This window comes from Gossypium hirsutum, chromosome D11, assembly GCF_007990345.1.
Source record: "Gossypium hirsutum isolate 1008001.06 chromosome D11, Gossypium_hirsutum_v2.1, whole genome shotgun sequence".
NCBI lineage: Eukaryota > Viridiplantae > Streptophyta > Magnoliopsida > Malvales > Malvaceae > Gossypium > Gossypium hirsutum.
Window position 1 is genome coordinate 12,117,749 of NC_053447.1, and position 72,089 is coordinate 12,189,837.

At 32.9% G+C, this 72,089-nt stretch overlaps 6 protein-coding genes across 9 annotated transcripts in view; 4 read left to right on the forward strand and 2 right to left on the reverse strand.

The window, feature by feature from the left end:
- Positions 1-1,331: 1,331 nt before the first annotated feature.
- LOC107912419 (GTP-binding protein BRASSINAZOLE INSENSITIVE PALE GREEN 2, chloroplastic) lies at positions 1,332-4,100 on the forward strand. The gene is made up of 3 exons (XM_016840598.2): positions 1,332-2,763; positions 3,003-3,170; positions 3,401-4,100. The coding sequence occupies exons 1-3, from the start codon at positions 1,471-1,473 to the stop codon at positions 3,749-3,751; spliced, it is 1,812 nt and encodes a 603-aa protein (XP_016696087.1). The 5' UTR covers positions 1,332-1,470; the 3' UTR covers positions 3,752-4,100.
- Positions 4,101-20,787: 16,687 nt separating this feature from the next.
- On the forward strand, positions 20,788-34,656 carry LOC107912417 (protein HUA2-LIKE 3). Of its 2 annotated transcripts, XM_016840597.2 has the most exons (12): positions 20,788-21,199; positions 22,044-22,120; positions 26,441-28,393; positions 28,746-29,208; positions 29,473-29,581; positions 29,669-29,781; positions 29,859-30,046; positions 30,131-30,611; positions 30,725-31,157; positions 31,262-31,423; positions 31,631-31,683; positions 31,761-34,656. In XM_016840597.2, the coding sequence occupies exons 1-11, from the start codon at positions 21,077-21,079 to the stop codon at positions 31,654-31,656; spliced, it is 4,128 nt and encodes a 1,375-aa protein (XP_016696086.1). In that variant the 5' UTR covers positions 20,788-21,076; the 3' UTR covers positions 31,657-31,683; positions 31,761-34,656. The 2 variants fall into 2 exon arrangements, with proteins under 2 accessions (XP_016696086.1, XP_040962010.1); XM_041106076.1 differs by lacking the exon at positions 31,761-34,656 and having other exon boundaries at positions 31,262-31,517; positions 31,631-31,678.
- Positions 34,657-38,013: 3,357 nt separating this feature from the next.
- Positions 38,014-38,937, forward strand: LOC107911288 (uncharacterized). The gene has a single exon (XM_016839156.2). The coding sequence runs from the start codon at positions 38,391-38,393 to the stop codon at positions 38,844-38,846; it is 456 nt and encodes a 151-aa protein (XP_016694645.1). The 5' UTR covers positions 38,014-38,390; the 3' UTR covers positions 38,847-38,937.
- Positions 38,938-40,503: 1,566 nt separating this feature from the next.
- Positions 40,504-43,091, reverse strand: LOC107912421 (transcription factor SCREAM2). 2 transcript variants are annotated; one of them, XM_016840599.2, is made up of 3 exons: positions 42,757-43,091; positions 41,568-41,738; positions 40,504-40,724 (listed from the first exon to the last, which is right to left on the reverse strand). In XM_016840599.2, the coding sequence occupies exons 1-3, from the start codon at positions 42,886-42,888 to the stop codon at positions 40,641-40,643; spliced, it is 387 nt and encodes a 128-aa protein (XP_016696088.1). In that variant the 5' UTR covers positions 42,889-43,091; the 3' UTR covers positions 40,504-40,640. The 2 variants fall into 2 exon arrangements, with proteins under 2 accessions (XP_016696088.1, XP_016696089.1); XM_016840600.2 differs by having other exon boundaries at positions 40,504-40,716; positions 42,757-43,075.
- Positions 43,092-63,082: 19,991 nt separating this feature from the next.
- On the reverse strand, positions 63,083-64,831 carry LOC107912422 (adenylate isopentenyltransferase 3, chloroplastic). The gene is made up of 2 exons (XM_016840601.2): positions 64,433-64,831; positions 63,083-64,320 (listed from the first exon to the last, which is right to left on the reverse strand). The coding sequence occupies exon 2, from the start codon at positions 64,309-64,311 to the stop codon at positions 63,346-63,348; it is 966 nt and encodes a 321-aa protein (XP_016696090.1). The 5' UTR covers positions 64,312-64,320; positions 64,433-64,831; the 3' UTR covers positions 63,083-63,345.
- A 5,044-nt stretch (positions 64,832-69,875) lies between these two features.
- The window catches only part of LOC107912425 (TVP38/TMEM64 family membrane protein slr0305), a 3,411-nt gene continuing 1,197 nt past the window's right edge, over positions 69,876-72,089 (forward strand). Inside the window, exons 1-6 of one of the 2 annotated variants that reach the window (XM_016840605.2) lie at positions 69,876-70,394; positions 70,569-70,630; positions 70,878-70,932; positions 71,075-71,176; positions 71,364-71,450; positions 72,083-72,089. The exon at positions 72,083-72,089 is cut by the window's right edge and continues 110 nt beyond it. In XM_016840605.2, the coding sequence (XP_016696094.1) occupies positions 70,290-70,394; positions 70,569-70,630; positions 70,878-70,932; positions 71,075-71,176; positions 71,364-71,450; positions 72,083-72,089 (418 nt within the window). In that variant the 5' untranslated portion in view covers positions 69,876-70,289. The remainder of the gene's footprint in view (positions 70,395-70,568; positions 70,631-70,877; positions 70,933-71,074; positions 71,177-71,363; positions 71,451-72,082) is intronic. The other variant, XM_016840606.2, reaches the window with a different exon arrangement.

Genomic DNA, 72,089 nt, shown 5'->3' on the forward strand with positions numbered 1-72,089 from the left:
ATATTTATGTTTCTTTCCGGATTGTACCAAAAAAGAGTATAGGAACTAAAATTCACATTTAAATATAGTGGGATCAAAACCATAATATGATTGGAGCCAATTTATACTAACACAATATACTTAATAAAAGTATAATGACTAAATCTCAAATTTAAGTATAGTAAAGGGATCAAATTCATAATATCATCGAAGATAATGTATACCTAACACAATCACCCCTAATATATATAGTACAATAAAAAATAAATATTTGATACTACTTGATCTATTTTTTTTATTGATTTATATCTCACAAATTTGACTATTATATTTATTTTTCGATATTAATTCATGGTCCATATGAATATGAGTAAAAAAATATTACATAACACGTGTTACCGCCTTTTGCTTTTTTTAAGATTATATGAGAATGTTAAATTTCAGTTTTTTTGTCCCTACCATATTGTGTAAGATTGAGATTTAATATTTATACTTTAATTTTTAACATAATTGAGTATTTAAATTTTATAACGTCATTAATTAATCTAGATATTTTATTTTTATTAAAATATTGATGTGAATTTTAAAAAATTGTTAACATCATTAAAATTTTTTGTGAAATTCAAGTCTATTACAATATTTTTTCTTGTTACATAGGTACTAAGTGAGTTTTTCAGAAACAATTCAAAACATCAGACTCGCTAATTCAATTAAAAAATTGTAGCAATGTTAACAATTAAACTTAAAATTTTAAATCTAAAAAGTAAATAAATTAAATTCCTAAAAAATAAAAATATAAAGTCTAAATTTCAAATATATAAAAAAATATTGAAACTTAAATTAACCTAATACGTAACATGGTGGAAACTCAAAAACCATACCAATTAATATTTTAATATAACTTAGATTTTAATTAAAAAATTTATTGTATACTTGAATGATATTAACTAGAATGGTTTTATCAATGCTTCACGTCTGGTTAATTATTTTTTGAACCAAATTATATAGTAAAAGTTTGTAAGTTAAAATATGTTTTAAGTATTTATATTTTTTAAATGTTTTAATTGATATCGTTAAAATTTTTCTATTAAATATATTAGTGTAACATATTAAAATTTTAGAGAAAAACTCACTTAATAACCATATAGTAAAAAAATAATATTGTAATTGATTTAAATTTAACAAAGAAATTTAAAGGGGTTAATAATTCTTAAAAACTGTATAGGGTTTAGCTAGTACAGGACCAAACTGATAAAAGAAAATACAAGTACCAAAGTGAGAATTTAGCTATAGTATAGGGCCAAAAAAGATATTAAGCCTTTATTAAACCCTAATTTTTTGTTCACTTATTTGAAAGGTCTTTACTCTTTCTTCCATCGTCATTTCCTGCTACCATCATCCATCTCTTCTCTCTCTCGTCTCTGCAAATCAGGTTTTTTTTTTTAATTATCTTTTGCTTCTCTTCTCCCACTGCCGTTGGTTTTTAGAGAAATGATCTTTAGAGCCAGAAATCTTTCTCCGTCGAATTTGATACCCCTTTCTTCTCTTGCCCTTTTCTTTACCAAACCATCTTTTACTTCAACTACATTGATAAGTCCATTATTACCTGCAAATACGCCCCAAATTCCCAACAAGTTTTCACACCTCATCTTCTTCACCAATCATTTCTCCTCTCAATCTACGGCCACAACTTCAGCAACTAAAAAGCTTCAAGAACATCTGCAGAAGCAGGAGCCATCTTCTCCTAAACCTTTGACCCTGAACCGAGATGGAAACTATGATGATGGCACTCCCTACAATGTTGTTTGCCCAGGATGTGGGGTTCACATGCAGGACTCAGACCCTAAGCTTGTCGGGTTCTTCATCAAGCCTCCAACAAAGACCAAGGACCCGACGCTCAAAACAAGTTCCCGCCACTTGGTACCTGTTTCAACAGAACCTGAATTCACAGCGTTTCTCAAGAAAGGTCTGATTTTGGAGGAAAAACGTGAAAGTCCTGACCTTGAAGAAGAAAACCTAGATAAAGAAATGCCTGAAAAGCCTGTGGTTTGTGCTAGATGTCACTCATTGCGCCACTATGGCAAGGTGAAGGATCCAACGATGGAGAACTTATTGCCAGAATTTGATTTTGATCATACAGTCGGGAGGAGATTGGGATCAGTTTCAGGAGGTCGGTCGGTGGTGTTAATGGTGGTTGATGCATCAGATTTTGATGGATCATTTCCAAGAAAAGTGGCAAAACTTGTATCTGATGTAACTGAAGAGAATTACTCAGCTTGGAAACAGGGAAAATCCGGAAATGTGCCTAGGGTTGTGCTTGTAGTTACTAAGATTGATCTTTTACCTAGCTCATTGTCACCTACGCGATTTGAGCATTGGGCAAGGCAGAGAGCGAAGGAAGGTGGAGCTAGCAAGATTGCAAAATTGCATTTTGTGAGTCCTGTGAAGGATTGGGGGGTGAAAAACTTGGTGGATGATGTCGTGGAGATGGCAGGGCCTAGAGGTACTGTGTGGGCAGTGGGTGCCCAAAATGCTGGAAAGAGTACATTGATCAATGCCATTGGCAAGTGTGTTGGTGGGAAGATTGGTTTCTTAACAGAGGCACCGGTGCCTGGGACAACTTTGGGCCTAGTAAGAGTGGAAGGGGTGCTGCCAGGACAGGCAAAGTTATTTGATACTCCAGGGCTTTTACAGCCACATCAGATGACGACTAGGTTGACAAGGGAGGAGCAGAAGCTTGTCTATATTAGTAAGGAGCTGAAACCAAGGACGTATAGAATCAAGGTGAATCTCAAAACAAGTAGCATTAGTCTACTTTCAATATAATGTGCTACCTACCTAAATTTAGCTAGAATTTGCTGTTGCGATGGTCTGTAAATAGATTTTTCTGCCCATTTTTTGGTCAGAATAGATTCTTTATTTTTGCTGGCTGGTGTTTTGTTTCAGATATTCTCTAGATAATTCTGGGTTTCACGTTTTGGTTCCTTTTTGTAGTTTAATGCTAATAGATTCAAATTTGACAGGCTGGTAACACAGTTCATATTGCTGGATTAATGAGGTTGGACATTGACGAGTCATCTGTGGAATCACTATATGTTACGGTTTGGGCATCCCCTTATCTACCATTACACATGGGGAAAACTGAAAATGCACAAAGAATACTAGAGGATCATATTGGTCATCAGTTACAGGTATGGCATCTCAAGGGAGTAATATCTTTCACTTGATACAAGTGATGCAATGCAAAAATGCTTTTTTGCCATTCTGCTCTATTCAGATTTTCACTTTGCAATATGATATTCTTCTTGGAATTGAAACAGCCTTGGGATGTGCTGCAAAGTTTATATAGCTATCCTTTTACAGCATTTTTGCTTGTGTATAATGTTACCCTTGACACTTTCTGTCTGCTGCTTGCTTTTAGCCACCAATTGGAGAGCAACGAGAAGGACAGCTTGGCAGTTGGGTGAGAAAGGAATTCCATATTTCGGGTAATAGCTGGGAATCGAGTTCAGTGGACATTGCTGCTGCTGGTATTGGTTGGTTTGCTATTGGACTTAAAGGAGAGGCAGTTTTAGGGGTTTGGACCTATGAAGGAGTTGGCGTTGTTCTTCGCAATGCTTTGCTTCCTAATAGAGCACAGCTTTTCGAAGAGGCTGGATTCACAGTCTCTAAAATCGTGTCCAAGGCTGACCAAACTTTGAATAAGTCACAGAAGCAAATTGAAAAGAAGAAACGAAGTGGCCAGAAAACAGCCATAGCAGCTGAAGTTTAATTCCAGCACAAGTTATCGCTAAACCTGTCTGGAAAAGATATGTAAACATGGGAAGAAAAATCCCGACATGAACTGTCCGAGGAAAGAAAAAGGTAGCAAACAGTCTCAAGCCACTTTGAAAAATACAGAATACTTATCTGGAGCTTCCTTTCAGGCAATCATCTCTTAAGAATTTTTCGCCAGTTAACATAGACCCACGCATCCTGCTGAAGAGATGAGCTTATAGAATGCATACGCCTGGCACGCTAGTCTGTTTAGTGAGAAACAAAGATGCTTTTGGTATCGCCTTTACAATTTTGAAAATTTGCTGCATCTGTTTTCATGGTACAAAGATATGTTTTTTATGGTACATCTTACAGAGGCAAACCCTTTTGATTTTGGCTTACATATAAAAAGCCATTAGGAAAATGAAAAAAAAAATTGGTTAACTAAAATAATCTCCTCATTGACTATTGTGATTGTTAAAATAAATTGATGTGCTAATTAGATGGTGACATATGGAACATCTGATTTAATTTAATATTTATTTAACAAAAATAAAAAAAATCATGAAATTTATAAAATAATCAAAATAAATAGGAAAAAATATATAATTTATTAAATATTAAAAAAGTTAAAATTATATAAACTTATAAATATTATAAAATATTAAAAATATAAAAAACCTAATAAATTCAAATAAATTATAAAAAAAGTTTATAACATTAATAAAACACATTTAAAATATTGAAAATTTTATATAAACCTATTAAAATTCTATAAAAATCATATAAATTACTTAAAAATATAAAAAGTATTAAAAGTATTAAAATTGATATAAAATTATAAAAAAAATCATAAAAACTTGAAATGCACCAAATTAGTTGGTTGGATCGATTAGACCGAAATCGGCAAGAGTATCAATTCAGAGAAAGCCATTAGATCGGTTGACTTGGAAACTGAACGGTTGAACCGATTCTTTTATTCTTTTATTTTTAATGTTTTGTTTAATTGAACTAGACGGATCAATTGAACTGACAAACTAGTGGCCTGTTCAATTTGACCACTAACCCAGTCCTGAAAACCTTTGTTAGAATATTTTATTTTGACATATGTTAATAGTTGGAAAATAAAATTTTGGTTTAAAGAAAATATTTAAAAAAATAAAAAATCAGTTCAACCGCCCGGTTCCCAAGTTAATCGATCTAGTGGCTTTCCCCATATCGATTCCTTTGTCGATTCATTCAGGTATGATATCTAAAGTATGTATTTGTTGGAATTTCTTCTGAATTAATTTCCGTAAGTGAATAGAATAATACGGGATTAGTGACGATAGAATTAGTCAGAGAAATGATATTTGAATCGTAAAGATGTCTAAGGGAGACAATTGTAATTGAATAGATTATGATGATCTCTCTTAAGTATTTTTATATTCACTTATCCTCAGAGATATATGTGATTGTTCGTTTTCTGATGAAATTATTACCACATGAGAATGTTAGCTGATTATAATGTTAGATGAAAGTACTATTGTTCTGGTTGGTTAATGATTAGCATATCTTATCTCTCTAAGGTTCTATTCTGTTATGTTTGGAATAAAGGTTGATGGTGAAAATTATGTGAGGCTATTCTTCTGTTTCCGCTGGACAATGTTTTTTCTTATGTATATTTGGAAAATATATTATCTCTGTTTCAATTGATACCAAAATGTGTAAGCATTGTTTTCTTCTGGATTCCTCTGAGGAATCATCAAGATCTTTATTATTTTCCTATGAGTTATGCTTTCAGACTTTCAATATGATATCGCATCTTGGATTTCTTTATCTCGGTTTTCTTATCATCCTTATTTCTTAAAGTAACAATCATGACTCATTTTAAAGTGTGTTCTTTGGCTTGTGATAGTTATGTTTATTATGGGTGTAATCCTGGTTCGATCAAAGGAACGTGGTGATTTTAGTATCAGGATTTCTCTAAATTTTGTGAAAAGAATTGACATAAGCAAAGGTATGCATAGTGAAAGCTCAAATTCAAATTCTATAATGGTTTTCTTTTCTCAGGTAAGTCTGATTAAGGTAAATGAGTTCAATCCGGATATTTTGTTTCCTTGACCTATATGTTATGGGAATTATAAAAGATTATATGTTTGAGTTGTTTAACAGTTTGAAGAAAGAGTATTTTGGTATGTATTATTCGATAGTTGAGATCAACTCAGTTGTTTTGTCAGAGCAAGTTGGTCTGTTGAAATGTAATTTGAGTTATATGTGTGTAAAGTATCCTCAGGTATGATAATGAATTTTGGGTATTCACGAGTGTGTAGACGGACAGTTTGAATGAAGAATTGATATTCTTGAAGGCATGATACAGAAACATATCTATCAGATTTGTTCTAATTGAATGATGTTATTATTATGGGTTAAAGTTATTCTGATTGATAAAGTTATCACAATTGTGAAAGTTTGAATGGTCGGTTGCATGTTAGCAAAGTTGAAACTGTTGAAGGTATTATTAACCAAAGCTTTAGTTCTGGGTTCAGTTTGAATTGAGTAAAGAATTCGTGATTTTTTTCAGTAATGCACTAATGAACGGATTAGAATATGTGTAGTTATCAATTTACCTTTAAGGAAGCAGATATAGTTACGGATAATTGAACGGAAAATCCTTGTTTATTTTATAAGTGTTGATTACATGAGTCACCCTATCTGATGTTGGTCTAATTCCAGCTGAATTAAAAAGGCAAAGAGATATTTCCTCTGCGAGTTTGAAAAGCTTATAAATGTGTTAAGGAATGGTAGTCTGAATAAGTTCAGAGTGAATCAACTTCGATTTTGAATTTCAGAAGGAACCCGATATTTCTGATTCTGTGTTTAGATGTTAATTTGTCAACGGGTAAAAGCTGAATATCTAAAGTATTCAGGACTGTTACAGTTAGTGATAGCACTGGAGTGAGAATGAGATAGAGTTACTATAGATTTCATATTTGGATTTCCTTTATCCCCGAAAAGAAAGATGTTGTCTGGAATGTGGTTGATCGTTTGACAAAAATCTGTATAGTCATTTTGGTATGTACAGGTTTCTTATTTGACAGATCAACTAAGTTATATGTTTCTGGGGTTGTTAGCTCTCATAGAGTGCCAGTCCCCATTATTCGGATTGAGATCCAAGGGTTATATCGCAATTATAGAGAAAACTACAGAAAACTTTAAGTGCGTAGTTGCATTTTGACACTGTAAATCATCTTTAGATCGATGGTAAGTCTGAGAGAATACTTCAGATCTTTGACGATACGCTCCGACATTATATTATGAGTTCAAAGATAATTGGAAAAAAAAGATATATGAGGTTTAATTGATTTGTAATTTTGGGGAATAGAGAAAGTGATTCATGAAATTTGAAAGCAACTTCAAACCGGCTTATGTGGTATACAGACTCGAAACTTAAGGGTATTGAATTTCAGATTGGCGACAGAGTGTTTCCGAAAGAATCACCTCGAAGAGGATTCTTCGATGAGTTATAAGAAATTTCGAGTAAACGATATTCAAACCTAAATTCTAGTAAGATTTTTGGGGACGAAAATCCCTAAGGGGGGAGAGTTGTAACAACCCAGTTTTAGTTAAATCGAAATAGTGATTTCAAAACCATAAATCTGAGGTTGAAAAATTATTTTAATATTATTTTTGGTATTTAAAGCATGTGATTATATATGTTTGAAAGTTTCATAAAGAAATTTTACTATTTGAATGCTTAATTCGGTAAAAAGGACTAAATCACATAAAGCGTAAAAGTTGTGTTCTATTAGCTAAAGGTATTAAATAGCTATAGAACTTTAGTGTGGAAGTCCTTATTTGGTAATTAGCTCATTAAAGAGATAGTGAAATATGATGGTTTGGCATTTTGTGTAATGAATAGTGTTTATAAAGGTTAATTATGTAAATTGGTTAAAAATAACAAAACAAATAAAACAAAAAGGCAAAGTTATCATCTTTAACCATTATTCAATTAAAAATTGAAAGAGAAAGAAGCCATGGAAGCTTGAACTTCCGGCCAACCCCATTTTGCTTGCATGTGAGTATCGTTTGTCCCGTTTTTGATAATTTTTACGTTTTTTATATTGTTGCTTTGTGTTCTAGCTAGCCCATGCCCTAATTTTTGAATTGGTGGATGAATTTGTGAGTTGTCATTGATGATAGCTTTATTTTTTTGAATGTTGATGATGAAAAATGAATAATTGTTGATAGATTAATATGTTTTGTAAAGTGATTTTTGAGAAAAATGTCAAATAGGGATTAAATTGTGAAATATGCAAATTGAGTGGTTGAAATGTGAAATAAATGAAATTTTTGGGCTGCTAGGGGCACTATAGTAATTTGGCTAAGCTTGGGTTATATTGAATTTTGTGAATTTTGTGTATTTGTGAAATAGGGACTAAATTGAATAAATGTGAAACTTTAGGGGTTTAATTGAAAAAATGTCCAAATAGGTATTTTTGGATGAAATTGAATGAATAGGTGATTAAATGAGTTAAATTTTAATTTATATAGATCAAGAAAAAAAGAAATCGAATTTAGATCGGGGGAAATCGAAAGTTGACGAGTAGTTGATCTAATCCGTTCGTTTACGTACGAGGTAAGTTCATAAGTAAATAAATGTTTTTGAATTCAAATGTATATGTTTTATATATTGCCAAATTGATTTATATGTAGATATATACATTGCCGAATTGATTTGTATATGTATATATATTACCGAATTGATTTGAGATCCTGTATAAGACTATATCTGGGATATGACATCGGCATCGATTTGAGATCCCGTATAAGACCATATCTGGGATATGGCATCGATATGAGACTTCGTGTAAAACCATAGCTGGGCTATTGGCATCGATATGAGATTTCCATATAAGACCATGTCTGAGACATGACATTTGTACGATGCATTATGTACGAGTTTTCCCGAGTATCCTTAGTATTCCAAGTGGTTCAACGGGTAATCCAAAGATTATGTCAAAGAAAAGACAAGGTATGATCATGTTGAAATGATACAGGTATGTACGAAAATTCATGAGTAATGACCTCGATGTATATTGGAAATTTGGTAAGAATGTAAATGAGTAAGTCATACTGATGAGAATGATCTTGTGCTGACCTTGTGACTATAGGTCTATACTTATGAGGTATAAATATGTGGTAAATTTGACTGATGATTGTGTGAGGCTTTTAGGCCAAATTAAATTGAGACATAATATGTTTAAGTCTTTGTTGTTGATCTATAGGTGAAATTGGCCAATGAATGGCATGTAAATATATTATAATGATTAGCTATTGGAATGGCTAGTTATGAATATGCTTTGGTGTTATATGTGTCTAAATAAATGTTAATACAAAGAAATCATGAAAGAGTAAAATTTGCAATAAAACAGTTTTGGATAGCAGCAGTTGTATAAATTTGAAAAATCACCAAAAATTGTGGGAATCGCATTAGAGGTTGAATAAGACATGAAATTAAAGCTTAGTGAGTCTAGTTTCACATATAATAAACGGTGTAAGCAAAAGAATCTCGTATTATGAGATATTTGAATTTTTGTGAGATAAGGTCAGAATGATTTCAGAATCCCCTGTTCTAACTTTGGAAAATCATTAAAAATTGTATAAAAAGAATTATGGGTTAGAATTTATATTACTAAAATTTTTAATGAGTCTATTTTCAAGATAAATAAACAGGAATATCATCCGAATCTACTGCTAAGAGATAATTAATTTTTAGAGAAGAAGGGTCAAAACTATCAGACAGCAAAATAGGGATAAATTCGGAGAATTAACTGTACTTATTGGCTAAGCCAAAAATTCTAAAAATTTTATGGTAAAAAGATATGTGAGTCTAGTTTTGAGAAAATCAAGTGGATCTTAATTTGGATTTCCGTAGTGTAAGATATAAATAATTTAGTGACTATGACTCTAGTAGACTGCTTGATGTGAACATGAGTAAATAGTGGAACTATGTGCAATTTTGATTGTATTATCTTGAGAACATGTTGTGAGGATTGGTAAAAGCATGTTAACAGATTGCTTATTATTTACATACCAACTTACTAAGCTATATAGCTTACCCCATTTCTTTCTTTTTCCTATAGTGTCACATATACTAGCTCGGGTTGGAGATCGTCGGAGATTCTATCACACTATCAAGCTATTGATCGGTATCAACGTATTCAAGCATTTTAAGTTTATGGCATGTATAGGGATTCATTCATTTTGTGTGTGAGATATTATGTTTTGGTTTGTAGTGGTTAAAGGTTTGATTTATGTGTAGCCATGTAACTTGGCTTATATTGGCTAATTGGTTGTAAGCCTATATATATATTAATTATATGCCAATGTCTTGTGATGTGAGTTGTGTTTGCATGATACATGATGAGTTGTGGGTATGGCCTAAATTCCTAATGGTTGTATGTGCTAGAAGTCTTGATGTCCAATGGCTAAGTTTTGCTCAATGGTATGGTATGTTAATTAGATATAATTATGCTCGTATAAGAGTTGTTGATGATGCATATGTATAAATAGTTTTAAATTTAATGAAAATTTTATGGCCCAATTTTGTATGGTTGCTTGTGTCTAAGACCGGTAATACCTCGAATCCTGTCCCGGCATCAGACACGGGTGAGGGTGTTACAGCCTCGTAGAAATAATGGTGACCTCCGGACAGAATCTCAACATTCTTAGGGTAAGAACAATATTTCTATGAAAGAGCATCTCAGAGCCTTCAGAGACGAATTGATGCAAAAAGTAAAAAAGGTAAAAATAGACGAATCTGTTTGGAATTACTCCAACGAATCATTAGCTCCAAAGATCCTCGACAACCATATTTCAACATCCTTCAAGTTCTTAAACTTAGTGTATAATGAATTAAGAGACTCGAAAGATCATCTAGCTAGGTACAACAAACGCATGAACATATTGAGGGCATCCAATGAAGTAAAATGCAGAGCCTTCTCTATGATCCTGTCTCAAACAACTCAACAATGATATCTGTCATTACCTAAGGGACTCGTCCATTCCTTTGGATAATTGGTTGAACAATTTATGAGTCACTTTCTAGCCAACAAAAGGTTACAACAGTCCCCTTCTTATTTTATGACCATCCGCCATGGAGCAAATGAATCCCTCCATGATTATGTCAAAAGATTCAATGTAGCTAACATGTCACGAAGGGAGTTATTGATGAATGGATAATTCAAGCCTTTATTGTTGGAACCTCGCATCAGCACTTAAGGTACATCATCATTAGAACCACCCCGAGCAAACTTTTTAACCTTTATAAGATGATACACAAATTCTCGAAAGGGGATGAGGTAGAAAAAGTTTGAGCCGACTCTTCCGCATAGCATCCCATTAAAATAAGCCTTCGCGAATATCACCTCTCATGAGATTTCAAGGCTATCAACAACCAATGACCAGTTCGAAGGTAGACAGGCGTGGGTATGGATATTGCAACCAACCTAGCCAGAGAAATAATCAGCGGGTGAACAATGTCCATACCATGGATCACTAAAGACCCATCCGCAATCATAGGGGAGGCCAAGATCATCAACCTCAAGCTCCATACAATAAGTTCAGAACTTATCATAAGCTTAATTGCTCCCCGACCCAGATTTTTTAATAAGTGCAATATTGAAAACTTCTAGAGACAACTCCATACCTCCCACCCAATCAACATCGTAGCAACTCCAACCATTATTCTCGAAAGGGGATAAGGTAGAAAAAGTTCGAGCCGACTCTTCCGCACAGCATCCCATCAAAATAACCCTTCGCGAGTATCACCTCTCATGAGATTTCAAGGCTATCAACAACCAATGACCAGTTCGAAGGTAGACAGGCGTGGGTATGGATATTGCAACCAACCTAGCCAAAGAAATAATCAGCGGGTGAACAATGTCCATACCATGGATCACTAAAGACCCATCCGCAATCATAGGGGAGGCCAAGATCATCAACCTCAAGCTCCATACAATAAGTTCAGAACTTATCATAAGCTTAATTGCTCCCCGACCCAGATTTTTTAATAAGTGCAATATTGAAAACTTCTAGAGACAACTCCATACCTCCCACCCAATCAACATCGTAGCAACACCAACCATTATTGTAGATACCACAACGCTCGAAAGCACCAGATTGAATAGTGTGTACATTTAAAGAATGCCATTAAAATGCAATCCGAAAGGGGCATCTCAAGGAATTTCTAGCTCAAGAACCCCACCAATCAAAAAAGCTTAGAACAAAGAAGCAGAGCCATAAATGCCATAGCATGACAATAGGGGAAAAGTCAATGAGAGAAATCATCGATGTGCAATTAAGAGAAAACACACAGAATGGGTCGCTTTAAATACAAAGTGAAAGGCTTACATGAGAAGTTCCCTTTCAACTCCAAATACAATTAAAAAGCCCAAGCCTTCCCCATTGAACCTTCATCTTTCAAAGCAGGATGTGAGAGATGTTCTAGATGTAGAAAGAGAAGACCCTTTGGTGGTCTCAGCCAACATTTCCTCCTTCCAGGTTAGACGGATCCTGGTTGATACGGGTAGTTTCGTGGACATTTTGACTGCCAAAGCTTTCTACCATATGGAACTCAAGGATACAGAGCTCAAGCCTAAAAGCCCGATTTATGGCTTTGTAAACCAGCCTATCGCAGTTAAAGATCCATTGTCTTATTAGTGGTATTGGGATATAGTGAGCACACTACCACAAAAAATGGTGGATTTCTAGTGGTTGGCCACCCGACAGCTTACAACACCATTTTCGGGAGACTGATCATAAGGAAAACAAAAATGGTGGTGCCCACCTTTTGCATGACGACGAATTTCCCCACTCCCAAAAGTAACCGGTACATGAAAGTTGTCCAGAAGACAGCCTGAGAGTGCTATATTGTTTCCTTATGGCCTCTTCGAACAACGTCACATTTCAGAACCAGGGAAATTCCTTTCAATGATAGTGAACCAACACAATCAACTTAACAAAATAAAAGAAATGGAAAAGAACGTTTGATTGAGCATCCAACTTTGAAATCTTGTTAAAAAATAATTATAACTTCTATTAGAAGCAACTTGGCCAAATATGTTGATAGATGGAATATAATAGTTAAGGAACAAATGAGACCACAACATGAACTTAAAAACACTTCTACAAGAAAGTTAATGCCTTCGATAATGAAATTAGAATTGGATAATGAATTGGTTTTAAGATCTATCAATATTCTTATGCATGAGAAGAAAGTTTGGTTTTTGCTCCAATGCCTTCAGAACTTAATGAAACCGCGTTCGCTTGTGCATATAAAACAAACAATTTTATAAAACAATTTTAAAGTGAGGTTTTACTGCAAGCGTACTTGTCAGTTATAATATGTGTAGTGTTTCAATGGAACATTGGAGTATTCCAACGATTGAGCCCAAATGAGATGACGATTGAATGATAAATAGTGTATACTATAGAGTCTAATCGGCTACTTATATGATTTTATAGTACAACAATTCATAACAAGAAAGTTTTTAAAGAAAATTAAATATTAATTTTGTGCAAACTAATGTCAATTTGCATATGTTTGATTTGGTAATGTGTTTCAACATCTTAAGTGGTATTTAAAGGGCATATTGTTCATGAAATGAAATGGTATAATGCTGACGTTGAATGGCTTAAATGCATGGTAGTATAGTTGAGTTTGAATAGGTTGAATTGACATGTTTTGATGCTGAATTGTGGCATATTGGGTTGAATGATTTGAATTGGTTGAAACATAATGTCTGGTATGCGTTTGATCAAGTTTTATGCATGTTTGATTGTGCAAAAATGCATCAAAGGTGCAAATGGTTAGGTTGACATGAAATAGGTGCCAAATGGCTTAATTTGTACAAAAAAATAGAGTCTTTGTCCCGACAACCACATTTCCTCATCGAAATGCTGATTGGGCAGTATGTGATGTCCTAATGTCGAGTGGCTTAATGTTGTGACGTGACAAATTGATTGGCAATGTGACGATGTGGAGAAGGTGATGTCACGGTGCCGACCTGAATTTTTAAAACTTTACAATTTAGTCATATTTTGTGCTCGAGTTAATAAAAAAGCTTTCATAAGTTCGATTAAGGCTCGCATTTAATTGTATATCATATTATGAATGTGTTTAAAACATGAATGTTTGTTTAAATGATAAAATTACAGTATGTTTGACAATAGCTGCTCCGAAAACGGATGTGGAATCCTGTAGGTCAGACCGGGCGGGTCGGGCAAAGGGTGTTACATTAGTAGTATAAATTGTAATACATAGTTACATATTTTCTTTTAAATATTCATTACTATAAAAATTTATCAACAACACTTGAGAAATTTTTTTTAAACAAGTAACAAAAATTAAAATCAGTTCGCTATATGCAACATGTAAGCCCGAGAAAGTAGTTGACAATTGATCTGTCATAATTTGATATGACAAATTAGGTTTTCCCAGTATACTTAAGGAGCTTATTCTCGAGCAAATTAGCGTCTTTTTTATTATAGTTTTTCGTAATTTTTAGATTTTAAGTTAATAAAGGTAAATGTCTCATTTTTACTCATTTTGTGACCCAATTTGGCCAATAGTGCCATTGGGAGGCCTAACGTGTAGTTGAGTGGTGTAGGGACGTGTTAAAGGTTGAAAATGACACCAAATGAAAGGGTATCGTGATATCCACCCTTCAAAGAAGACTCCAAGGTTCGAAATTGGCTGAGGTATCGCGACGCCAACATCGTAAGAGGGACAAAATTGGAGAAAAATGGTAGTCTTTGTTCACCCAATCCACCAATCACCCAAGGCCCGTGTATGGGCAATTTTGGCAACAAAAATTCATAAGCATTTAGCCTAAAATAGTCAATTTTGGCTAATGAGGAGAAAGACACGCATCAGTTTAGTTTTAGCCTTAGTTTCTCTAGATTTTATCTTAGTTTTTTTTACAACTTTTATAGGGTTTTCATTTTCTCTTCTTCTTTCTTAGTTTTAAAGTTTATTTTTCTTCATTTACTTCTTGTTCTTAGTGTTAGTTAAGTTAGTTATTACTATAACTTAGGTTTATTTACACTTTTAGTCTCTGTACTTTAGTTGTAAGACATTTCTATTTTTAGTTTAATGTATTTCAGTTTCTTTTACTTTAAATCAACTAAAGTTTGTTCCTTTTATATTTGTTGCTTTAGATTTTCTTGTTGAATGTCTTTAGTTTCATGTTCTTTAAGGTTTTTTGCATAAAAATCCAAACTTTTATATTTATTTTAAGTTTTACTTTAATAGCTTCTTTGTTTGTCATTACCATGAACCAAAGTCTCAAACCAAACTAACATTTCTAAGTTAACAAAGCAACACCTATGTACATTCCACATAACTAAGTCTAAAAATGATCAAAAGAGTACTAAGTCTATAGCAAGATAGTGTGAGCTTCTCGTAGATCTGATCGACATGTTCCACAAGCTGACAATCTACAGGAGAGGGGAAAACAATGGGTAAGCATATCGAATGTTTAGTAAGCTCAAATGAAATTTATTTAACTTACCTTAACATTACAACAATTTAAGCAATTGAAACATACTGGTACAAAACATGGCATCCTTGGCAATCTTTTACTTTCATGCACAATTCAACAACATATACAATATGTTAGTTCATTTGCATAACAAAACATGATACAAAAAACATATATATACATATACATATACATATACATATACAATCATTTCATACTATATCAAATATTTTTAATTTATGCTCAATTTGCAACATAACATTTCAATCATGATCAATCATTACATTTCCATTTTAATTATTGTTTTCGCTCGGAGAATGAAAGTAAATTGAATTCAGATACCGGACTTGTATGCTCATAAGAGCTGACATATTTGAGTTGCTCACATAATCATTAGATCAGGTTTGATTATTACTCACACAAGCTTCAGAGAATCTGCAACACATGTTGGATCTCAAATCATCATATAAGCCATTGATCAAACAACAATTTTCCTTATTCATTTGAACCATTTCCTTTTTCGTTGGGACCCTAATAGCATGTCATTTGTATCCTAATCATTTATTAAGCTCACACGGGCACTGTTACCAAATTAGTATCATTTTACACTCTGTATTCATATATAAATTTATATATTCCATATACATTTCGGTATTCATATTCATCTCAATACCTTGAAACAATCCAGAATAATCACAATATCCATGTTTTACAATTCAATCTATATGATGTCAAATTCATCTAATTCATAGCAATTTAATTCACAAACAAAATAAATACAATTTAACATATCAATTAACTAAAATAGTAAACTTCATATGAACTTACCTGACAAAACAACAAACAGTTGAATCTTAAGGACTACTCTGCAATTTTGCTTTTTCCCTGATTATCTTCAATTTGATTCAATTGTCAATCTATATAATAATTCAATTCAATTTGTCAATTCCTATCATTTTATAACATTATATAATATGCATATATCAATTAAATTTCATTGTTTGAATACCCCTAAAATTTTACATATTATTCAATTTAGTCCCTAAAATCAAAATTGCTATAACGTTCAAATTTGAGCTTCGATTTTGAAACTGATCTCAATTTCATCCTTCTATAACCCTTTATTATAAAAAAATATAGAAATATTATACCAATTTCATAATTTATGCACTTTAGTACATATATTCAAAAACTAGCAATTAAATTTCACATACTAGTCTTTTTTCACTTCTAAGCTTAAAACCTAACAATTTAGTACCAAAAAATTCAAGAAATCAACAATGGAAACTTTTAAAATCTTTAACAGTTTTACAAATTGGTATATGAGCTAGCTAAATCAAGCTCTTGAAACCTCAAAAACACAAAGATTACAAGAAATAAATTTTCAATCACTTACCAAATGAAGAAGAAAGTTTGAAGCCCTTCTTTTCCCTTTTTGTTTCATGAATATGGAGAAGATGATAAGACAGGTTTTATTTTTTTTTCTTTTCATTTGATATATATACCTGTATTAATGTTAACAAATTAAGATTAATTTAATTAAACTTTAATCATAGTTAATAATATTGGTTGATGAAAGTTGTCATCGTCACCGTTTGGTGATTTAGGAAAGGTCCAATTGCTCAATTGGTCCTTTGGATAATTAAAAATCTATGATGATTAACTTTTATTATTTTTACAATTTAGTCATTTAACCTTAATTGACAAAATTAAGGAATAAACTTTAATTAAACTATATACTCACATCGTAAATATTAAATAATAATATTTATGGGCTCAAACATTGAAATAGGGTTCCGTAATCACCGTTTTTTATACCACTAAAAAACGAGTTGTTACAAGCAAACATGACATAGAAGATTACGATATAATTACGCTTTGTCAACCAAATACTTCTATGACCTCTTTGGAAACCATGATTTGAGTAAAAAAAATTGGTTTTGGATTTGAAAATCCAAATTCTTTATTTGGATAACAAATAAAAAATTGAATTTGAATTTGGGCAAATCCAAGTCCAATTTTATATGAGTTAAATTTAGATTTCAAAATCCAAGATTGTTTAAAAATATGAGCACTTTTTTGTTATTTCTTTTTTCACATTTTCATCAAAACTCAAACAATAAGTAATTAATTTTACTTATAATATATATCAACAAAGCTCAAGGTTTTCAGAATTGGACCGATATATAAATTGATCAGACCATCGATTCTTGATTTGATCAATTCAATCAATTCGATTAAATAAATTATTAAAAATAAAAAATATAAATAAATAAAACCGATTCAATTGTTGGTTTGGCCTATTGGACTGGTTTAACCTGTTCACAAGTCAACCAATTTGACCCTTGATTTGAGATTGGTGCCCCAGTTGATTCCCAATTAATCGGTCTGACCGATCGGTCCAATCCAAGTCTAAACAATGATGAAGCTTCATGCATTTAATATAATATAATATAATATAATATAAATATTTACAATTTTCATTTATACCATAGTTTCCATAATTTTAATTTTAAACCCTTGACTTTTAATTTATACCTAAGGAAGTCCACTTATGCCCAGTGCAATCGATCTGACTCGTTGGTCCAGTTTAGTCTTAAAAATAGTGACAAGCTTCATGTTTCTAATTTAATAATATAAATATTGAAAAAATTTATTTATACCATAGTTTCCAAAATTTTAATTTATAAACCCTGGACTTTTAATTTATACCTAAATAAGTCCGCTTATTTAAGTACAAACTAAATTATATGATTCTATTTAGGTGTAAACAATGTATAAATAACTTTCTATAAATAATATGAAAATATTGAGTATTCTTTTTTAATATTTTAACCCAAAACAATATAAAATTATAAAGTTACATTTTATTGGCTGATCAGTTTGATTGATACGATTGGTTCGATCGATCCGTTTGGTTCTATTAAATGAACATTAAAGACTTCATAAAAAAAATGGTTCAATCATCCAATCAACCCATTTGTACCAGTTTCCAGGTCAACCAATCTAATGCCTTTCTCGAGACGATTCCTAGTTCGGTTGCTGGTCTAGTCTGGTTCAAACAACAATGTTAAAAATTCTTATAAATAATAAAATTTTAAAAAAATTGTTTTTAAGGATTAAAATTTGTTGAAATTCAAATCTAAATTTGAAATTAACCCAACAATGAATTTGGATTAATTCAAAATCCTAAATTTCAACCATTTTAATTCCCAAAGAAAGATTTTAGAAACAATGAATTCATAAATCATAAATTTTAAAACTAAAATTTTAAAATCCAAATCCAAATTCCAGTTCTTAAACGCTACCCTAGGGAATTACAATTCCTTGTAATTACAAGGGAGTGTAATTACTACTGTGGGTGTAATCGAGTCGAGCCTAGATACTGCAAAGCTTGAGCTTAGCATGAAATTTGGAGCTTCATACTCGACTCAAGCTCAACCAAATATCTATTTTTAAGCTCGAGCTCGACTCGAGATATAATTGAGCTACTCAAGTTCAGCTCGAGATAGAACCAATCTACTCTAGCTCAATTAAGCTCATTCACCAAATTTTGTATTCAATCTCGAGCTACTCAATAATTAAGCTTAGGGTTAATAATACATATTAATGGCAATAACGTAATTTAATAATATAAAAAATGAAAAGTTTGACAAGACTCCTGAACCATTCGAGTCAAGTATTACTAAACTTAAATTTAGCTTGATCCATAGCTCAGGCTTGAGCTCAGCTCGATAATTATTGAATTAAGTTTGAATTTTTTCGAGTCAAACTCGAGTAGCTTGTTAGCACCAATGTCTCATTTACACTCCTAACTATTACCCTAAGAATTACATTTTCCTCCAATTACTATGTGGTGTCCAAACACACCATAAATAAAATTTGACATATAAAATGTGAAATCACTTTCCAATTGATTAAATTCCGGGGTAAGTGATCACTACACTACGTTAAGGGACCGTTTGGAGTTTTCCTATCTAATAGTTCCAATGTCATGTAATTGATGAGAATATTATTTTGCAATATTTGGTACACATTAAAAGTAATTAAAATCTCGAGAAAGCTAAATTAACATGCTTAATGCACTCAGCACTTTTATGAGAATATAATGTTAATTTACAAATTTACCATTATTAAATAAAAAATATTATTATGAATGTCTGCAATATTTTAAATTTTCCTCGTTACTTCAGGTGTATTCATATATTGCATATATACTTTGAAGTCATATTAAGGGGAGGGATCCACTTACATTTGTGTAAAATTAAAGTAGTTTAACATTTTTTCTTACATTTTTATATGACTAATATTTTAATGATCTAAATTCTAATTATCAAATTTTATATTTTATTCATATAAATCATTTATGTTAAATTTGATGTAAGTTAAAAATTTTCAACTATTTCTTTTATGTAAAAAACTTTCAATCGTTCAATAAATATTAATATATAAAATATTTTATATCGGTATGATAAAAATATAGAATTGATTCAAAAATTTTAATATATAACAAATACAATTATATTGAAATATTAATAATGCAAATATACAAAAAGGTGTAAAACTACTTTAGTTCTACATGTAAGTGGTTCCCTTCCGTTATTTAATACTAAAATTCAATAATAATGAAAAAATACATTTTAAAAAGATTTATAACAAAAAAATATAGATATTTACTTATTTTGAAACAATGAATTGAAGCCATAAAGACCAAAGAGGACGAGAACATGAAATTGTGTTCTTTTATTATTATTATTATTATTATTATGATTAATAAGTTAATACTCTAAACACAAATAAAAGAAAGACTAGTTTTGTCTTAGCAATTATTTATTATTTTTCATCTACATGATAAAGTAATTTTCCCTCTAATTATTATGGGAATCACTTTCCATTATGCCAATGTTTGGTACTTTCCCATTATGCATAAGTTATGGATTTAATTATCATACTTTAATTCGGTTATTTTTAATTTATGCACTTTTCAAATTTTAAAATCTTAGTCCTCATTAAGTAGTACCTATTAAATTCATTAAGTTCTACTATTTTTAAAATTTGACACATCAAACTTATTATCGCATTTATAATGCCATGTTAAGTTATTATTTCAACATATAACTAAAAAAAAATTAGTTAATGGATTTAACAACTATAGCTTGCATTAAAACTAAAATTTCAAAATTCAAGAAATATTACTACTAAATGATCCAATTGGAGAACATAAATTGAACCTACAATTTTATGCTTACTGCAAGACTAATAGCAAAATTTAATCAAACAAGTTTAACTACTGTCATTTGGTTAGGAATAAAATTTTAAAATTGGAAAAGTGAAGGGACCAAAATTAACCAATTTGAAAAGTACAAAGACTAAAATTGAGCAAATTATGGTGACTAAGTCCACAACTTATGCAGAGTACAGGGACTAATAGCAAAATTTGACCTTATTCTTTCTTACTGTACTTATCCTACACCCCGCCCGTGTACTTTAGCAATCCCCCACCGCTCCATTTTCAATTATCTTTTTGCCTTGCGCATATTCTCTTCAGTGATTATCTTTCTATTTCGAAACCAAAAAAAAGAAAAAAAAAAGTAAAAAACTCTATCAAACCCCAAAAAATTAGGGTTTTTCTTCTTTTAACAGAGTAAGAGACTTGAGTTGCTCACTCACTTTTGAATCGAGGTGGGCGTTTCAAACGCCTTCATAATTTGTGCAAAATTGCTGCTCCGGAACGTTAGAGAGTGCCAAAGTATTATGCCTTTAGGGCGATTTTTCTGTGCTTTTGAGTTTGGGATAATTGTTTAATATATACTCTGATGGCGCCCAGCCGAAGGAAAGGCGCCAGTAAGGCGGCTGCTGCGGCTGCCGCTCGCCGCCAATGGAAAGTCGGCGATCTTGTCCTCGCTAAAGTCAAAGGTTTCCCTGCTTGGCCTGCTACGGTATGCGAAGACTTGTATCACTATCTTCTATTTTCTCCTGTTTTAAATCTCTGTTATGCTGGAAATATGTTATTGCCTTAGGTTTGTGGTTGCATGTGAGTTTTAATGTTTTTTTCTTTTGATGATTAAGTGGCATGATCAATTCTTCTATTTAGTGTATGTTTATGTGTTAATAGTGCATTAGTCAGGAGGAATTCTTTGGCGGGTTTCTTTTTTGTTTTACTGATTAATATTTAACTATGTTCTGAAATTGATTTTCGCGAATCCAAAGGGGATTGAAGTGTTTGTTAATTACACACTTGAATGCATATCTTAGAAAATTAAATTAGAAATCTTTTCGCTAGTTTTATTTGTAAAATAGATTTTAGGGAAAATGAATCCTTGGTATCTCAGTTCTGCTAGAAATTGCTTAGAGAGGCGACAGACTTATCTTTTGTCCTGTAAGATTTATTATTATTATTATTATTTTTCATATCTAACTTCTTTACTTTTGATTTCTCAGTACTATTTTTTTCATATCTAAATTAGAAATGTTAGAAATTAGTTTTGATTCATATCTAGCTTTTATTTGGAAAAAAAAGGGACAAAATTGATTAAAACAAAAAAAACCAAGGGAAATTGGTCCAAAATTAAGCTTACGCTTGTAACCTCAGGAATGAGTGGAGATTACATCCTGAATTTGGGCATCTTGATATTATTTGTGAATGTGAGATTACGGGGTGGCTGGAATATTGAAAATCAAAACAGCGTAATCTTATTTCAGAATGTGAGATTACAGGGTGTAATGTAGCATTTGGGGAACCGAACGCTCCTTTAGGCTTATGTTTTTGATTGCTTGTGGCAGGTAAGTGAGCCTGAGAAGTGGGGTTATTCATCTAATTGGAAGAAAGTTATGGTTTACTTTTTTGGAACGCAGCAAATGTAAGTGTGCATTCGAATTTTTTATTTTGTGCAATTTATCCTTTTGATTTGTTTTTCCTACCTCTATTTTGCCCCATTTTGTTATTCTATGAAACTTGTTTTTAAGTCATGACAAGTTGAAACTTTACTTTCTCAGTTTTTGGTTTTTCTTGTTGACATGAATGTAATATTGTAAAATTGTTTTATGGGCTTGTGTTATTTTAGTACTCCCCAGCAAATATGATTTAGATTGGATCTGTACTTGTTGCATATTGTCTAGATTTATTGATCTATATGTTTTTATCATCACAATGGTGAGATAATTTGGGTTTAGGACGCCCTTGAAGTGTAGAAGCATTTGGCATTCTATTTCTAGATGATTTATTGAACTATATTGACAACTAGAGGTGTTCATGTGCCAGGATTGAGTTTATATTTTTCAACCTTGGGCTGGTCTGGCCTGACCCATTTTATTGTATAGAAATAATAAAAAATATAAAAAGCCAGTCTGATTAAATTTCTCTTTAATTTTTTTTCTATTTTTCACTGTTTTCATTTGAAATACCGTTACTAGTAAGAAAGATAATCTTAAACTCTATACTTCTCAATATTTGAGCATTCGACTACAAACACTGACTGTAAGGAAATCATGCATATTGACCAATCACAGAAATTGCATGTTTTGTGGATAAACTGGACCACATTTTAGAGTTTACTATATATCTTAAGCTTTATAATTTATACACAGACTTGCAAAATCTCACACATATATGTATTGCACTTAACTTCACTGAGGCTAGCACTTTTTCTGCGCTTTGTGCCTGAGGCAATATAACGGTTCTAGAGTCTAGAATGCTCCTTGCGTCTTGGACAACACTCCAATTGTCATAATTACGATTGTTGGTGAAACAGTTCCGCACTCCCACTATTTAGCTATTATTGTTTAGATTATCTTTTCATCTATAGTGTATTATCACCGTTATTATTTTAATTTCCTTTTCTTCAGTATATTTATATGATGAAGAATTCATTGTTTAGTAATATTTTTTCCCCAGAAAGCTAACCACCTAACCCATATCACTGGTGGCGATGTTTTATTGTCACCAAGGAAAGGCTACCCATTTGGAGATGAATGAATTAATTTCCTCTCTTCGTTGCCCATATTTTGAATCATATGCATCTTTAAATTGAATGTTTATGATCTAGTAATGTGTGCTTATTTATGCCGCCAGATATGGGTTCTTGAATGCAAAATTAGAACATTTTAAATGGGACTCTTTTTGTGCATTAATTTGTAGTTTAGGACAGGAAGATGTCTAGACTTGTTGTTGATGGCACACTTTAAAAGATTTGCAGTTATGGGAGCTTATATATTCTTCACATCTCATGCTTTGTTTTCTTTTCATCATAAAGAAGTCCTTACCGGAAGCTCTTCATTACCCCAAAAAACAGAATTTTTTTAATGATATTTGTTAAATCATTAAGTCTATAAACCTGGTAGGGATTAATTTGTCTTGGGGTTTTGACTGGGTTGGTGCATGTTAATTTTTTTTATGCACTATATATTTTGAGAATTTGAACTATCCTCTCCTCTTATGTTGTTGGCTATTTTAATATTTTATTGTTTCTGCATATTTAATTCTCATATAAATTATTATGTTAAGGTTGTGATCTAAGCAGATATTATAGTGTCTAGAAGGTGTGGAATTTGGCATTGCAGTTTTTCACCATTTCTTTGCTTGCAAAACAATTTATTCATTAGTACTGATAATTTAAGGCAGTCCATGGCATTACAAATTAAGGCTTTGTTTGTTGAGTGGATAGAAAAATGGGAGAGAACTGTGAAGAGAAACAAGATACTTTCCATAGCATGCTAGCAAAGATGGAAAAGTGAAAAGAAAAATGTAATTTCTTCCTAGCCATTGTTAGGTAGAGTTAAAAAAAATGAGAGATGTTGTTCACCCTTTTTTTAATTTAAAAAGATATATTGAAATAATAATGAGTAATCTTGTAAATGTGTACACCTGACTGGCTGACTAGCATTTCTATGATTTTTCTCTTATTTTTTGGATTTGGAATGATTTGTTTTTATGCATCAAGCTGAATTCCTATTTTATTTCCTTTCACTTCTCTCTCCTACGAAGTATATTCAAAATTTATTTCTTTCCATTCTTCTACCCACCTCTATCGACCCTTCCATTTTTTTCACTGTACTAAGTAGACGCCAAAGTACATGAAAGCATGGCGAGGATATGGCAGCTAATTGTGATATAAGAAACTTAGAAACATTTCTGGATAGATCATTAGCTTGGAAGCATGGCATTGATATAACATAAAGAAAACAAAGCTCAATAGTAGGATGATTGTATGGTGGAATTTGGTCTACTAAGTGGTGATTTGTTTGTATTATTCCAAAGATAAATTTGTGTAAGAAACTAATCAAACTGGAAACTTGAATTTGTCAAATGTTGAATCTTGATGAGGTGAATAAAAAAGGTCATCTCTCTTAGGGGTCGTTTGGATCATGAAATGTATGTTACCGGTGGTCATCTTGTATTTTGTAATCATATAACTATGTTTGGTTCAACATTACCTTGAGCTGGTAATATTATTACCAACAGTGCCAAGATTCAATAATATAAGGGGTAATCTTAATACCAATCTTATATTACTTTGATGACGTAAGATTTTTGACAAATTTACCCTCATTCTTAATGACTTTGATCCATTTTTATTAAAACCAAGACAAATAAATAATAAGTACTAATGAATTAAACTCTCCAGTTTTTTTCCATATATATTCCCTCAATTAGCATTTAACAATATTAATTAATTAATTTATTATAAGTGAGTTTGTCTATTGTTATTAGTTGAGGAAACTTAACATTTGTTTATTATATTACATTTTATCGATTAAATTACCTTAATTTTTAATTAATTAACAGTATGACTAGTGAGTTTTTTCCATAATACAGTGTTGTTGCTTCTTGAAAACCTCATTATCAAGAGGTGCTCCCAAACAGCTATCGAATAAATCTCTTTAAATCATCCCAAGAATGGAAAAGCAACTTCCTCACTGTCCACTGTTGCTTCAACTGTTTCCTTTGCTTTCTCTTGCATTAATCAGTTACCTCATTCCGTTGGCGGCTTCTTTTATTCTTGCAATGGATGCAATTTCAAATTTCTGTTTTATATTATGTTGTGTTATGTTGGTTGGGTAAACCTTTCACTTGTTGGTATTCTTTTAAGTAATGTCAAATACTGTTCACTGGAGCATTGCTGCATCTAGACATAAAGTTGAAACTCCTTATTGTAATGTTCAATTATTGATTCATGGATTGGGTTGTTGAAAGCTGTTGTACATTCATTGGATGATATTAAAATTGAGTCTTATTAAGGCCTTGGTATCCTTGCCGTGACATGAGCAATCTTTTTCAGATTGTAGATTAGATATTTTCTTTGTTGTTAACTTATGCCTGCTCTATACTTTATTTGGATTGTCTTTTATCCTTCCACTTTTATCTTATAGTAGTTAACCTGATAATAGGTTTACAGTTCTCATTCAGAGAACTGATAGATGATTTTCAAGGTGTAGAGAGTTATGTTCTGAAATGGACTTTTTGGAGACTCACAAGTAAAGGCATGATGCATGCTTAGTTGGATGCTATCATTGTAATTTATCTTTCCTGTATGTGGTTGTGACATTTCTTCCCGTGACCTTTTTGTACATAATAGAGACATGTTAGGAAAGCTGGAAACATTCCTGGTATTTTTTTTTTAGATTTTGGAAAATCTGAATAGTTATTTGATGATGCTGATATATAGGAAGATTTAGTCTTCAAATTCAGAATCTCTGAAGGCCAGCAAAGATTTAAGGAGTTATTTGATAACTTGGGTCTTGAAGTTTATTGGTATATCAATCAGCTGTGCTGTAATTTTCTTCGAACTAATGATATTTCATCAGTGTAATTCTTGATGTGGATGTTCTGTATAACCTGTTAAATAAATGAAAATGGTCAGGGGAAGGAGACAAATGCTTCCTTTTAATGTGTAGCAGCACCTGTATGTATGATGAGAATGTTGTCCTAATTTCTTATCTAGATAACTGTGTGTGGGCTGCCCTTGCGATTAGATTCATGGAATTATAGTAGAACCTATAATTTTAATAGGAAGTTCTGATAGTTACGATATAAAATTACTGTAAACATCTTTTACATTTTTTTTATGTGGATGATTGTCTGTTGGTGGTTGTAACTATGTCTGTTCTTTTCCTCTCCAAACATAATTCAACTTAGCTTATTTTGCATTCTGTTAGTTCACTTATGGGTATCTTTCATGCAGAGCATTCTGTAATCCTGCTGACGTTGAAGCATTTACAGAAGAGAAGAAACAATCTCTTTTGACCAAACGTCAGGGAAAGGGTGCCGATTTTGTTCGCGCAGTCCAGGAAATTATTGACAGTTATGAGAACTCAAAGAAGCAGGATCAAGTTGATAACTATAATTCTGCTGATGGAGTTACTCAGGCAAATTGTGGGAACTCAGGGGACTCATCTGTGTCAAAGGATCTGACTGACACTTGCGAGGCAACTGAGATTGCTCAAGCTGATGCAAGAATAGATGCTCTGCATGAAAAAGAATCTGTCTCAGAACAACCTTCAGATACATTTCTGGTTAAAGAAGAACCTGTTTTGACCACATACTCTTCAAGAAAAAGATCTGGAAGTGTACGATCTCAAAAATCTATTGGACAGCAGAAGGCATCACCAGTTCGAAGGGGTAGAAGCTCAACAAGGGTGGAATCCTCTAGATTCCAGAACTTTATGATGTCGTCTAATGATGTTAGGAGTGTCTCTGATGTATCAACAAATGTGATCCAGAATGGGTCCCAAAGGAAGAATAAACAAGTCAAGAAGTCTACAGATGCATCTGAGAGTGATGATGCGGACTTATCTGTGTTAATGCTGAATGGTAGAATTGATGACAATGGGTCTGACATTGCTACTGTTGATTCTGATGCTGGTAGTTTCAATGAGGGTAGCTCTATGGATTGTAGTTGTAAGCCTGAAGACTCTGAGACTGTTGTTGAGTGTTTGGAGGGAGATCCTGAGTTGAGCAAAGGGCTTGATTTCCAAATAAAGGCTGTTGTCATTAAGAGAAAAAGGAAATCATTTAGAAAGAGGGTGAACATTGATTCTGCTGAGCCTCTTGCAGAAGCAGATCTGGATTTAGGAATCAGTAATACTAGACAAAATTTGCAGAATACTTGTGAAAATATAAATGACAGATATTCCAAAGATGATGGAGATGAGCACCTACCCTTGTCGAAAAGAGCAAGGGTTCGCTTGGGTAAACTGTTAGCTGCTGATGAGATCGTTAATTCTTCACCAATGGAAGAAAAGCCTATTAATGAAGGCACTGTCCATTTATTGCAGCAGATGAGTCCATCAAGCAGTCACAATGATTCTGCTACTGAGAGAGACTCTTTGTTGTTGAAGGGTGCTTTGGTTAATGTATCACCTTCAAAGGGTGACACTGAAATTCGAGGGAGTGGGCTGGAATCTTCGAAAGTTTTGAGAAATCAGTTGGGGTGTTTGGCAGGTGGTGAAGCTGCCTTGCCTCCATCCAAACGCCTCCATCGTGCTTTGGAAGCTATGTCAGCTAATGCTGCTGATGAAAATCAGGCAATTGCTGAACTTTCTACAACCATGAAAATATTAGATGGTGAAAGTCATGATTCTCTAATGAGTTCTCATGTAACTGTTGAGGACAAAGAAGCTAGTGTGTTGGAGCAACACAGCAGGGATTTGATTGCTCATAGTGATTCTGGCATCTTTTTCGTTTCAAATTCAATACCTTCAGATAAGTTTGTCAAATCTTCTGTGGAACCACTTGTTTGCTGTCAATCTGTGAAGAGTCCTAAGAATCAAAAGCATGAATTACACGAGGATGTCTTTGTGGAGCCTATGAACCATGTTAGTTGTAATACTCATAAGAGCGAATGTTTAGAACATTCATCCCCTAATCCTGAGGAATGCCAAGCTAGTTTCAGATCTAACTGTGGTTCTTTATATGAGAAGTTCCCTTCAAATGATGATTTGGATGCTGAACCTGCTGGCTTGAGCAATTCCAGGGCTGAAAATCTTGATGAACGGTTTAATACTTCAGAACATGCTGAGATGAGTTTTGATCCTGTTACAGTGACTGGGAAAACTTGTAAAGTTTCACCTCAGGATGACTCCAAAAGTGAGCCACTGAAGTCCCAAATTAATGACAGCAGCTTAGTCAACAGCATGTAAGCATATTTACCTTGCTTTATCACAGTTATTATGTGAACTATATTGAGAAAGTAAAATAATAGAGAATTTTTTGTTCTGAAAGTATGCCATGAAATTTCACATTAACAGCCTAATTTGATCCTACAATCATGAGAGTGTTCTGCTATTAGTTTGCAGAATTTGGAGTTTGACAACAGCTTATTCTAAGCAAAATAAATAATCCTGATGCTAATATTAATGTAAATCTGGTAAGAATTTAGTTCACTAAGGTGTTTAGCTTTATTTTCTCAGTTTTCTTTTTGTTTTTTCTGCGTGTGTCTTTAGCGCTTATCTGCTATTGATTTGCTGAATTTTCTCTTATTTATGTAGGTGTGGGGTTGAGGAAGAGTTTCAACCAGAATTGAGGCAGAAGACAACTTCTAGTTTTAATCATGATGACAACTCAGACAAGGATGTTGCAGTTGTCCAGTTAAGTCCATGTTCAGCTGATGGAGTAGATTCTCCGGCTAGGGTCTCTCCAAATGCCTCTCTTTGTCATGTTTCTACCTCGGAGAGTGCTAGTATTGCTCCAAGCAATGGGTATTGTAGTCCAAATGTTCACTTGTGTCCCAACAAAGCTTTATGTGTTCCAAACGTTGATGATGAAGGTAAAGCTGATTCTGTGACCTTTGAAAGACCAAAATCTGTCAGTAAATGCAGTAATTACACTGAAGCACAAGCTGTTCTGTTGTCTTTTGAAAATATGCTTGTGATCTTAACGAGGACAAAGGAGAGCATTGCTCGTGCAACGCGTATAGCGATTGATTGTGCCAAATTTGGTGTTTCTGCTAAGGTAGATAAAGGCTTTTTGTAGACTGTTTAAGTTATCAGAGGCATTTTTACTTATTAGCACCTTAAATTCAATTTCGTCATAGATAAACTTTGGCATGAACATTATTTATTCATTCCCCTTTTAGGATTTCTTCTTAGACTAATAGTGTATATGCTGAATACTAAGAGAGCGTGTTTGCTAAAAGTATGTACAAATGATATACTGTTGTAAAAAACAGTTCTTGTTTTTTATTTGAAATGCATTGGTGTCTTCCTTTTAACCTAGGTTGTGGAAATTATTGCTCGAAATTTGGAGAGAGAGTCAAGCTTACACAGAAGGGTGGATTTGTTCTTTCTTGTGGATTCCATTACTCAGTGCTCCCGGGGTTTAAAAGGTATTATTTGTATTTTTATAATTTAGCAGCATGTTAGGTGTTTGGTCTGTAAGTCATGGCTATGCGCTTACCAAATTTGGCATCCAGGTGATGTTGGTGATATCTACCCTTCAGCTATTCAAGCGGCACTCCCTCGTCTACTCAATGCAGCAGCACCCCCTGGACCTAATGCACAGGAAAATCGTCGGCAGTGCTTAAAGGTAGGTTGCTTTGATGTATTCTTTTTCTTTATATTTTATTTGGATTGTTGGTTTCTCACCCTTTTTCTTTGATATAGGTTTTGAGACTTTGGTTGGAAAGAAGAATCCTTCCAGAATCTGTTGTTCGGCACCATATACGAGAACTTGATTCACTTAGTGTTTCATCTTCTGGTGGTGTCTTTTCTCGTCGTTCAGCTAGAACAGAGAGAGCATTGGATGATCCTATTAGAGACATGGAGGGTATGCTTGTTGATGAGTATGGCAGGTCTATATTTCAGGATCACATTAACTTATGGTTACTTTTTGTTTAAAGATATTTGTTCCTGAGGCTTGTTTTTTCTTGCCTCAGTAACTCAAGTTTTCAGCTCCCTGGATTTTGTATGCCTCGAATGCTCACTGAGGAGGATGAGGGTAGTGATTCCGATGGAGAAAGTTTTGAAGCTGTCACTCCAGAGCACTATTCTGGAGTTCCTGAAGAACAAGAGGCAAACCCTGCAAGTGAAAAGCGCAGACATATTTTGGAGGATGTTGATGGTGAACTTGAGATGGAGGATGTTGCTCCTGAGATTGAAATGAGTTCAACTAGTGGCGCTGCTGCAATCAATACTGCACAAACTTTGCAAGAGCATTGTGATCAGCATTTTCCGCTGCCATTTGCCCCACCTTTACCTCAGGATGTGCGTCCATCATCACCACCACCGCCATCATCACCACCTCCACCTCCACCTCCACCCCCCCCTCCACCGCCTCCTCTTCCTCCACCCATCCCTCGTCCTATTTCTGGTCCCTACACAAACAATGTTGATTCAATTGTTCATACAAGTATACAAGTAGGTCCTTGTTTGTGTTCCTTGCACTGGTTTCTTATTATTGTTATGACAATGATGATAAGGTAATAGTGAATTGGATTATTCATGTGGTTGTGTTCTTATTATATTTGCAGAACAGGCAAGATGATTTGAGATCTATGGTTCCACCATCAGTTGCACCCAGAATCAATTCAACAGTGTGCAGCAATACAGTCCCATATAATGGGCCTGATCCTAGAAATCCTCCTGTTATGCAGGTTTCGGATTGTAATACTGCTTTCAACAGTTGCCCAGTGCCTCCAGTTAATAATATCCAACAACCTGATGGCCCTAGCTTTCACAATCCCTACCCTCCGCAACCTCTTCATCCTGCACCAACAAATCAGTTTGCATATGTTAATTCAGGGCCACATGTGAATTTGATGAGGGATGCACCTCCTCCATACACTGACAGATACTCTTCACTGAACTTTGATGGTGCAAATTATTATAACAGCCATGAGAGAATGAAACTGGCCCCAAATGATCTTAGAGAGAGCTGGAGGTATCCTCCACCACCATTCTCTGGTAAGTTTCTTGAATCATGTTTTGTTCTGGTCTACTGATATCATGCCTTGTTCTGTCTAATTACACCTGATTATATATGTTTTTTTTTTATTTTCTCCTAACAGGACCCTGGTATGCTGATAATGCGAATTCATCATATGGCCATGGCCATGGTTCTTATGGTGGGCCCCAGTGTGAGCCAACAAGGTTTCCAAATGAAGGATGGGGCTTCTGCCCCCCTCCAATGGATCACCGGAACTTTTTTCCCGGCAGACCACGTGCAGAAGGTATGGTTCCCATTGGATCAAGAGGTTTGCATTTCTCCTGTGAGATTGTGGTTTAAAAGCTAGAGACAGAGCTTATACATGTAAATATATAAATGTATGTTGGTGTGTGTATCATTTTGCATTTGCATACTTGCTGTTGCTAGATACCCTGCGATTAGTTAGTTTTACATGGGACCTGATAGTTGAAATCTCTTTTATGTGTTTCAGCTCCTTGCATTTGGCAGCCAAGATGACCGAATACTAATTAGCTGCTTTAATTGGTATGTTATATTTTAGTGATAGTTTTATTATGTCACTCAAAAGTTCTCTTTTTCACTGGTTTTCTTGTTATGAATAGGTATACCCCCTCCCCCCTTTCTTTTGGCATGGGTTCTGCGGCATGTTGAAAACAGTTGAGAGTTTTTGCATGCAATGAACAGATAATAGGATGAGTTGAGCCGAAGATGAGCGTGTCGGCATTGCTGATACTGGTTTTGTAAATATGTAAAATCTACCACCGGTCAGGACAGTACGATTGGGAGAGTTAGGCTATCATCATGTATCAAAATTTTATTTTATTTTTGTTTCTTTTTGCATAATTTATTCCCATCAACGCCCCATTTAAAGACCTTTAGCAATTTTTTAATCGGGCCATTCCCTTTAAAACTTTTTTTCCCTATACTTGGCTGTAAACAGTGCTATTTTATTAGTACAGTGGGAGGCAGGCAGAGTGTCAGTGGATGAATCTAGTTGTATGCTTCTTGTTGTTGAACTGAACACTGTTTTTTATATGTATGTGTAGGAAAGAGTTTAAGTTCTAACCTAAAAATTAGGATTTTTTATATTTTAACTATAAATAAAATAGGATCATAATAACTTGTTTGAATTATGCCAACATTGATTTTATGATATAGTTTGTGGTGATGCGCTTGATAGGGAATAATATTTTTCTTTTCGAGGATTAGTTATGATTTATTGGTTTGATGATTTGAGATTATAGAGCAGTGGCTAATTCAGTAGGGTGGGCAATTTGGTCATTTCTGAAGAATTAATGGGTATGCTCTTATTATGTACTTGGCCATGCATGACTACATACCCTTTTTGTAAAAGGCGTGAGGGTGTTACTGCATGGCAACAATTTTCTCTTAGGGCACCCTTATCGGGTGTCCCAACTGTCATGTTGTCTCGGTTATTAAAAATCTTGGATTTGGAGCTTTTATATCTTTTGCAAGCCTAGTTTGACCGTGTACCCCATGCATTTTGCTTTACATCTGTTTACTGCGCCATGGGTAATAGCACCAATTGAGAACTGTTCTAGACAAAAAAGAAAAAAATTATTAAGAATAGCAACCGGTTAATATTTAGATAAAGTTTTGATTATTTTAAGATATGAATTTAGTTCAAATGTTTTGTATAGTCATTTCTTTCGACTATTTGGTAAGTGTTTATAATTTTTTATTGACTATGTATGAATCCTTTATAATTTGTTTTTGATTGCCTATGAATCCCCATACTAACAATAAACAATGCAACAAAACCTCCCCGACAGTTTGGATTTTTTTCAATGAGTTGTATTAAGTTTGCGAACGTTTTCATACTTCCAACCATTTTTGACTTCTTTTTTGGCTTTCTTATGTGTGCATGTCGTCGTCATCCACCACTAGTCCACCTTGGGCATAGTTTGCATTGCATCCCAATGGAATTCAGCAATAATTTGCATATTTGTCAGTGTCTTCTTATTTTTTTTCTATATCCTTAAGTTTAAACAGTACCCCTTTTTCTTTCAAATCTGTTACCCCAAACAATTACTACAGAAGGGACACTCTCTTACGTGAGCAGCTGGACCCGCATATGGTCTCATCGGTCATCTCCATTCCCAAGAACAAACGTGGCATGGTTCTATCCACTTGCTTTTAACACTCAGGCTTACTCTGACCTACAAGTTCACTCTATGGGTGACATGGGAGGAGGGTGTGTGAGGCTGCTGCTGAGGTTAAAGAGTGACTCAGAGAGGAGCGAAAATGACCGGCTATGGCCACCAGGACAAAGCAGAACACTAAATTTAATAAACATGAGGCGCATGTAAAACCTACTTTCAACTGGTTCGTTAAAGCCGGCAATCAGAGTTGGCCCGCATGTCTGATTGACGACGACCACTATTTATCGCTTGGCTTTAGCGATGACATTGCACACGTGACACCGGAGAATAGCAGGTTTATAGTTGGACCATTCATCAATTTTTAGGTCCAACTTCATCGAGATTTAAATATAAGCTGAAATAAATTGCATGTTTTAAACTATGGCTTCTATATAATATTTATTTGGACTTAGTCACCTGATTATCCTTGTGTTTATTTATTTATTTGTTTAGTCTGTCTTGGTGGTCTTGGTATAATTTAAAAGAAAAGAAAAACTAAATGCGGAATGAGACTTAATTCATTTTGAAAAGAAAAGAAAAACCAGACCTGGTGCGCAGTGCTATGATTGGTAACAGTTAAGTGCATCACTAAAGGTAAAGATAAGTTAAGGTAAAGCATGAATAGGATTGATGGTGTATACAAGCATGCACGGGAGACATAGATGACCCTCCATGAAAATGATGACAAATCATTTTGAGTTTGGAAAGCAGACAAGCTAAATAACTCCCACCTTATCTCCTCCCTTAAAAACAGTGGGACATAATGCACGAGATGACCCAAGCTTTTGGGGGGGGGGGAATCGTTTCTTACCCACCACATGTTCATATCTTTAACTGCTTTCCTTATTATAAAAGGGGCTTCAAATTCTTCCACAGCCTTTCAAACTCAAAAGAAAATCTTACATTACTTGCACATAACACTCAAGAAGTAGTATCAGTGAGGTGCTTCTTACCAATGAGGAGTATGAAAGGTCGATCATGGCAAAGGTGTTCAAAGCAAATTAGAGAACAGAGGGGACGGCTTTATATTATATGGAGATGTACTGTGTTACTCCTTTGTTGGCATGACTGACTTCCATTGCAGTTCACTCTTGTACCCACTTCTCAACTACACTGCAAGATTTAGATGCTCCTAGTGCTGTGGGTATTGTGTAGTTTAGAAACTCAGATCATGCAATCACATTTTCAATTAGGAGAGAGGGTCTTTTTTTACCCTTAGATGAAGAAGGGATTGTCTGGTAGGGTGGTTAACATGAGTTAGAAAAGAAAAAGTTTATAAGTTGACATGTTGCTTGAATTTTGTAAATAGATTTTTAGTTAATTTTTGTTCCAAAAAGCTTCTCTTTCTTGTATCACTCAAAAGCATTTTCTACTGGTTTATCTCTGCAGCCACAAGTGATGGAAGCTAAGATGTTTCGGTATCGTTAGTTTTGTGACTACAGGTATAATATACAAATTTAATTTTAGCAAAATGAGAAAAAAAATTATTTACATGCAAGACGACCATCATTTCACAATTTTTCTTTAAGAAAACCTAAAGATCAAAACGCAATGGAGTAATGTTAGTTAATCTGTTGCTAAATACAGTTAGTTGTTGAATATAGTTAAGAGGTTAGAAAGATTAGTTAGTTAGCTGATAGCAGTAGCATACTGTATATAAATACACTTGTAACTTTTCTCGTTTAGCTGTTGAGTTCAATATTCTTCAACATACAATTAGTAAAATATTGGTCGGATCGTAGAATTACATAAACCAGAAAGAAAATTGTTTGAGGGAAGGCCGATTTCGTTAAAAGAAATTTAAGTGTTGTTTGTTCAACATTAATGGACCTTTCAATGAATTAATATTGTTCAAGAAATTTTGTCTCCACACTATTAATAGCTTACATGATTAGAAGCGGGAGGTGAGAATTTCTCACCCTGCAAGAAAATTTCATCTTTACGCTTGGTGAGATTTGCAACCACCTCTATTATTAGGAGAATATGCTGCCACTTAGGTAACACACTCTTACTTTGTGACTTGCCATCCTTTCAGGATTCCGGTTCTTGACAAAGTAAGAAGATGAAATCCCCACCAGAGACAATATCAGATACATTGAAGATCCGATAATTTATCAATAAAGAGTACTTGAAAATCTCTCAACAAAAAATACACATTTTTTTTTGTTAAGGAGAGGCTAATTTTATTGGGAGAATTCTGTGAAGTGTAGTCTATCAAGAGCCAATAAACTCCTCGACGGTCGATATTGTCTTTGTCTCTTAACTCTGTCGAATGCTTGAAGAGACATCAGTGGTCGGCTCACATAGCAAGAGCACTCATTAGGTGCCTGATAAGACAAAAAAATTTGTGTTGCACATGGCTATACTCATACCCGTTGCCTTCTAGTTTATAGGGCACAATTGGGTGAGAATGCTACCACTCGGGTTAGCCCAAGTAGTAGTATAGTTCCTAATAATGAGTATGGGTTCAAATCCAACTAAATACAAATATGAGATTTCCTTGATGGGTGAGGTAATCCTGCTTTGTGAATTCGTTATTGTCACGTTTTCAAAAATCTAAGCTCTCAGCAAAGTCAGGAGACAAAACTTTCATGGAGACAATATCGAACATGTTCGGGTCCGTCAACTCCAAATGAACAACACTTTGTAGACTTCTCTCTAAAAAGGTCGAACATTTCTCAGTAAAACTAATGCTCAATTTGTTAGGTAAAGGGAAAAAAATCAAATTTATAAAGACTTTGCTTGTATGAGATTTTATATCTACTGCAAATGCATATATTTACCTCGACTTGACAAATTCTTCTAACTTCAAATTTTTTTTGTAAACACGTGTAAGAAACTCAGTTTGCTCTATGTACAATTTGATGTTTAAACAGATGTTCAGTCAAATGTTCATGCAATGACTATTCAAACAAGTGTTTGCACACGTGTTCGAACAGAACACAAGCAATAAGCAAAACAAGAAAATGAGAGAAATAAATACAAGAAATTTATTAATGTAGTTTGAATTTAGAGCCTCGTTTCAATAAATGATTCTTATTCAACAATTTTCCAAATCGCCTATAGGTTAAAACTCAATTTACCTTACTCTAATTGTTGTAAATTACTCACCTAAAAAATCTCATATACATCAAATATAAACTCTCTAACGAAAAATTCCTAACACAAGAGTGAGAGTGCAAAAGCCAAAAGCACTCTAAAGACACCCGAATATGTGACGCTATAGCTTATTTATAGGCTAAAAATCGACATATTGTTTAAGTAGTCTTCATAAAGTAAAACTAGCAGATAAATCACTAAATAAATAGATTAACGGATAAAGATAAAGATAAACCTTATGAGATAAGACATGTTGATTTCATATTTCTTTCAATTATCCAAAATTGACCACTATTGTTTGGGGCAAAATAAAATACATTTTGAAACTCATTTGCTTTTAGAGAAAACAGCTGTAAAGGCCCAAGTCAAATAAGTCAACAAATAAATACATCAAATTGATCATGTGTTTAAACATGTGATTGATCAGGCATCGAGTGTTCAAAATTAGATAATCTTAGTTTTAACAATATTCAAATATCATAAACACTTTTTTAAGTATTTTTATTGATTTTTTTATAAGGAGTAATATTTTTTATATAATTTTTAAAAGTTATTATTTATTATTTTTGTATTATTTATAATTATTTAATTTTTTTTTAAATTATGATCAAATTAATACATTGTGTTAATGTTCAGATCTGAGATTGTATCTTTATTGAGGGCTCGTGGTTGATGAAGGATAGGGTGGCTAAGTTTTCTGGAGCGCATTCTTTCTTCAAATGGCTTGCTTGGCTAAATCATCTAAATATGAATCAAGTACGAATGCAGTTAAGGCCTCTTGTTGTTGTTGGGATTTTCACCTTGAATCTATCAATCATTTTCTCCGAGGGTGTTCCATGGAAAACGAAATTTGGACTTTGCTTCAAATTGAATCTCAACCGCCTGACTTTTTCAATTCATATTTTGAAACATGGCTTATGGAAAACTTGAAGTAAACTATTATCTTGAATTTTCAAATTCCATGGGGGGAGGTTATTTTTTCTTCCTTGGAAATGTCACAAAAAACGTGTTTTTCAGGGCCAATTGATGTCGACGACACATGCTCTAGCTCATGCAAAAAGATTTCCTCTGGATATTTGCAAAGCTGTGAATACAGCAGTGGCTAGTATTGCAAGGGGTCCTAGAATCGTTGGATGGAAGAAACCTCTGATGGTGAGCGACGACCAACGACTGGCATGGCCTCTGCAGGTGGTGTTCTGCGAAATGAAAGGGTGAGTGGATCTAAGGAGGGTTGTTCTATTTCAGTTATTTTTTGGTTTTAATTTGATAAAAAAACAAGGAAAAGTTTTAAATTTTAATTCAAGGTAAATTCATTTGCCACCTCAGCTTTTTATTGTTGTTGCTGCTCATCGGGGAGAAGCCCAGAACTCAGCTTTACTGGGGGTTCCTACTTTTGGGTCTTTACATGACATTGCATATGGGCTGGTAGGAATTTGAAAATTTTAGTTACAATTTGAGCCTTTGTGTGCGAGTTAACCTAGCTTGGATCATGGGCCTTACTCGTTTCAGCATGGAATCACCAATGTACTACCGTCTTTAACAACGTTTACAGTTAGCATAGCAAAGTTGTAATTGCCCTTGAAATATCAAAAACAAAAAAGTTTGGCCTATTGTCATGGAAGGCCACAACCAGCCAAATTGCATGCTGTTTGTAATTTTCCTGGAGGAATGATATAGTTTAGCATAATAACAAAGTCTTACCACACTAAATGAATGGAAGCAAAATGAATAAATAAACCCAATTGAGAAACCTCAAGAGCCCCCATTCGCTCATTCTCTTGGCCATGCATGATTTCATTTTCTTTTTGCCTCCGCTGAATTTTCAATCCAACAAAGAAAGCAGAAAGTTTATGAATGAACCCCAGTATAAATTGAAACTATACAAAACATGTTCATATACCAAAATCCCATCTATTTTACTTCATATTACCTAAATTTAATAATTAAGAAAATAAAGATTGAGATATAGGAATGAGAAAGGTGGAGATTGCAATAATATGTCTCTTTTCATTGGTTTTCGTAGCCATGCCTGTTAAACTGCCACAAAGGCCACAGCTGATGGCACCACCCCGTCCACTTTGTGCTTCACAATTTTCCCTGGTCAACTATGCGTGTGCGGCGCTGCCATTAACCCCCTTCTCACCACCACCTCCTCGCAATCGCAACCATAGCCGCAGCCGCAGCCGCAGCCGCAGCCGCAGTAACAGCCGCCGTCGCAGTCGCAAGCATAGGCGCAGGCACGGGCACGGTGAGACGGAAATGCAAAGCTACTGTTGTCAATGGCTGAAGCAGGTGGACACTGAGTGTGTGTGCGACGTTCTGGTTCACTTGCCCACCTTCCTTTCTAGGCCTAATCATCAGTACACCGTTGTCGTTGATGATACCTGCACCGTTAATTATTCATGTGGGGGGCGAATAGAACCATGATTCCACAACCTCCTTTTCTTCTGATTTTGCTTGAATCTATGTAATTGAAATCATGTCCATCTTTATTATTTAAAAAAAAAACACTTGTCTATTTGCTTTTTGCAATATCGAATTTGATGCCCAAACAGCAGATGTTAATAAGACATTTTAGTTTTAGAATTCTGTGCCTGTAGTGACAAGATAAATTAAGGCTAAAGTTTACTTATTGTTCATTGATTCAGTCTTTCTGCTTATTGCCAGGGCCTTATTAGCATTTTGGGCTAACTTAGTAGGGTAACTGCTAGTCTATTTTTTTCATCCTAATAAGTTATAAAATGACGATTTAATTATTCTCTATTTTCTCTTTTCGTCATTTAATTATTTGAATTTCTCTTTTTTAGCCAGATAAATTATTAATGAGAAGATAAGTTGTTAGCTTTTAAAATTGACATTTTTACGTTATGTCAATTTAGTCTTAATTTCAAAAATATTAATTTTCAATATTTACATATTGTGTATCTTTTTTATAATTTTACTTTTATTTGTAACATTGAGTAGTAAATTAAAAAGAATGAGAAAATATGAAAATTATTGTCCTAGATTTTTATGTATTTTTATTTTTGGTATATTTCAGATAAAATTTGGTTGATAGATTTCTTTTTTAGCTTTTTAAGTGAAAGAGTCACAAAGAAAAGCAAAATTAAAAAAAAAAGTCCAAATTACACAATGTGTAAACTTGGGGGTTAATTTTTTTTAGAATCAAGACTTAATTGTCAGAATGTGTAAACATTAAGGGCACGTTTGGTTCGCTGTATTGGATTAGAGGTGTATTGGATTAGAGGTGTAATGGAATAGAGGTGTAATAGCAAATCAACTGTTTGGTTGAATGTAATGGAATAGAGGCGTAATAGTAATCTTGTGTTTGGTTGAATGGAATAGAGGTGTAATAGCATAATGGAAAAAACTAAAATGATTAGAATACCCTTAGCATAAATTTATTTTGGTAAATGATTATTGTTATTGTTATTTAAATTTTAATAAGATTATTATTATCAATAATAAATAAGTTAATCATATTTAAACATAATTATTATTAAATATATTAAATATATTATAATTAAAATATATAATTTAATAAAATTCTTAATAATTAATATTCTTATATAAATTTACTCAAATCATAATATATGATACTATAAAAGATAATTTGAAAGGATTAATATTAAATATATTTTAATTAAAATATATGATTTAATAAAATTTAAAATAATTATAACTAATAAATTATCTTATATGAATTTGTATAATTTAAAATAATTATTATTACATATAATTTAATAATATATAATTTCATAAAATTATTGATAATAATTTTTCTTATATGAATTTATACAATTTAAAATAATTAATATTAAATATAATTTAATAATGATATATAATTTCATAAAATTCTTAATAATAAAATGTTCTTATATGAATTTACTAAAATCAAAATATAACTTGAGAATTATATTCTGCATAAGCATAATTAACTTATATTAAGAAAAGGTTAGATGAAAATGAAATTCTACATCATAATCCATATGTTATATAGTTTTACAACATCAAAAAGTTTGAACTTTGATTTTTAATGGTCAGAAAGAAATCTTCTGACCCATTCCAATCGCGCAACAGAAGGTAAACTAAAGAAAACGATCATTTGAGTTGGATGATTTGGAATTTTTTTGTACAAACACACCCTTAATTACTTTACATCAACATTTACTATTGCCTCTGTTCATACCAATACCATCATAATAAGCCAACCATTCACCCTCACATTATCCCACGGAACCCTGCTGAATCCAAAAGTACTGCTTTGATTTGCTCAGGCAATACATCCTGGCCTTCCCTGCATTGCTGTCATTTGTCAAACACCAAATCAAAATTACTGAATTCTTCATCCAAATATTAATATCCACCAAAAAACCAAACACCTTACAACTTTTCTATTTTTTAGATGATATGCAGACTTCCAGATTAGCTGGTACTATAATGCTTGTTTAACAAAGCTACAATTGTGGTACTCGCATAGCTCCAATTTCCCAATTTTCATATTGTCTTTGTTCAGCATCACCAGATTCGAAACTAAACTTTAAGGAAAACACACCTCACGATAAATTCTGTTTATCACTTGCAGTAAATACCTAACAAATTCATCTCACAAGTAATTTAGTGATCTAAAGATCAACAATTATTAACCATTAGCATCATTGTTGACCTTCAGAGGTATAAGCAGAAAGAAAAAATTGCCTAGGATATATCCCACTAAACAAGGATTCTTACTTTAATCTATGTGCAAACTAGTGCAAGTAGTCAGTCTGCTATTCATATACAAAAGGACAATGGGAAGAGAGTCATCAATTTCAGGGTTTCTGACTCATGGTCTATACCATTATTTGAACTTGCCTTTTACTGAACTGCTCTTTTCAACAGCAGTTCTATGTAGCAAAGATGCACAGAAAATAACTGAATTTCTTCAATAAAGGCTCATTTCATTTGTAGTTTTAAGTGTTAAACAGAAGAAATAGCTTTCTATATGGCCTTATTTTTTGCACTAGAGTTGGCTAGACTTTGAAAGAAATCGCATTCATCAAAAATTGTTAGGCAGATTTTAGTTGAAATCTGTTGGATAGATGTGCAAATTAAAATTGATTTTAAATGGAAATCAACGAAGTAGATGAAGAGAAAAAAGAAGGGCACCTCAGCTCGGAAAACATCCAGTGCAAACCCATTAAAACAGCTGATTACAGCTTGTTGTATGTCCAATCCAAGGTTGTCTAGAGCTCTCATGGTGGAGAGCAAGAGACCTGCCCTGCGAGCACAAAACATGTGAATGTTGACAGCCCTTCCTTCCCTTAATCTTACCTCCACCTGAAAATTGCAAAAATAGAAATATATGAGTTCCCTTAACCTTACATCGACTGACACAACCTGTCGAAAGTTTTTGGCAAGCATATGTCAGTCCTTATGTGTGTGTGTGTATCATGTCCTGACTCATGTCTGACAAGAGTTCTACAACCAAATGCAAAGAAACAAAAGCCTAGATATAATCTTAAGAACAATTCTGATCAAGGAATAACAAATATCACACTTCTTCAGTTATTGGTGGAGAGGAATTCTAGGCTTCATGGCAAGAAGATTAATACTTTTTCAGTTATTCTTAATAAAATCATAGAGGCAGTTTGATTAAGACTCCACAGTTGAAAGGGATGATACCAAGAAGATGCTTGCTTGCAACTGGGGTTTGAGTGTAGTGATTACTTATCCAGAATACTTCTCTATTGTGATTACTATCAGTTTCGCAGATGCTTTTATTGTAGTTGGCTAGGCTCCTCTTTTGCGTGAATAAAGAATTATTTAACCATCAACAGAGCCAAAAACAAATTTCACACTTCACAATCCACAAGAAGCGCTTAGCTATTATAAGAAGAAGACAAGAAAACAATTAACAATATGATAAAAGAGAACAAAGAAAAAAAAACAATAATATATATAAGCTCAATTGTGTATATACTTCAGTCCCCTCTATTATATTTATCCAATATAAAGTATTTCCAGTTTTCATGATAAGGTCCATCGACAATCTCATCTTGAAACCTACCGAGTTTAGTTCACTTTATCAACTTGTTAATCCAAAACCCAGAAACACAATGATAAATCAAAGAAATTCTTGAAATTGAGAACAAAACCCTAAAATTTCAGCATAAGAAAAATAATACACCCACCACTGTTCCTTCAGTTTCACAAAAAACCCAGTTGTAAATCATCATTAAAAAGAAAAGAAAGGGAATTGGAATAGTCTCGAAATAAAATCAAGATTCTGAATTAACGAAAAGAAAAGGCGGTTGTTCTAAAGCTTCTGAAATGGAGAAAAGAGAAGATGCCTTACCTGATAACCAAGACTCGAAATAAGAAAAGAAATTGAGCTATGTTTGTTTGCCTGCGAAGAGAAGATACTCGAGGGAGGGAGAGAAAGCAAGAGAGACTTTTCAGTTTCACAGCTAAGGAAGGAAACGCCCATGTTACAAATACAAAGAAAATAAAATTGGAGCAAATCGGCAGAAAAGAAAAGCAAAGAAACAAGGAAATAAATCGGATGAAGCTAGAAGGAACAGAAGACAAACAAAGGGGATCGGGGAGGGTAAAACAGGGACGGTTTGCTGAAGCGGTAACTAATCTGGGCAAAAGAGGGAAAATAGAAATAGGTGGTTTTTACCGATTAGGAAAGTAATGGATTACACGCGTATTAGCAATACATTGAACCAAATGACGGAATAGAGAGGGATTAGGTGAGGCCCACCGATTAGAGGTGTATTGGCATATGCTGTAAGAGTTAAAATTATTATTGTGTCAATTTTAAAAGCTTCTATATCATCTTTTCATCAGCCATTTAACAGCTAATGACCAAAAAAGAAAAAAATCAAATAATTAAGTGATCATTTTATAACTTTTTATAATTAGATGACTAAAAAAGAAACTTACTAATAATTAAGTGATTATAAGTATAATTTATCCAATTTAGTATTAGTGTCAAAAAGCTTCCATCGAAAAAATGCGTTTAAAACAGAGTTACAAGAGATTGGAATGTTAAAATAAATATAAGTCTAAAATTGTAAGAATAATACTAGGAGAAGTTAGAAAACTTTGGATAAATTGCACCTAATGATGCTTAACTATCGGCTACCCCTAGTTCAGGTTCGTGTTTTGTTGTTTTGATTCTCGGGTTTTGTCGGAAAATAATTTTACAAAAGTTTTTATATTCATTTTCGGCTCACATATTTTATTTTAAGATAATAAAATTAAAATTCTACATGAAGATAATAGTCTCCGGTTTAAAATATACATCCTAAAAAGTAATTTAAATTACAAATAAATGTTTAAGAATCACAACTTTAACAAAATTATTTTATCATCCATAACAACAAAATAATTATATACATTCATTCACATACATTCTCCTAAGCATGCAAATAATTATAAGAATGTCACATCTTATCAAATATTAATCAAATAATGTGAAGAGAGAGATTCGGTCTCGGTTAATACTATAAACATAGCACAACCTAGCACTCTAATATCAATTGCTGCAAAAAATCCAGTTTGAAAATGGTTTTCTAACACAGTGGAAAATTAGAATTTTGAAAACCGACCCGATTTGTAATATTTATAGCAATAAGTCTTAGACTGAAACCGTACTGTGTTTTCGGATAAGAGGATCCTTGATGTTTTTCGAATTTCAATTAAACGATCTTCTCCGCTATTCTCGTACACATGAACTATTTCGAGTGTGTGCTTGAACCAGTTGAATTAAAACACAGAACTAGAAAAAGTTTTTTTTTCCTTTTGGGGTGAAAATGAAAGTTCTCTATTCTTTAATAGAAACCGGTAAATTTGTTATTCTAGAAAAATATATTTAATGATTGAGAATAAATTCTCTCAATTTTTCAGCAGAGTAACAATCTGAGAATAAATTCTCTCAATTTTTCAGCAGAGTAACAATCTCTTAAAGTTGTGTTAATAGCTCTATTGGTGTTATCTGTCTATAGGAAAAGAAGGTAGAACCATTATTGAATTATAGATATTTATTTCTAATAAAAAAAACTTCCTACTTAAAGTAGGAGTAGGGTGTTCAGTATCCCTAGTATTTCTACTAAGGTTGCCACCCCTTCCTATTCCATTAGGGGACTTCGGACATCTCTCGCATCGAGTCCAATTACGAGTACTTTCTGGACTTTTTGACCCAGTACTTTGTAATTTGATTCCATTCGATTTTACTTTTTTATTTCTCAAAATAAATTTTAATATTTTGTATTAAATAATTTTATCATCCCAATTTTACCCCTGTAAAATTATGACGATTTTACCTTGGTAAAATTTTTGAGAAAATTTGTTTAATATTTCATCACTTAACATTTTCACTATAACCGAATGATTTATTTTCATTTTTGGTCTTTAAAATAGCTAAAAAAACAAAACTCATTCTCTTGATCATTCTGAACTAATTCATCTACATTTGCAAATGAATCTGTTGACACCATTTTTTTTGATAAAACGGGGTCGACTTAGATTTTGAAAACAAAAACAAACATGGGAGTCGCCACCAATCTTTTTTAATGAGGTGTGATCGGGTCACCTCGAAAATAGTTATTTTTAATAAATAGTTTAGATTTATTAAAACAATGCTTTTGGTCTGCGAAATTCAGAAAAACAGGGTCGGAAGTCGGTTCCGTACGAGGAAGGATTACCACCCTCGTAACGCCTAGAAATTGGTACCTAGTTGATTAATTAGTGTCTTAGTGTCGAAGATTGAAAACTTTGAAGAGTTTTTTTAAATACGATCCTTAAAAAAAACTCAAATAATATGGATTGAAATTTAAGATTTTCTTGTTCTGAAGGAATATCACATCCAGCACGTTAGGACACGACACTTTAAACCGTCAAAATCAAGATCACTTTATGATTTCAAAAAACCATACTTTGAAGTTTTAAGAGGATATTTGGCTATTTGGTTAAACGAAAAATCGAAATCCAGCACGTTAGGGCAAGCTTTCTCGAATTTCCAAATGCAAAATATTGTCTTTATTATTTTTTAGAGAAATCCTCATATCGAGAAAACAACATGTCATATCCAATGCATTAGGACACAACATATCAAATTCTCGATATGAGAATACATGCCGAAAATTTGGTTATTTAAAAGATATTTAGCTATCTAGGGTTTAAAAAAAAGGGTTCATGCCGAGTAAGTTAGAACACGATCTTTTCTTAATTCTTGAGATCGTTTAAAACTTGAGTTTGAAAAGATTCGTGTATTTAGATTTACTGTGAAAATCAAAACCCAGTAAGTTAGGGTACGACCTTCTCGAATCTAAACACGAGGTTTTGCTTATTCAAAAATCATAATTTATGCATTGAATAAAATAATCTAATACGAAATAGTAGAAGTAAAACACGATGTTAATGCTCGTAACAAAACAATAATGAATTCGATAATGTAAGTATGAATAATATGAACAATCATCAAAAATGAAATAAATAAATATAAGAGACAAATCAATCATATAATTGCAAGTAAATAAACGAATAGAATTAAAACGGTCTTTTAAAATAATAATGAACAAGTAAATAAATAAATAAATAATAATAACAATAAAGAAAATGAATAAAATCAAAAATGTAAAGAGATATATATGTATATTTTAAAATTGTGAAATATATATGTATATATATAAATTATAAAATATGTGTGCATCTATATATTATAAAATGTATATAGGTATACGTATATTTTAAGATTATAAAGTATAAATATATAAATCATAAAATATATGTGCGTATGTATATTATAAAAATGTGTATATGTACGTGTATAACAAAGTTTTAAACAAAGATATAAATAAGCAACAAATAAATAAATGAATAAATAAAGGATTAAGATAAAAAGGGCTTAATTGTAGCTCAAATTAAATTGGCAGGATAGATTAAAATAAAAATAAATGAATAACTAAAGAGGCCAATTTCAATTGAGTAAAGAAAAGCGGGGATTAATTTGAAAAATATTCCATTTCGGCAAAACTTCGTCGCCCCAAGGAGGTACCCACGCATGGTCCATGGACCAAATCAAAAAAAGAAACAAAATCATGTGGCCAAAATCAGGAAATGCAACAAAGACCGCGTCGAAAAAGCCGCAAAAGCGGAGGGGCCTATTGCGCAAATGGCCCCTTTGACGAAAACACGCGGATCCCCTTTCTGGAGCGGGTCGTGTCGCGGGTCAGAGACTAAAACGACGTCGTTTGGTCTCTGAACCTAAACCCCAAAACGGCGCCGTTTAAAATACTTTATTTAAACCAAATTTTTTTTAAAACATTTCATTTTTTCAGTGTTAAAAAAAAAGGCAGAACCGCCCCCCTTTCTCTCAAAACTCTAGCCAGAATCTGGCCAAGTGCTCCGGCGCACCTCCGCCGCAACTGGTGGCTGGAGGTGCAAAATCGAGCCTTTCTGGTCCCTTTTGAACTCGGTGGCCTCTAGAGCATGGATTCAAGGTCGAATCTCGAGAAAGGTGAGCCCAAACCCGAAAAAAAAGAGGAGAAAGCGTTCGGTCTCTCCTCCTCCGGCGTGGCGCAGGTGAGATTTTCTTTTTCTTTTAGTTTATTTTTTAGTAAAAAGAAATATGAAAATAAAATAAAAATAAAAAAGAATCAAATAAGAAAGTAGAAAAAAAACCTTTCAAATGCTCTGTTTTCGTTTTTTTTATTTAATATTCGTAAAAAAAGGGAAGAAGCCATTACAGTGATGATCTTTGGCCTTTTATAGCCGATTACAACTATTAATCTCTATTTTTTTTGTTTCCATTAACTATTATTATTGCCCACATGCCTCTCTGCTAGGGGTGAGCAAAACTCGATTCGACTCAAAAAAATCGAAAAAAATTTAAATTTCGAGTTAAACGAATCGAGTTATTCGAGTTATTCGAATCAACTCAATTTTTTTTTTTGAATTTCGAGTTCGAATCGAGTTGAGTTTTCAAATTCGAATAACTCGAATAATTCGAATAATTCGAATATCAAACTATAATATTTTACATTTTTACCCCAAACTCCCAAACCTTTTTACTTTTCCCTCAAAACTTTTACTCCTTCCCACTTTCCCCCGAAAACTTTTACTCCGCTCCCCTCCCAACCCCCAATCTACCCAAAATCCATTTCCCACCAAAATTTTACTCTCCCATTTATTTTTTCTCAAAATTTTACTCCCCAAAACCCTCAAAACCTTTTATTTTCCCCCAAAATTTTTACTCCCTCCCACTTTTCCCCTAAAACTTTTATTCCTCTCCCATCCCACCTCTCATCTATCCCAAACCCTCCCCCCTCCAATTTTTTTTAATATTTTCCCTCCAAAATTTTACTCCACCCTATTTACTTTCCCTCAAACTTTTATTCCCCAAAACTTTTTATTTTTCCCCTAAACTTTTACTTCTCACCCTTTACTCTCAAATAAAAAATCAAAATTATCCAAAAAAAATCACTAAACATAAATAGTAATAATTTTATTTATATCTACTATTTATATTATTAAATTAAATTTCACATTTTATATTATTTATATTATTGAATTGTTTAGTCATATTGAATATTTATATTAAAATTGAATTATTAATTATGCCATAAAATATTCGTGTTAAAATTTTATATTGGTATCAATTTCACATTTTATTTTTAAAATATTTTTATTAAAAAATTATATTTTTACATTTAATATATTTTTTAATTCTAAAATACATAGTGACAAAAATCTGAAGATAATTGAAACAACTAAGCAAGCAAATAAGCTAACCAGTATATAAAAAAATAATAAATCAATTATGAAGTGATGAAAGTTAATAAAAAATTTGATTAAGGTGGACAAATTTTATTACGATGGGTGACAATGGTTACAAGGACCCAAAATTATTTTTTAAAAATTTAACTCGAACAAATATATTCGATTCGATTCGATTCAAATTCCATATCACTCGACTCGATTCGAGAAAACTTCAAATAAAGTTAGGATGATAAAATGAGATTCGAAAACTCGATTAACTCGAAAATTTTTTATTCGATTCGATTCGATCGAATGCTCACCCCTACTCTCTGCCATTGCATTCAATTTTTTTGCAGGTGTCAGAGGTGTGGAGGGCCAGTGATAGGCGAGCCGTGGCGGCGAGCGGCGAGCGGCGCAGGTGTGCGAGGAGGTCACATGCAGATTGAAAGGCGACGGCTGCATGTGGCTAGGGTTTTTTTCTTTTTGCTAAAAATTTGTGGGCTTGTTTAGTTTTGGGCTTGTTGGGTTAGGGTTTTTGTTGGGTTGCTAGGTGTTAGTTTGGTTTGAGTAGTGGGCTGGTCTAATTGAGCCATTGCAATTTTGGGTTTGGGCCACTGCTGTAATGGACTGTTTTATTTTTATTATTTGGGTTTGTTTTGCTGGTACGGGCTCGGGCAAAATTTGGGCCTTATAGAATCATTTCTCATTTTCATTTTCATTTCCATTTCCGTTTTAATTTCCATTTTGAGAAAACTACATTCAGTTTCAAATGATTTCATTTCTCTATTTCGAAGAAAACCATAATAATTTCTAAATGTTTTTCATTTCTCTATTTCTATTCATTTTGATTCAAATATGTAATTTATTTTTGGTTTCAACGAACTAGCGGAAGGACCAATTGGACATATGTAATTAGTGCTCAAGTAATTTATAATTAAGTTCCAACTTTTTGCCTATTAATTATAAACTCATTTAGTAAGGAAGTCATTCCAGTATAGTATCGTGATTGAGCTTTCCCTAATGACATACCATTACGAAAGTATTTGCTAAGTGCTCATCGAATAACCTTATCATAAGTGTGTTACCCTCATAGGATATCCTTGATCTCTTTAGGATAATATTCGTTCTCTCAATATGATCCTAGTTTATCTCATGGTAACCTTTACATCTTCCTTCATGGAAAGTCAATTACTATTAAATAGTAATCAAATCATTCATCACAAAGACTAACAATCCGTGACGATGTTTACTTTTCATCAACCATGTAATGGCAATGAGAGAATATCATTTACTCATGTCTCAGTTTATGAATTCCACTGTTGTGAATGACGCTACGTACTGTAGAAGTCATACATCTAACGCACTAGCTTTCGGTTCCTTATCTATTCGAACTCAGACTTTTACTTGCATCAAAGTGTACGAGTCATGCATACATATTCCGTCATCCATTCAGGATTTAGGTATGTTACACTATGAACATCACAAGTGAATAAATTCATAAATGAATTCAGGATCTATTCTTCTTGGGTTTAGTCCGATGTACTATCAGCCCAATAAGTCACATCTATGTATTTATCTTCTGGGAGTCATCTGCTCCAATGCACAATACAAAACATCTCCCCAATTAGACTTGATATAGACATATTAGTTTTTCAATCGGTTTGTTTATTTCCGATTAGATTAAGGGCATTTTAGGTTTGTTTACTAATACAAGTTGCATTTTTATATTACGATCCGACCACATAATACTGCTTAATATTAGTTAAACATTAGACAACCAGTGAGCAATATTTGCTTTCATTTTTCTTTGCTTGCAAAAATCATGTGAGGAAAATATACGAAATATTAATGTAATTCATGAATAGTTTTATTAACCAATTTATTCAAAAAATTACAATTATATTTAGAAAAAAAATTACACTTAGAGTACCAAATCCAATCGTCTCTCACTTGCCCTAGTGAAGTAGATGAGTCATGTTTCGAATTCTTATGCCCCTCTATATGTTTCCCAAAGAGCTCTCTAGCTAGTAGAGTCTTGACAAAACAAATACCCAAGATTTGTCCTCATATGCGATCTTTGACTATATCCACTATTCCGCCAAACACTACCGTCTCTCTTATGATACTTTGTATCAATGTGTTTTAGTCCTAATGTGAAATATTTGAGTTTTAGCTATATCCACACTATTACAATGTCATAACTTTTCTATACCTCATGTTCGGTCCTTATGTGAAATATTTGAGTTTTAGCTATATCCACACTATTACAATGTCATAACTTTTCTATACCTCATGTTCGGTCCTCCATAGTGAAGTTAGGAGTGCAATCTTGCTTCACACTTATTCACACTATGGACCTGTCGCTTAAGACAAAAACCCAACCCAATGTCAATTTCTTCAAATCTCGACTGTAACACCCTAAACCTGTCTCTATTATCAGATTAGGGTTATAGAATATTACGACACACATTTAATGACATCATAAATTATTCAAATATTAATATCCAATCCACAAATGAAATATAGCATATACACACATTTACAGGCCTTAATTCGAGCTTATGGGACCTTGAAAATAGTTTAAAAACAATCACGAATTAATTTGAAACAGAACAGAAAAATATAAAATTTTTGAAAATTTTGGAATCAGGAGTCACACAATCATGTGGCCAGGCCATGTGATAGAGCCCAAGCCGTGTGGCCAAACTGTATACAACTCGAAATTTGGGTCACACGGCCTTGTCAAAGACCGTGTGCCTGCCTGTGTGTAAATCAAAATAAGGTCACATGACCGTGTCACAGATCGTGTGCCAACCCGTGTGAGATTCGAAATAAGGTTACACGGCCGCGTCACTAGGCTATGTAACATCCTGATACCGTGTGGAAAAACCTACACTTAAAACCAATATGACACATGATTGTGTGAGGAGATCGTGTACTGCACACGGTCGTGTGGCAGCCCGTGGCCCAGGCTATGTGCACCTAAAATGACTTCCAAATAAAGCTAAATCATCACTCATTTCTTAGGTGCCAAGCTAAACCAAAAACAAGCATTCATATACCTTCAAAACACATTGAAACAAGCTTAAAGTATACCAAAATATACAGCCTAAGTTCCTAACCAATATGCCCTCAATGGCACCGCATATTATACACCAACCAATTCACATTCAAAGTTCACAAGTACTATAACCTATTCATTTAAAAATAGCATAAACCAAAATGACCAAAACATATATATATGAACCTTTACAAGTGAGCCAAAAACACGAAAACATATGCATATGGGCCAAACACATATAGACAAGTGGGCCAAAATCAAGTTAAAACAACATCATCCAAGTATAACTAGATATACAAGACACCTATTACATGTCATATAACCCAAAGGTAAACATGTCAAAATGTACCGATAGATAACTACATAGTGTGATATGTGTGATCTTCAGGTTGATTCGATTGCCTGATTCCACAAAATGTTATCTACAAAGGAATAGGAAAAATGACACGAAGAAGTTTCACTAAAGCTTAGTAAGTTTAATGGTTGAAACGATAAAACTTACTTTATAAACATAACAATTATACATTAACAAGATTAATAAACAATAATCCTGTCATCCACAATCATTCAATAGGTGAGTTTAAATATATGTAAGAGTTGCATAATCTGTTCAATCACACGAGATTATTCGATATCAAGTCACGATAGTATCGGAAAATCATGCAAACATTTGTATAATTCAATAACTAGTCATCTACCACTAGAAATTTGTCCGATGATTGATATAACAAATACGGATACACAATTATCCACCTGAAACATGCCAGAAAGCTCAAACGAGCCAAACCAACCGAGAATACGCCTGGGCACCAAGTGCCAAGCCCGAAGGCTTTACATCCGCCCCTGGTAACATGCCAGAATCACTGTAAATATAAAACGATAGTCTGCAACAAATGTTGAACTTCAATATATTCAGTGGATAATAACAAGTTAAGATTCATCATCTCATCACAATTCAATCCCATATAGCGTGTAATATAACCTATTGGCATGCCAAGTGTACCCTATCCTACATTCATCCGGGACCAAAAGATATCATCAAGTTAACAATGTTCAATACAATTATTTTCTCAACTCACAACAATTTATAACAATTCAAATATACCAAAGATATTCAACAACCATAATTTACAAGCAATATAAAATTTCAAATTATACCAAACTAAACCAAACGAACTTACTAGGGCCAAAATGTAGAAAGAGCTAAATTCAAGGACTAATCGGTAACCTTCTCTTTTCCTCGGTTATCATTCGTACAATTCAATTATTGATCTATATAATTATTAAATTCAATTTATCAAATTCAAATACATTATCAAACCCATTTCCATGCATGTGACCCTTAAATTTTATTTTACACTTTCCCTAAACTTTTATACTTTATTCAATTTAGTCCTTAATATTAAAACGAACCTATTTTCATAATTAATTCATAAAACCAATTTTTTCCAAACCTTTAACCATATAAAAACAGCCCTTAAATTCTAAAAATTTTCAATAAAACCTTCCAAATTTCACATGCTTTTAATTGAATCCTTAAACTTAGAAACTATACAAAATTACTTTACAAACTAACTCAAAATCACCACCAAAGCTCAAACCCAAGCATAACATTAAGAAAACTTCAAGAACATCAATGGTAATTTTTCTAAACTTTTACAATTTTACAAAATAGTCCCTAAACTATCTAGTTATCATTACAACGATCACAAAAACGTAAATTTCATGAAAAACGGATGACAAACACACCTACATGCAAAGAAAATAACAAACCGAAGCTTCCTTCCTCTCTTCAACAATGGCATTTGGTTTCAACCCAAAAGTAAAATGAAGATGATGACAATTCTTATTTTTTCTTTTGTTTGATTTTACATTAATTACAAAAATGCCATTACTTCATTTTTTAAAAATATAAACAACATATACTTACTGTCCACTAACTAAAGAGTGGTTAATTTTCCCTTTCAGACCATCTAATTATGGTTCATAAATAATTTGCACTATTAAACCTTTAACAATTGCTTTTTTTTTCACTTTTTATGATTTAATCCTTTTTTAAAATTAACTATGCAAATAATAAAATTACTAAACCAAATTTTAATACGACACTAATGACCTCGTAAATATTAAATAAATAATATTTACTGACTTACTCGTCGAAATTGTAGTCCCAAAACCATTATTTTTAACACTACTAAAAAATAGGTTGTTACACTGACACATTGGAAGTCAGAATCAATATATCTGAAAAAAGTAAGATCTCCTCTAGAATACATAAGCATATAATCTCTCATTCTTTGTAAATACTTAAGTATATGCTTAATTGCTTGTCAGTGTCTTGGTCTTGGATTTGCCTGATATCGACTCACCAACCCCAACTACAAAACAGATATCTGGGCGTGTGTATAGCATAGCATACATGAGACTTCCTGCTACCGAAGCATAAGGAACCTTTCTTATGTTCATGCTTTCTTCTGATATTAAATGATAATTTTACAAAGAGAGGTGAAATCCTGAAACGGAAGGTTGATTTCCCTTCTTCGAATTGTTTATTGAATAATGCTCCAATATCTTGTCTATGTATAAAGCTTGAGATAGTGCTTTCACTTTATTCTTTCGATCCCTTGAGATTCAAATGCCTAGGATAAAACTAGCTTCTCCCAAGTCCTTCATGCTAAATTATTGGTTAACCTTAGTTTAATTGACGACAATGTCCTTACATCATTTCTAATTAGTAGAATGTCATTGATGTATAGAACGAGAAAAATCACCTTTCTATCCCCTAAACATTTATAAATGCAAGGTTCATCAATGTTTTGCTTAAATTCAAAAGTCTTGATCACTTGATCAAATATTTGATTCTATGAGCGAGATGCTTACTTGAGTCCATATATGCTCGTTTCTTTTAGGTTTATATCCGGTGATTGAATTGAGCATGACAACCAGAGAAAATGTTTCTTCGTAATCGATGTCTTCTTTTATAGTATAACCATTTATTACAAGTCTGGCCTTATAAGTTCACTTTTGCATCCGTATTTCTTTTGCTCTTGTAGATCCACTCACACCCTATGGGTTTTATCCCTTCTAGTAAGTCTACAAGTTCTCACACCAAGTTGTAGTCCATAGAATCCATTTTAGCTTTCTTAGTTATTTCCTAGACCTTGGAATCAACACTCTGCATCATTTCATCATACGTGAGCAAGTCATCATCTTTCTATTTAGTAGACTTAGTGTTAAAAACACTTTCGCTGAATTGGAAGAACTTAGGCCTATGAGAGACCCTCCTACTGCGACTAAGCACCCTATGTTGCTGATAATTTGCACTCTATTATTAAGAGTTGGTTCTGGAATTATTTTCGTAAGGCTTTGTATATTTCCCAAAATTTCCTTGAGTACCTTTTTTACTATGAGGTTTAAAGTTATTCATGTAGCTTTCTTTAAGAAAAGTAGCATGAGTTGACACAATTATAGTTTGCTCTTTCGGGTTATAAAACAAATCGTCCTTTGTTCTCTTTGGATATCCTACAAACATGGACAATTTTATCTGTGAGTCTAACTTCCTCTTATTTTTATCCAATACATGGGTCGGGTATCCTCAACTTCTTAAATGATTAAGATTTGGCTTTCTGCCATACCACAATTCATATAGAGTTTTTGATGGTGCCTTAGTTGGCACATCATTCAAAATATTGCAAGCCTTTTGTACCACATATACCCAAAAAGAGATTGGCAGCTTCAAATAACTTAATATCGAACATACCATGTCTAGCCACATTTGATTCATTCTCTCTACCACACCATTCAATTGCGGACTGCCCGACGCGGTCAACTGGGATAGAATACCATTCTCTATAAGGCACCCTAACGACATAACATTACAAAAGCATCTGTTCAGTTCTCGTCTAATGATTTTGTCATAAGTGTGTTACCCTCATAGGATATCTTTAATCTTGTTGGGATAATAGTCGCTTTCCCAATATCCTATTTTATCTCATGGTAATCATTACATCTTTCTTTATGAAAAGTCAATTACTATTAAATAGTAATCAAGTCATTCATCACAAAGACGAACACCCTGTGGCCACGTTTACTTTTCATCAATCATATAATACCAATGAGAGGATATCATCTCAGGCTATGAATTCCATTATTGTGAATGACGCTACGTACTGCAGAAGTCGAACACCCAATGCACCAACTTTCAGATCCTTGTCTATTTGAATTCAGGCTTTTACTTACGTCAAAGTGTACGAGTCACGCATACATAGTCTATCATCCACTTAGGATTTAGGTATGTCATACTATGAATGTCACAAGTGAATAAATCCATGCATGGATTCAGGATCTATTCTTCTTGGTTCCAGTCCGATGTACTGTCAGTCCAGTTAGTCACATCTATGTCTTTATTGTTGGAAAATCGGGTTTTGAAAACGCAGCAAAAAATAGATTTGATGAAAAATTAGGCATTTAAATTTTTTTTCTAAAAACAAAAACTTGATTATGATATCTAAAGTAATAAACACTTAATTAAAATTGTAAATTTTCTATTCGTCTAGGATGAACACTTTTATCGAGTAGTTTTCTCCGCTATCATCAAGCTTACTTCTGCCAAGTGTGGGCTCGCTTCAAATTAGAAAATTTTCCATAAAATTACCAGTGTGGAAATTTCACAATTTCTTTATACTTCTAGGCCAAGTTGTAAATAAGAACAATATCTCTAAAAATTTTTTGAAATAATTTCTTTAGAGAATTTTCTCTATACAACTTTCTCTTGAATTCAAGTATGTGAAAAATAATGACACATAGCTCTCCTTATATGGGGAGAGTTTAGAGAGTTCAACTATGATTAAACTTAATTACTTTAATATTAAATTAATATAATACTTATCAAGATAAATATTAGATTAAATTTAATATTAAATCTATTAAATTAATAGAATATTTATCTACAAGATAAATATTAAATTAATTCTAATATTAAGATAATCACTTTAATATTAAATTAATAAAATACTATCAAGATAAGTATTAAATTAAATTTAAGTATTTTATTAATTTAATATTAAGTCTTATTAAAATAATATTATTTTTGTAATAGTTAATCTGAAATGAAGTTATCTAGTAGAGTCCTAGCAGGAGTGTAATTCTTCCATTGCTCAACCACCAAAGAATCAGTGCCGCCGATCATCCGTCGGCCATCGGAATGTCACTGTCGCTACTGCTGGCACCATCGTGTCCGATGGTGCCATCACAGGTGTGACACCCTTACGGCATCCCGAGCCAGTTCGGCTATTGTCAGTTTGGTCCGGGTCAATGACGGCCCGGCAAATCTGATCCAACCATCGATTAGACCATCAGCCCGATTCAACCAGTTTTTGGGTCTCGATCTCGGTTTTGGGTTCTTAGGCCCAATTTTTTATCTCAGATCCAATTTTCAAGTTCAATTACCCATTGGTCCAATTGTCTGAATTAAAAATTAATTTCCAAAAATATCATATTTATTTAAATTAATTTGATTAATTTAATTTTGCTTGATCAAAATTATTTTTTCCAAAAATCACTAAGATTTTCCAAAGTTAATTTTTCAAGACAATTTTTTAATCAAATTCTCTAGTTGAACAATTCTCACGACTGCCCAATTTAATTCCACATCGTTTAAATCAACTCAATTAAATTATTTCCAAAGTTATAGAATTTTTTTGATTCAAATGCAGTCCAATTGAACTTTTTTTGAGCTAGCAGAGGGACTAATCAGACATACAATTAGGCTCGAGTAATTACAATTATGTCTAGAAGCATTGTTCTAATAATTCACAATTTACTTAATAATGGAGTCAATCCACAAGAAGTACCAGGAGTGAAAACTCCTTATTGTATACTTTTTACAAAAGTAATTCATTCAACTACTTTGTCCAATGACCTCGTCACGTGTGTGTTACCCTAATATGATATCCTTGATTCCTTTGAGTTAAATATGTTCACTCAATAGTCAATACAATCTTGTTTTATCTCACTGTCACTATTGTGTCTTCCTAATAATTAATATGATCACTGTGAACAAATGACTGTGATAAATTGCTCGTTCGAAAACAAGTAACCCGTGGTCAAGTTCCATATTTATCAATCCACGCAATGCCAATTAGAGGATATCGTTAACTCTTTAATTGAGCTATGAATTCCATTGTTGCTAGTAAAGTCATGTCATACACAAGTCATGCACCCAACATACCGGCTATGGGCTCGATCATCTTTAGAGCATAAGCCTCCACTTATATCAAAGCACATGAGTTACATTCGCATGGTCAGTGAGCAACTCAGGATTTAGGTAAATCACACCATGAACGTCACAAGTGAATTAATTCACAAACGGATTCAGAATTAATTCATCTTGGGTCTAGTCCAATGTATCATTCTTCCAATGAATACATCTATGTCTCTACTCGTGGAGTCAACTACTCCATAGTCAAAATTAGTCATCTCCCCAATTGTAATTGTAAATGACATAATAATCCTTCTAAGTATTTGAATCTAATGCTCACTTTGATTCTTTTACGGGATTACAGACTCATTTAGATTATCTACTGAAGTAAGTTGTCTTTTTCGCAATGCAAACGTTCTTACAGTGCCACTTATCATTAGTTTGAACTTAGATAGTCAATGAACTAATATTTTCTTGTCACAATTTTGGTATGCATGCAAAACATAAAAGACAGAAACACAAAAGAAATAATAGTGATATGTGAAATTAACTTTATTTATTTATTTATTTATTTATTTATCTATTCATCATTCAAATACATAGAAAACAATTACATATTTACTACAATATAGACAAATTTCCCAACATCTATCTTTTGGGAGTCATTCGCTCTAATGCCCAAGATAAAACATCTCCTCAATTAGACTCGATAGACGACATATTAGTCTTTCAATCGGTTTGCTCATTTCCAATTAGACTAAAGACATGTTTAGGTTCGTTTACTAATACAAGTTGTCTTTTTGTATTACGATTCAACCATGTAATACCACTTAATATTAGTTAAACATTAGACAATTAGTGAGCAACACTTGTTTCCATTTTGCTTTGCATGCAAAAACCATGTGAGGACAATATACAAAGTATTAATGTAACTCATGAATAGTTTTATTAACCAATCTGTTCGAAAAATACAAGTGTACTTAGACGAAAACACTACACTTAGAGCACTAGATCCAACAAGATGTGGTTGTTAACTCTCTATTCATCATACTATGAACTCTTAAGGTCACTTAACTATTAGTAAATTAACACTTTGGTCACTCAATTTCAAAAGAATTACAAGTTGGTCACTAAACTATTCCAAAATTTTTAGTGTTATAAAAACCTCATTCACAGTTGTATTCCAATCATTTCATCATTGTCCAGCCTCCTCCTCTAACAAAGGCACACATAGAAGCTTTTTTCCTCTTTCAAGTTTATGGTTTAATTTACCTTTAAAAAAACTTTATGGTTTAATTTTCTTTGAAATGGTTTGATCAAACTTCATTAATTAAAATTCAAAGCCTTAATGAAAAAGCTTTATGATATTCGTCCATCGTTATCAAATGGTCGCCTAACTTTGATATGTTCCTCTTCTCAGCAAGACTTTCTCCTTGATCTTTTGGATTGAGCATTCGTTGCTTGAACTCTCTAACTAACTCTTGACTGAATCAAGTATGTTTGAGTCTCCATTTTTTTTATATATTTATTCTCTTTTCTTTGATTTTATTTTGTTCCTTTTGCTTCTGTAATTCGTGTTTGGGGCATGGTGAAACAAGAGATTTTCTTCCTTTTTATTTATTTTTTGGTTGCTTTGATTATGGTTGTGGTGATATTTGGTTGTTTATTCAGGGTAAGGGCGTGTGAATAGCTTGATTGTGGATTTTCTTGGATTATGGTTTTGATATCGAAGGGGAAATGGTGAGTGGGTTAGAAAGAAAAGTTGATGAGTTGGTTGGGTTAGAGGTGAGACATTGAATTGATAGTGGCTTGGCTAAGGTTCGAGGCTTGGGTTGTTGATAGTTTTTGGATTATCGAGTTAAGGAGTAATGGTGCAAAGATTGAGTGGCTAAAGGGTAAATGTGTAAACCTTCTAATGGTTTAATGACCAACTTGTAACTTTTTTAAATTGATCAAATTCTAAATTTTATTCATCCCCACATCTGACGTTCATTGCCAAGCTAACGGGCCATTGGTTAACTTGTAAGTTTTTAAAATTGAATAATCAAAATGTAAATTTATCAATAATTACGTGACCTTGGAGTGTAATTTACTCATTTTAATTAAATTATAAATTATTGAAAAGTAAAAGCGAAAAATTATCAGTTATAACTTTACAAATTTTAAATTGAGTAAGCCACAAATTTGCCACTTTTAGGATGAGAACCCATAATACAATCATTTCATTCAAATGCCAAAACTATCCCTTGTTTTTTCCGCTAAGTTATGATTTTAATTGCAGAAATTAAAATGTTTTACCATGACATTTACTGTGAAAAACAGTTTTTTTTTTAATCTGGAAAACTGTTGAAACAGCAATCCTAAATAAAGTCTTGTTGAACTCAATGAAACATTTTCATGAAGAAATCTAGAACATTCCTATAATTATAATTTTCCATGAAAATGGAAGTTTATGATTATTGAGTCAAACTTTTTTTTTTTGTGTGTGCATGCACTTGAGAATCAGAAGGTTACACAGAAAGAGTGAGTCAGAAATCATTCCAAAGGGCAAAACAACATGCATGCCTGCAGGAAAAAGCATTCATTAGAGGTTATTGATTATGGGATTCGATACCCAAAGGTTACCATCATATCCAAGAAGAGAATATTTTTGACATCTTATCGACGACGACAACAACCCCTCTCCGAATGAAATTTACGGAGAGTGGTGATGGATGGATTGAATGAAAATAATATTATTATTCCTGGCTTGGCTTTTGATTCCAGCTTCCGGAAAACCAGAATAAGTGGCTTACAGTTTGGTTTAAACGCGTTTTTTTGTTAGCTAGTCGGTTTCATGTTGCTCCATAATTCAATTCCATGTCCCTCAACCTTTTTGTCTGCTTTTTAATAATCCACTTCCGGACCAAATTTTCGGACCACTTGCCAACTTTGCATGTACCCTCTAAAGCATCTGTCTGCACAATATATTGTATATCAATACATGTGTCGTTTAATGTAATTTTCAAGTTTCTTCTCACTGGGGTCAACAATCAGGAGAGGAGGGGCAGCCATCCTCTTGGCCCAAATTTTATTTTCAGTCCTTTTCAAATATTAATAATTCAATTCAATTTTTTAATTAATTAATTATTTTTGATCCCTTTTAAAAGTAATTTAATTTCTTTGTAAATAACTTTCACCTTTCAAAATATTGGATGGATTACAATTTTTGGATCGTCCAAATTCATAAATACATTTTAAAAAAAATAATTGATCATAAAAATGTTCTATTTTTTTAAGTAAAGATAGAATCCTCAACAACATAATTAAGGGACAAAGTGAATAACCACCACGCTAAACCTAATCCTAATGATTTTAACACCAGCCTTTCAATATTATATTACAATCCCTCAACAAATTTATGTAACAAGTAAGAATATTGAAGGAAAAAAAAGGAAAGAAAAAAGTTGGTATCATCCTTTTAAAATTTTATGCTAAAAGGAAGTGTTCATTTTTATTTTATTTTTTGTTTGTTTTTGGCTATCTTTGTAGGTCATGAGCACTTTTTCTTTAAAAAAAAAAAGAGAGAGCCTGTTTATGCCTTTGTGATATAAATCTATATAAATTTGCTGGAATCTAGTATATATGTGACTAATTCTTTTAGAAAAAAAAAGTATATATGTGACTAATGGGACCAACAACTTGTTGTTTGTACATACTTGGTTCTCCCTTACCATTTTTATAATATAAGTAGAAGAAAACAATCATATATTGAGAATCTAACTTAATTGGATTTAAAAAAAAAAAACATATTTGTATTCCCCTTATATATGAATTTAAACGATATAGTATGATTTTTTAAATATATAAGATAAAATAAATTACACATATTAATATTTGAATGATATAAAAAAAAATTTCAAGAGTCAAATAACTTTCAAATGATTCTTTTGTTTCATGGATAAATTAAAAATAAAAATAAAGTAGCCTTAATTAAAAAAATCAAAGCTAAAAGTTAGCGACTTTTTGAAGAATGATTTAAAAAATAAATCTTTTGAAAACTGACCAATGACCATTTATGTGATTTCTTTTTTCATTGAGGTATATTAATATATAAACTGGACCAAGCATTGATTGTTAGTGGCGAATATCAGTATCCAGCCATTATACTAAACACAATTTATAATCTCTCGTCTTCCTCGATCGCCTCTCATGCATCTTTCTTTTTAAGAACATATTTTCTGTGTTTTTCTTTTGACAAGTGGCTATCAGAATCTTGAGCTGCTGGCAGCTACTCATGGGTTTCTAAATTTTCACGACACGGTTTAATCAGCTGAGTCAGGTGGGATCGTATTATAAAAAATAAGTTTTTTAATCATGTTGTTAACTTACTACTCTCAAATGCGTTTCGTAAGTTTAGGGTTTGTTTGTTTGGTATAAAAAAGCATATGGAAAATGATTTTTAAAACTTTTTTTACTGAAACAAACACAAGTTTGATTATTAATTAAATTAATAAACAACATTGGTTTGAAATGATTTTTTTTGACAATATAAAAAATAAAATTTAAGTCATATGTATAAGGGTTAAAATATAAATTTGTCACCATACTATTAGTATACTTTGAAAATATGGTTAATTCGCTATACAACTTCTATTTTATTGAATTTTATCACTAAACTTTGTATTTTACCTAATTTTGATTTTTAATTAAATTTATCATTTATGCCTTGTTTGATTAAATGTTGAAATTTTCAAATGGATTAATATTTTCAACAACTTAATTTTTTAAACACGCTTGATAACCCATAATAAAAACTATAAGATAAGATTTTTTTCCATAAAAAGATTCAATTATTTCATTTAAGATTATATTGCCCTTTATAAAATAATTTAATTACACTCAATAATACACCAAACAAAATTTATAACTTAATTCAATATTTAATTTTTCAGTTTTTTTTTCAATACACCAAACATTGCCTTAAAATTGATTTTGATGATTTAAAAATAACTTTTAACAAAAAATATTAATTGAAATATTTTGTTTTAATAGTTAACTATAAGTTAATTAATAGTATATTATATTAATTAATTATTAATATAATATTAATATATTATTTTTAAGCAATAAATTAAAATATAAATCTTTTATTCAATTTATTTTAAATTAAAATTGAATAGTAAAAGACAAAATTTAATCAAATAATAATAAAGGGGCAAAATTCAGAATAAAGTTAAAATATAATGATGAATTTATTTTTAGCTCAAAAGTATACTGAAAAATATGGCAAATTTCTGCTTTCAGACAAAATTGTAATATAACCAGAAAAATATCCAAATACAAATTTTATACCAAACAAACATTCCCTTAAACTCACATTCGTATGTACAAAAGAGTACATTTTATAGCAATGCAGGAAAGGGCCCAACAGGCTGAATTGGGTAGTGACACAAACAGTCCAACTTCCAAGCACCGGCTTTTAAGTTGTTTTCCAACTGTACGGCCACTAATAATACAGTGCAGGGCATTAGACATGGCAGGTTTTTTGGGCTGCTGCTGGGCGGTGTTTCTGAACAAGTTATTTTCAATTATTTGCTTTCTTGAATAATAATAATAATAATTAAAAGTCATTAACATGTGTTTAGAAGGAAATAGGGAAATAAAACAAACAAATGAAATGGGTCCCTACCCCCAAAAATTGCATTACAACTTACAATCCCGGAAACCAGTTAAAACAGTTGCATCATGTCAACTGATAAGACACCAAAAAGGAGAAGAAAAAAAATGCTTTCATATCATTAAATGGCAGGGGCCATGAAATTTGAGCATCTCTTTTTTTCTTCCCAAAAAAGTGAGTTCCATTAAGTAGCATATCTCAAATACTTTAAAACATCGGAATGTATCAATTTACTAGTTATTGTCTGTCAGATATGATTTTACAGCATGATACCACAAGGCAGTGAAGGCACTCTAAGGTTGGGTTTAGTGACCAGGGTCTGAGGGCTGAAATTATATAGAAATTCCGCCACTATCTCCGTACTAGGACCTGCCACAAGCTTTTCCCACGCCTCATCTGCATCCTTACCACGCCTGCGGAAAACCTCCGTGGCATCCACCATGTGTATCTTCCAGTTCTTCTTGTTCCTCAACCGGTCAATCTTCTCCAATTGCCGACAAGCTAATTTGCAGGTATTCCTTTTGATTTCTTGTATTGCTTCTTGCAGCAGTTTACCACGTTGTTGTTTGTCCAAATATGGTTCGGCTCTGAAGTAGCGGTCGAATTCAGGGACTCCAATGGCTTTCCTAATCCCCACTGCGTAGTTGGCATTGGCGTCGAAGAAACTCCTTACCTCATCGATCATCCCCATTTCCACCATCTTATCTACTCGCTCCGATACGTACTGATGGAGCACCGGCATTGCTACATCTACACATAGGAAACAACATTCGTACCTAGATCGGAACCGAAAGTCCTCATCGTCTACTAAGGCCTCGATGTATGAATTCGAGCCCCCGGCTATGATCGGAACCTGGCTGCGGGACAAAATCGAATCCATGGCATGTGAGGCCATGTCAACAAAATCCGTTGCCGTGAAATCTGTGTAGGGACTTATTACACCTAACATATGGTGTGGAATCCCACACCGTTCCTCCTCAGGGATCTTGTTGGTCGCTATGTCGAGTCCGGCATGTACTTGTATTTTATCCGAATTTATTATTTCGGCTGGGAGCCGGGTAGCAAGGTCGACGGAAAGCCGGGACTTGCCGGTTCCAGTCGCTCCCATTAGGATCACAACCTTCTCTTTTTCTTGCCTTGGCCTAAAGAAATTGGATTTGAGCACCCCAGAAGGTATGTCTAGTAAAGACATTGTTTGCTTGCACAAAGACAAGGAAACTATCATGATTGGTACCTGTTAAGAAACAGCAACATTTTAAGTAAAAAATAGTTGAAAACTAATCTTTTCATTCCATTTGAATGACAATAAATGAAACAAGCAAATAATTCTTTTTGGGAAACCTTACCTTATGGTTTATGCAGCAGCAAACTGAGATCCAATAAGACGGTCCAAAGAGTGATATACTAATTAAAAATCAGAGAATTTTATATGTGAAGAAAGTAGTAAGTTGAGAGAACTACACGAGTGACAACAAAGGTGGAGCGAAGTTATTTATAGGCAATGGGCAATGTGCCAAAGGGGTCAACTTGCAGTCTACTTTTCTGATCCATCACTCTAGTAGTCAAAGAAAAAGTAGTTTTATGATATGCCTTCTAAACTTCAATTGCTTTATATACACACATATATATATATTAAGATCTGTTTGTATTTATATTAGAAGTGTTGGATTGGACCCTCCAATAACATGGAAAGGCACAGTAGTGTTTATAAAAAAAAACAATGGTGAAATGGGTTTCTTTTGGTGATTTGATATTTCTATATATGGTTATAGTACTAGCAAATTGCAGAAAAAAATATGATTTTTAAGTAGGCTTTTTTGTCCTATGGTGACCATATTAGCTGCCTTTCCACGCCTGCTACTGCAGATTGCAGAAGATAGATATTAAAAAGGGAAAAATCTCACCGAAAATTAAAATCTTTGCAGATTACTTTCCTAGCCTTAATCCTTATCGTCCTTTGCACTTTATCAAGTTTGTTAATAAAAGGTATAATACTTGATATTTAATTTCCAAGAAAACGAAAATGTATGAAATTTTCAACCTTAACCTAGGCTCCAAAGAAAACCGTTATCTGTATTGCAATTTACATAAGTCAAATGGGGGATGTGTACTTACAACCTCAAAGTTGACCGGGATTTCCTGCAGAAAAAAACAAAATTTAAAAAAAAAAAGGAACTTTAATAGATTCTTACAGTGACAAGGGAATGTTAAAGGGTGGACTGTAGCTGTACTCTATTGCAAATGGCGCTTTCCCTTGGCTAACACATGATTCCCTCATCCAAGTGGTAATGGTTAAGAAGTGAGGTCACTTTTCTGCACGGCTGATGCGAAATCCCCCCCGGGGGGGTCTCAATGCTGTCAAAATCGAATCCTTATTAAAGAAAAAAAAGGAAGAAGAAGAAGGTGGCATTGAGTTTGTAAACCATTTGTAAAAAGATAGCTGTCAGTGGTGGAATGGTGAGAGAAAGACGTCAATCTGATGAAAAATTACGCAAGTAATCAATCATCTGATAATTATTAACGTATCTGTCCACGATTGCATTCCTTCCCTTATTTTTGAGCCAACAGAAGGGTATCAAAGTTTTTTCTTTTCTTTTTTTTTTGAGAATGGAGGGTTGGGATTCAGAAATGGAAAGTGTAAGGTTTATCATAAAGAATCTCCATGATCGGACTCCCCAACAACAACATGGTTGCCTTAATAAGTCAATGAGGTGTGACATTTATATATTTTTAACAATGATTTGCCCCTTTTTGATCATGGAAATTAATGAGAAAAAATAAGTAGGAATCATGTGCTGTTCTTAGTCGATATGCTTTAACTATGTCATTTGACTGTTAATTAATAAAACTGATGATTTTACCAAGAATCTTCTATCCCCCCCCACTCATCTTTTATAGAACAAGTTTAAAAAAAGAAAAGAAATGAGTAGAAGAAAGCAGCTGTGAATGATTGATATCTAATACATACATGCTTAGATTCTAAAGTAAATAAGAAAACCCAATTAGAATAGGGATGGATGTGAAAGGATGGGACTATTTAATTTTGTTGTATTGCATATCAATAATTCAGATTGTGCAAGAAAGTCTTCCCCCCACGTACTTGTTGGGCAAAATCAAGTGATGGATCGCTCTAACCTAATTTTAAGATTTGATTTCATCGGTTTTAGGTTGTAGGTGGTCGACAGTCGACACCCAAGATGAACATATGTTTATGTACTTTGTACAATTCTGTTGAGCAAAGTCCGATAACCACTATGTCTCGCTGCTCGCAACACTTCCAACTTCGCCTAACTCACTATTCTTCATACTACAAACCCAACATTTCGTCGAGGACTGAACATTCGGGTTTTTTTCCATCAGTTTAACCAACAATCTCTAACATTAATTCAACGACTTAAAGTTTAATTGACGGATCTGATCATTTATTGTTTATTTTTATATATTTTAAAATATATTAAAATTATTATTTAAAATAAATAAAGGGTTAACTCAATAATAAATTTTAATAATTGATAAACCTTTCACTTAATCATCTTAATTGAAATCATAATCGATTAAATCCTCTATTGATCTAACGGTTAGGTGTAACCCGAATTTGAGTTGCACTAATCACATTATTATTACAACTTTGCTACCTTGTAATTCATTAATAAAATATTAATAAAATCGACTTAAACTGATATTAATTTAATAACTACATGATCTTAAATTCTAACCATTTTGCAATTTAAGATTCCAATCTCGCATTTGACCTTATTGAATTGTTTATTCTTCACACGGGTACATGTTTTTTTGTTAGCTTTAATTTGAAAATAATTTTATTTATTTATAAGTGCTTTTTAAATTTATGTATTTATTGGATTATTATTTTGATTGGAATTGAATCATATAAATGCAATATCACTATTCAATGAATAGAATTATTTTATTTAAAAATATAGTTATAGAAAATAATATTTTAATATAAAAATAATGTCAAGCTGGATAAGCAATTTCTTTCTGCTATTTAGAGATAAGCGAACCAATCTAGGGTTGTGTCATGATTTCTCTTTTTCTTTTTTCTGGTAATTGTCACGTCTTATATTAGCTCAAAGTTACAGTAATTGTGATCTCACCCTCTATTTATCCATTGACTTCGAATTTGATTATAAAAATAAAATCTATTTCCTCCAACTGAAATCAAATTCAGTTTATGAAAATATTAAAATATTTAAATTAAGAAAAATACAAGAAACTAGAATTTGTTAACTACATAAACAGATGTCTTTATGTTGTATTTAAAAAAAAAACATGTTTGTAGAGTTAAAAATTTTCACGGTTAGCATACCAAAAAATAATTCATAGTAAAATATTAAAAAATGAATATAAAAAAAATAGAATACATGATAACTTTTTTAAATTTACTTGTGGAGTTAAAAAAGTACACTTGCTAGTGTATCAAATATTAACCCTTGTTATATAGTTTTAGTATTTTCCATGTTTGTTTTACTATTCATTATCAGGGTTTATGGTTGTTCCTTCCAATAATACTGTTCTAAATGTTTGAATTTACATTCTCTCCTTAAAAGTATAATGTGTCTTATCACTGTATCCAACGAGAAATATAAGTAGTTAATTGATTTAGTTTTTAAATTCTAGTGAATTTATAAAAAAACAATTAATTTTATAATTGTTTTATTTATTTTTAATGAACTAGTAATTTTTTAATTGAGTTATTTTTGGTTAATTCGTGATACCAAAATTGTATGAGTAACTAAGTAAAAATAATTATGTAATTTTAAATTTTATATAAAAATTATTTATTTCTAAAAACGTAGATGGTATCTATGAAAATAATTGAAAGTCGGGTATTGTCCAAAAAGCTGAAGTTGGAGACGTAAGAGGAGTTGCTTTTGAGTCACAATCAAACCTTGTATATGAAGTTGTGATGCAAGTGCTATATATCTTGTCAAATTTACCAAGAAGTTGCTGCTTCTTGTTTACCTGTGTTGCCTAGCGTTATCGAATAGACATGAGTTGAAAAACTTAAAAAGCAACTTTCATTCACCTACGTCTTCTTCTTTGGTTCTATCCAAAGTGATAAGAATTTAAGAGCATGCCGACCTATAATATATCGCAACTCTAGAAGCATGCATCAATCAAAAAGGTGACGGTTCAATCATTGGAACGGGGAGATTTTCTTTTTCCATATAAAGCCAATCTAGCTAGCATGCTTATTATAGAGTTATAGTTTGTCGTCATTTTATACATATATATATGCAATGAAGTGACAGGCTGGTATAAAATAGGCTAATTTTCGTTTTCTTGTATGAAAACTACGTGTTACGAAAATGACTTAATTGATGCATGAAACGAAGAATGGCTTAAAATATATATAGATATCCTATATATGTTAGGACACATGGCATGTTTCTTAGGAGGTAGGACCTAGTTAGCACAAGGATGACCCTTTGGGGCACTATGGATTGCCCCTGGGCACCCCTTTTTGGTTGATGGCCGCATTCAGTCTGATCTTAATTGGGAAAGTGGAATGTGCTAATCATTTCCAATCATATTGAATTGACTTAAACTTGGGCTACTTTAGATGCTACCTAAGTAGTCCTATTCAAAGGAGTCACATTAATTCACAAAGTTTAATTCTTCGGTTTTACACTAGTTTTGAGTTGGATTTTTTTACGTTTATATGAAAAGAAATCATATTTAAACGATCAATATTCTATACTCATTTGGGAAATTTAGTTCCCATGGCATCCTAATCATTAATAAGTTACCAAACTATGAACTTATAATTTATTACTGACTTTTTTTAATTAGTTTTATTACTAATTCTCTTAAAACTAATATTTGATCATCTGTAAATATTTGAAGAATCCCAATTTAATGGTTTGATTGTTGCTCTCGAGGGCATGAAATAACAAGAGTACAAATTTGTTTTGATTATGAACAAAAAAAAAAAAGCAAGTGCAAACGAAAATAAATGCAAGAGATTTATGGGAAATGGTTTTGGTCCAAATAGCACAACCTGAGAACCTCCTCAAGGTAGGGTGTGCAAAATTCGAGTAAAACCGAAAAAATTCGGTTAACCGACCGAATTCGGTTAATCGGTCGGTTAATCGAATTTTTCAGTCGGGGGTCGGTTAATTATTTTTTGATTTTTCGGTTAACGGTTAATTCGGTTCGAAATCGGTCGGTTAATCAATTTTTTTCGGTTTAACCGAAAAAATTAATAAATAAAATTATAATATATAAATAGGCCCACTATTCACCTAAACTCAATCCAAACCCAAGTATTCAACCCAACCCAACCCAATCATAAAAATTACAAATAATTTAACAAATAAAAATAAACTTCTAAAACTAAAACTAAAACTAAAGTCTAAAAGTCTAAAAATAATTTAATTATGTAGTGATTCAATTGGGTTAATTTGGGTAATTCGGTTAATTCGGGTAATCCGGTTAACCGACCGAATTAACCGAAAAAATTTCGGTTCGGTTAATTTTTTTTAAAAAAATTTTAATTCGATTAAAGGTTAAAAATTTTAAAAAGTCAGTTAATTTAATTAATATTATTTCGGGTCAGTTAACCGGTCGGTTAACCGAATGAACACCCTACCTCAGCGCTCATACCCAAATCAAAATTAAGAGAAGAAACCCAGAAAACCATTGAAAGCCCATTTTAGAATCAGATGCCATGCATCCATTCAACCTTTGAAGTTCATGCAAAATACACAGCGATAACAGTCAAAATCGATTTAAGCTAAATCTTGGATGCTTCTTTTTTCTAAATTCCAAAAGTTTGTGTGTCCCAAAGATATAAGCTAAACTTACAACCAAACATGAATGTGAACAACGACAAACAGATTGTCTCGTTGCTGGACCTTTGATGATCGAACTCAATAAAAGAGAAGCAGAAAGAGAAACGCACGTTAAATATGTATACTATATATATGCAAGAGCTTTACTTGATTGTAGCAAGAATTATCTAAATTTAGATAAATATGGGTACCTTTCTGTTAAAAAGAAATTTTGGGTTGATACCTTGAAAAATCAAAAAAAAAAAAAGGAGGAAAATTTGGGTTAGTTATTCTGGTAAAAAGATCGTGGAGTTGAGGGCACGGTCGTCGTCGCATTGCCAACGACCACCATCATTGAAACGACAACCGCTGGAGCCCCTGGAGGCAAAGGCTGTTCTCGTTTCCCGACATGGCGGATGTTTTCTTTACCTGGGTTTCAGCTTTTAGAATCGTATTTTCTCTCCTTTTCCTCGTCGCCACCGCTTCCGTCCTCCTTTCCCTTCCCATCGAAAAGGCATTTCCTCCTTTGTTTTTTTTTTCCATAATCCGCCTTCTTTAAATTTTGTTTTATACATATTTTACTCAATTAAACAATTCCATATTTAAAACTTCTTTTTATTGTGTTTTATTTCATATTTGCATGATTGCATCTCTGCAACTTTGTTAATTGAAAGGATTGATGATGCAGATGGTGAAGGGTTTCCTGTTCTGGGTTAAGGAAGATCTTGGGCAATGGGGTCCATTTGTGCTGTAAGTTAGCACTGTTTATTAATGATTGGGTGAATCTTAAATCATTCAGTTTTGCTGTTGTTGATTTTTCTTCTGATTTATTCTAATGTTCAAGCACTGTTTATTAATGATTGGCTGAATCTTAAATCATTCAGTTTTGCTGCATTGATGTGTACATTGTTGAACATAAGTTGAAATGTCCCTTTTTTTTTTATGTTTATTCAACTTCAACCTGTGTGCGTCAAACATATCTTTCTTGGTATTGCAGGGCCTTATCGTATATTCCTCTCACGATCCTTGTCGTTCCTGCTTCGATTCTTACCGTGGGTTCTCATTGCATTCTGCATTTAGATTAAAATAATTATATTATTGGTTTTGAAACCTCATTCAGTTGTTTCGATATAAGTACAACGAGCACTCGTATGCTTTCTATGAAAGAGACAAATTCGTTCTTTTGTTGGTTAGCAGCTAGGGGGAGGTTATCTGTTTGGGCTGTCAGTGGGGTTTATGGCTGATTCAATTGGTGCTACCCTAGGGGCTACCGCTGCATTCATCCTTGGCCGAACAGTGAGTCTATTGAGCTACTGTGTGATGTGGATCATTTCTTAATATAAGCATGCACAATATGTTCTTGATAAAACTAAAGTCAGATTTTGATCAAGTAGTGCTACTCATTGATTGAATATTTCCTAGTTTTTTTCTCCCTCTCGGGCAAGAATAAGTTTTTTAAGCCTTTCATTTGCTTTTCTGGCAGATAGGAAAATCATATTTGATCTCCAAGCTAAGGAATTACCCAAAGTTCCAGGCTGTTGCTAATGCAATCGAGATATCTAGTTTTAAGGCAAGAGTTTTGTGTCTTTTCTGAGCTTATTGTGCCTGCTTGTAACTATTACAGCTTGGTGAATATGTTGCGTCCGCTTCTTGTTGTATGTTTTAATTTATTTTCATCTTCTTAGGATATACACAATAAGGCTATCATATGAACTACTTAAATGACAATGATGAATTTCAAATTCAATGGCACTGGATCCAATCATTTCAGGAGCTTTATGTTTAACTGTGTGGATGTGTTTCTTTATGCCTCGTCATGTGAAATGGAGTGTTCCAGTTGATGGTCGCTTCCTGCAATTCATATTTCTTGAATGCTGTAGTTTTTATAGTTAGAAATTTTGAGAAATGCGTTGGAATCCCCTTCTTTGGCTTGACAACTCTCTCTCTATATGCATCATGTCACTAAATAGTTCTTTAAGAAAATGGGACTTGTAGTACTGTACAGTCCAATACTGTATAATGAATTCCAGGAACTAAGTTTGCTTGATAATTCTATTTATAAGCTTCCAAAAATGCATTGAACATTTGATTTTTTATTTACTACACAAATATTTTGAAATTTTGTAGATCGGTCTACATTTTCTATTGTATCATGGAACTCTATGCTTTGGTTAATTTTCTGTGTCTTTTTGGTCCCAACAGATGGTTT

Excerpts from the sequence above, each read along its gene's own strand:
- LOC107912419 (XM_016840598.2), top strand. The coding sequence starts at position 1,471 with ATGATCTTTAGAGCCAGAAATCTTTCTCCGTCGAATTTGATACCCCTT. Across the intron at positions 2,764-3,002 it reads CAAGGACGTATAGAATCAAG|GCTGGTAACACAGTTCATAT; the intron begins GTGAATCTCAAA and ends CAAATTTGACAG. Across the intron at positions 3,171-3,400 it reads ATATTGGTCATCAGTTACAG|CCACCAATTGGAGAGCAACG; the intron begins GTATGGCATCTC and ends GCTTGCTTTTAG.
- LOC107912417 (XM_041106076.1), top strand. The coding sequence starts at position 21,077 with ATGGCGCCCAGCCGAAGGAAAGGCGCCAGTAAGGCGGCTGCTGCGGCT. Across the intron at positions 21,200-22,043 it reads TCCCTGCTTGGCCTGCTACG|GTAAGTGAGCCTGAGAAGTG; the intron begins GTATGCGAAGAC and ends TGCTTGTGGCAG. Across the intron at positions 30,612-30,724 it reads TTGTTCATACAAGTATACAA|AACAGGCAAGATGATTTGAG; the intron begins GTAGGTCCTTGT and ends TTATATTTGCAG.
- LOC107911288 (XM_016839156.2), top strand. The coding sequence starts at position 38,391 with ATGAGAAAGGTGGAGATTGCAATAATATGTCTCTTTTCATTGGTTTTC.
- LOC107912421 (XM_016840599.2), bottom strand. The coding sequence starts at position 42,888 with ATGGGCGTTTCCTTCCTTAGCTGTGAAACTGAAAAGTCTCTCTTGCTT. Across the intron at positions 41,739-42,756 it reads TTTCGAGTCTTGGTTATCAG|GTGGAGGTAAGATTAAGGGA; the intron begins GTAAGGCATCTT and ends TGCAATTTTCAG. Across the intron at positions 40,725-41,567 it reads TGGATGTTTTCCGAGCTGAG|CAATGCAGGGAAGGCCAGGA; the intron begins GTGCCCTTCTTT and ends GACAAATGACAG.
- LOC107912422 (XM_016840601.2), bottom strand. The coding sequence starts at position 64,311 with ATGATAGTTTCCTTGTCTTTGTGCAAGCAAACAATGTCTTTACTAGAC.